The sequence below is a fragment of the Carassius auratus genome, chromosome 3, assembly GCF_003368295.1.
Source record: "Carassius auratus strain Wakin chromosome 3, ASM336829v1, whole genome shotgun sequence".
NCBI lineage: Eukaryota > Metazoa > Chordata > Actinopteri > Cypriniformes > Cyprinidae > Carassius > Carassius auratus.
The window spans coordinates 11382116-11454204 of NC_039245.1; the positions used below are offsets into that span (position 1 = coordinate 11382116).

Consider the following 72089-nt stretch of genomic DNA (forward strand, 5'->3'; position numbering starts at 1 on the left):
AGAAAGTCTTTGCTCTATAAATTGCACATACGTAACTTTACTCGCAATTTGTAATTAGAATTTAGAATTTCTTATAATTTCTTACTTCTTAATCTCACAAATTACACCTGAATAACTAAGAATTTCTAGAATACAGTGTACAATATCATGCCAATATAGTCATCGATTGCAAGACATAATGTTCCAATACTCAGAAATAACCTCAAAGAGTTTCCAAAGCTGATATACAGGGAAGAGTGTGGTGACATTTGCAGCAGCTGAAAAAACCAACAGGAAAAATAATGAGAACAGGCAGGATTAAAGGATCAGTGGAGGGGTGCAGAAGCCCCCCGTCACCACCACCAGCGCCTCTCCTCCCTCTCGTCCTGATAGTCTCTCGCCCTTTTGCTCTGTTTGTTTAACTATAAATATCTAACAGCCTTCAGGGTGACACCAGCACATACAGAAAAGTTACCTTGATTATGACTGGAATAAAAGCATCGATTTTAATTAGTCCGAGGAAGAGACGTCAGTAAGATAGAGAAAGAAGGAAGCAAAGATATTGATGTATTCGAACGAAGACAGTGTGTCCTCTTGATGATGACATTTTTGGCACAAAGTCACAGAACGCTGAAGCAGACATCATGTCCCAGACTCACAGCACAGCTTCACCCTTCTGTCCTTTCTGAAGCACTCTGTTCTACTACCGAACGATTCTAATGTGGTTTCTTATAGACTAGATTTGTTTTTCATCAGACAATCCCAGATACCAAGATTTTTTTTTACAATAAAATAATGAAATCAGTGCATTTTCTCTCATAATATACTACTGTAAAAAACAAAAACATCCAGACTGATAATGTTGGAACACCCATAAACTGAAGCTGAAGACTTTTAAGTGTTGCTATAATAACAAACTTTGAGTGTAGAGATGCCAAATCTGTTCTGACCACTGATTGACTGCCTCTTCACATTCCAGTCCATACCTCAGAAATCCTGTTACGGGCCCCCCTCCCTCGTTGGGCCCTTGGAATCCTCCTACCTCTTTCACAGGTGAGAATGAAAGAGAGAGCAAGAACTATAGATATAAGGATTGTGGCATCTTCAAATATTCTTTCTTTCTTTCTCATTAACAATAATCAAAGCAAATAAATAAATAAATAAATGAAACAAAACTGATTTTATACTAATACAATTTTATTGAAGTGATTTAAGTACATAGCAAATATCAATTATAAATCCGACAACAAATACCAGCTGTCAGTAAATAGTGCAATTCTTTTTAGCTTTAAACAACAATAAAAGTTTTTCTGTTTTACTAAACAATTATTTTGCATGGCAAGCCTTGGTAGCATGTTAAAAACACTAACATGAGCTCAAAAAATGAACCTGTGCACATTCAATCAATGGCAACCAAACAAAATGTGCTAAATTTTAAACATGCTCAGTACAAAACAAGCAAAAACTATTTACAACTCAAATTCACTACACATAGCATTATCCTTGTTGCCAAGATCATTTTTGGGATCATCAGCATTCTTTTTCCCATAATGAACATCATTTCAATCAATCATTTCAATCAATTGAGGATTCACTATCCCTAAAACCTGTTTCTACTTGCTCACCCCCTCTGTTTCATTCTACCTTTTGTCTCATTAGTTAAAATAGTCCATACAGTCTTTGACTCATATTTGTCTTTCTGCTTTTCAGCCCCTCTGGGCTTCCTGAGACATGGATCGGCCCAGGGCTCTGGGTGCTTTGGCAAACTCCATTCGCATGGGTTTGACGGGCGGCAGGTCCCTGGTGATCTGTGCCAGTGGTCTCTTGTCAGGACAGGCTCCGTCGAGAACCCGGGCGGGAGGGAGATCTTCCAGGGTGTGTGGGGCTCCGCGGCCCAGGCGGACGCCCAGCTCAGCAGGCTTGAAGATGGGCAGGGGCAGGGTGTTCCTGTAGGGTAAGAGCTGGTGCTCCCTTATACCTGTGTCCACAGTGCCCACCCTGACAACACCCGATGGGCAGGCCTGATTGAGAGGACGCGCCTGCCAATAACGGGACAGGGACTCCCGGCGAGAGTTGTCTGACATCAGCATCGATTGACTGCAGAGAGAAAAACAGACAATTCAGAATGAATGTTTTGACATTTATTAGTGTGTTTAAAATATTTTATGGAAGATGCACAGCAAAAACCCATATTATTATAACAATAAATATTAATAATAATATTATTATTGGTTGAGCATTTTTTTCTGTTAAAACATAAATGATAAAGCCATACAGATGAAGCCACATTAATTAAATTGCATAAGATATAAAGATTTTAAGATTTGTTTTCTTAGTAAATTTCCTGATTTAAATTTATTTATTTTCTTACTTCACCCCCCCCCCCCTTTTTTTCTTTCTTTTTTTTTTTGTGTGTGTGTGTGTGATAAATTTACAACAATATTTTGTGAATTTATGCTTTAAACAAAAAACACATTTGCCAAATGTTTTTTTTTTTTTTTTTTTTTTTTAGCAGTTTTGCATTTCGCTGCTCAGGTAAATTGCCTATATAAAATCAACACAAAATTAATTATTTCAATCATAAGGAAAGCTATTTGCAGATGCAGAACACTTTAAAACAGATCCTTTACGTTCAATTCAAAATGAATAATTAAATAAACACCTAAAAACATACATACAAATCTAGCTTGCATCTAGCTGTTAGTGAATGTCTAAGCACTCACCGATCCTCAGGTCGAGTCTTCATATTGATGCTGCGCCAGTTAGCGGTGTAACTCTCTTTCTTCGCTGGATTTTCCTCCTTCACACTGCAGCTGAGCTCGGCTCCAACCACACATCCTCCTTTCTTCTCCAGGACTGTGCACATCTGCATCTTTAACCTCTGGTTGTGAGCGGCTTCAAAACTCAAATGACAGTCAATGGTCTTACCAGGATTCTTTAGTCAATACTGTTTGAAGATTTGTAATTGTCTTTTCTTGGTTGAGTTCGAGGGAGGACTCGTCTGTCTGTCTCTTGCTCTGCCTGCCAGTGTGTGTGCCAGACATTTATATGGCTCTGCTGCTATTTCTGTCCGATGGAATCACTCCGTACTTTGTCTACAATGACACCTGACACTCACACAGCCACATATCAAAACATTCACACACACACACACACACTGCATGCATATGCGACCCAAGAAATCCCCAGCAACTCACATTTCCATGACACATTAGTAACATATCTATCTATCTATCTATCTATCTATCTATCTATCTATCTATCTATCTATCTATCTATCTATCTATCTATCTATCTATCTATCTATCTATCTATCTATCTATCTATCTATCTATCTATCTATCTGTCTATTCAATTGTATAAGCTTAAAATCTCGAGGTATTATCTAAATGGATTCTGTTGCTGAAGCTCAAATGCTTGATCACATTGTATCAGCATGACATTGTTCCACCACAGGTTTATTAACAGACATCAAAAGGCTATGAATGGAAACTAAACAGTGTTTAAATCTGGGACCAGACGGGAGATTATAAACATGTGGCACCAACTGTTTTGTCCTGGTAATCTTCTTCTACACACAATCTTATTGGGTAACAGTGTTTCATAACATTGTTTAAATTTAAAAAATTTTACATTAAAAAAAACTACTATGCTGCTGTTTTTAAATTTGTTTAGTTATTGCTGCAGATTAAACATATGTAAATGGAAAGTTGCAGAAAACTAACACTGGTAACTACAGTAATCAATAACTTAAAATATTTCAATAAGTAACTTTTTATATTGTGTGTTTTTTCAACAAACAACCACTATAAAATATAGTTCATATGGAAAAGCATGGTCATTGCATGTGGTCAGTGACAAACCGAGTGAGCGCTGGCGCTGTATTCACTCATCAGTTGTGTGGACAGAGGTTATGGACTGTCATATTCTTGTGTTACACATACATTCTGTCCCACATCTGTCACTGACTGCTCTCACAGTGACGCACTGAGCGATTACAGGAACTGATCTCCCTCTTGTGCCGTCCCTCTCCTGCAATGTGGCCACTCAGCACAGTATGGTATCGAAACGCCATGTAGTGTTACACAAGCATGAGAACCAGGAAATGTCACATCACTCCAGTAATGAAGCTGCTCCTATATCATGGCATGCACACTAAATTTGTTTCCTTCCATGCATATTCATACAGTAGCCACAGAATGTATTTGGATGCAAGAATTAAATAATATTAAATAAACTACAAATGATTGAAGTTACATTTTTATTTTAAAGCAAAGTGCTTTTTAAGCATGGTTCAAAAAAAAAAAAAAAAAAAAAAAAAGATTTTGTAGTTTTATATGGTAGTATACAGTGTCACTGAAAAGTAGTGTATATACTTTCCAGAAACACTGCATACTGCCCTATAAAAATTTTCACAGAATCAAACTTTTAAGCAATAAATTGCAATAATTTACGAGTTTATGTATTATTCTAACTTTTTATATTAATAAATTACAAATTTGTGTAATATTACACTATTACTAGGCAAATATAGGCTTATACACACACACACACACACACACATTAAAAACAAGAATAAGCAACTATGTCCATCAGTCAATTTCTTTTATTGTCAACTATATCAGACATCTTACCAGACAAGCAACATTCAAGACAGGACAAAATACACTGAGCCATTTTAACCTAGTGATTCAGTTAATGGACAGTCACCACATCAAAAGTTTATTTTTATTTTACAATATTTTGTATCCCAGCTCCATAATTGTACATTATAGAAGAACACATCTGATACATCACCTATATAATATGTTGATTGTATAGCAGCTTTCCTTTTTTAGCAGTTTCAACAAGAAATAAAACAAGAGAGAAAAGTTTCCTGACTCAGAAAACAATGTCACTTCCTTAACAGAGAAAGGATGAACATCTTTAAATGCAAAGTACACACATTTTTTTTTATTTATTTTTCATAATAAATTTCTAAAGATATTTTGTGTACTTGATTATATTACATCTTAAATAAATAATCATTAAATAAAAATATGCTGGTTTTACATATTCCGGTACATAACATTGTTTTTAGAATTTAATAATAATAATAAAAAAAGTAATTCAAATTCAAATGTAATGCACAATGCTGCTGCTCTAGAGCAAGAGTTATTACAGTAACTTATAAATTAATTCAAAAATTTAATTGAAATGATAAAAAAACAGATCGCCAGAGAAAAATAATAGGTGTTCTACAAAGGAACTCATTAGCATACAGAATTATGAATAATATTTTCACAAGTGACATACTGGCATACTATGTATAATGTACATAATGTAACACAGTATGTACATTGAGCACTGCTGTTCAGTTGGCTGATTTGGGGCCAAATGTATTTTTTAAATAAATAAGACAATGTATTTTATTTGGATGATTTAAAAAAAATGAGATTTACTAATGACACATTATCTTTGATCACAGGCAAGTGATTTCGTCCTGGAATTGTAAAAAAAAAGAAAAAAAAAAAAGAAGAAAAAAAAAAAGAAAACAAATAAATACAAAACAGGCTACCTACAGCATTCATTGGATCTTGACCTTACAATTTACTCTCTGAGTGTGTGTGCATCCATGTTGAGACAACAAAATTAGCATTTCTGATTGGCATTTAACTCTGAATAACTCGAGAGTGCCATGAACTTTATTTGTCAATTAATTGTATAGCGGGACAAGTTATCCCTTACGTCTTACAGCATGAGAAATACAAGATGTGGCATGTGAACTGGTTGAAATGAGTTTCTCACAGGGAAAGCGTGAGGCTTGAGAGCCCTGTATGCTATACAAGCTGTGCATAAGAGTCCAAATACTGTATATATGGAATGTTGCCTTTCTGTAAAGAAACAGACCTTAAACCTTAAATAACACAATCACAGCTGCACATAATCATAGCTGCACAAAAATAAATCAATTCAAAAATTCACTTTAAGTATTTTCAAAAAATGTCATTCTCTGTATTACCATTCAGTTTCTCTCTTGGTACGCTCTATGCCAACAATGCAGAGACTGATCTACCGTATTTTTCGGACTATATGTCGCATTTATTTAGAACCAAGAACCAAGAGAAAACATTACCGTCTCCAGCCGCGAGAGGGCGCTCTATGTGTTCAGTGTAGACTACAGGAGCACTGAGCAGCATAGAGCGCCCTCTCGCGGCTGGAGACTGTAATGTTTTCTATTGGTTCATTTCTCTCGGTTCATGTTAAATTAATCTGGATAAAAAAGTCGCAGGACCAGCCAAACTATGAAAAAAAAGTGCAACTTATAGTCCGGAAAATACGGTAATCATTTTTCAAAATGATCTTTTATGATCCTTGGACACTGACAAAATGGCAGCAGAGAGCTATCAATGCAGTATCTACTCTAGGTTAAGGGTTAACAAAATCTTCCGCCTGTAGCACCTACAGAAGCATTTAGTTTAGTAAGGTTTTGTCACGTGTGGCCAATATTAAGCTAGTTTCTATGACTGATTTAGTTACAAAGTTCCATCAGTTTAGTTTAGATTTGTTTTCACAAAAAAAAAAAAAAAAAAAAAAACATCCAGGGTTTGCTCAGGATGGACACACATCTGTAGACCAATCACCATCATCCCCAAACCCATAAACCCAAAAACTGAAGGCAAAAATCCAGGTGGCAGATAAAAAACAAAACAAAAACTAAATTCTACAGATCTTGTACCACAGTTTCTGCAAAACATGATAATCATGTTCAACCAACAAGGGGTTCTTATAGCACCAAACAAACCCCTGAATTCCTGTCAGCCTGCTTTGGCCCCCATATTCTACCCCAAGTGCCCAAAATAAGTTTGTTTGTCCTTTTCACCTACTTTTTTTTTTCTTTTTTTTTTTTCCTATGTTACCCAGTCAGCCTTGCTGGTTAAGGCTGTTGTATACATTCCTATACCTGACCTCAGTAGTCTTGGTTCTGGTATCCACCAGAGCCGTCATAGTTAGCCTCCATGTCAGCGTTGTATTCAGTGTACTCTGTGGCTGCAGCTGGTGCTCCTGCAGGATCTTGGCTGGGATCGATATAGTCCTGAGAGAAGAGAGATGAACTAGCGCCTAACTTGAACCTCTGGAATGCCAAAAAAGCTTGACCAGCCTTTAGGAAAATGAAGATGCCAGGAGGAGGTTTAGAGGGTGGGATCAGGGGGAAATGCAATCAATATCAAAGGATTATGGCAACAGGAGAGGAGGACATTTCAGTTTTGATGGTGAATAAAATGGTATCAGTTAAGGGAATCAAGTAAGAATTAAATGAAAGGAGTTGATGAGAATGACATGAAGGGACAGAGAGAGAGAGAGAAAACAGAAAAGCATTAGTTTGATTAATTTGATTTGATTAGCTTTAAGCTTAACTGAGTCCTGAATACATTTGTAGCTATAACCTTTTAAACCAAACTATTTAAACATAGACTTAGAAGCCTAAAACAAAAACAAAACATAAAACCAGAACTTGAGACAAACTTAAGACAATTTAATCAAACAACATCTGCCAGTATACATTATAAGATCTATCACAGGATAAATATTCATCAAAGATTTTGAGCAACAAGCTCAGCTCAACTCAGCTCAACTGTAAACAAACGGTTTAGAAGAAGATCATGAAATGCCATGACAATAACAGAAGTGAAAGAACGAGTTACGTAAGTCAAGGTCAAAGTATCCAGCCATGAATCCTGTAGACAATCTTCCATAATGTTACACTACAATCCTGTGAAGAGCTCAGCTGAACGACACATGTGCAACTCATGCCCCCTAGTCAAATAACACTGTAACTGCAATTTAAAAACTATCATTTAGTCTGGAAAGCATTGATTTTCTGCCACACCAAGAACAAAAGTTTGGGGTTGGGAAGATTTGTTAATGTTTTTGAAGGAAGTCTCTTATGCTCAACAAGGCTGCATGAATTTGATATTTAAAAGAACTGTTTTTTATCTTTTATATATATATATATATATATATATATATATATATATATATATATATATATTGTTTTTTTTTTTTTGGCATGCAAAGCTAAATCTTCAGCATCATTACTCCAGTCTTCAGTGACAAATGATCTTTTAGAGTCTAATATGCTCATGTGCTGCTCAATAAATAAGTTTTATTATTATTTCGTTGTAAACTGTGATGCATTTTATTCAGCATTATTTGATGTATAGAAAGTTCAAATTGACAGCATTTATTTGTAATTTTAATATTTTCTAACTTTATAAACACATTCACTTCCATGTTTGGTATGTAATTCAATGCATACTTGCTGAAAAAAGTATTAATTTCTTCCAAAAAATCTCAATGAACCCACATTTAAAAAAAAAATAGTGTACCTTTAACCCGACTCTTTACTTTATGATAAATGGCGGAATAGACTGAAAGGTGAAAATCATATCATCTTACTGTAGATCATGTTGTCATAATGTCATAATTCCAAGTAGATATGTGTAATATTTCATTTAAAACTCTTTCCAGTTCATACAAGGAAGTTCAGGGCTTGATATGGCACTGTAATAAAAAAAAACAACACACGTCCTGTCTTCATTGGTATCTATGACTGTAAGATTTTTGATGGAGTGCTTCTGTAGTTGATGTCTATGGCATAGTAAACTAATAAGAATGTGTGGGGTAAGTGTTAGACAAATGGAGGTGGAGTATGAGGGGTGAACAGTTTGTCGTATTCCTCTTCAAATGAGACTTTCTTTAGGCGCTCCAGGGCCAGCAGCGCAAGAACACCCTGAAGAAAAACAGATTGACCAGAGCCAACGATCAACAGAAGGAATGATGGGAAAAAAATAACATTTCAACAACACTGGGTTAATCTTATCAATGCAGCTGGGTGGTTTCTGTAAGAGAAGTGATTTGAGGAAATATAGGTTAGAAGGAAAATCTGCAAACTGAGAAAAACAAAAGATTACTGGGCTAAATAAGTCAATTCTCTGGAAAAGAAGCTAGAGAGCAAAGTACAGAAAGCAGATTAGTGAATGAAGCCATGTGGATCAGAAGCACAGGCCATGTACAGCGGCTGATGTTCACAGGTCAGTTATTGAGAAGAAAGCATGATGTGCCTGTATTCGAATAAAATGTCATTATTGGATGAAAAACTTAAAAAAGCTTTAATGAAGATTAGAAACATTACCTTGTACTAAAAGCAATTAGAAACTATAAATGAATAAAAACTTAAAATATAAAAAAGCTAATTTGAAAAAATAATAAATAATATTTAAGTGATACAAATATTACTGGTTCATCATCACCAATGCAATCTGGTGTAATAAAAGGCCTTGGGAAGAGGAAGGGCCATTATCCCAGCCATCGTTAATTTCTGACTGAGAAGAAAATGTAGATATTGAATCTCGCGAATCAAATATGAGTCAGATCAATTCGATTTTGTAGCAAGCATTTACTTTGGATGAAGAATTACAGAAGCATTAGAAATAATGAAGTCAGTACAGACCCAAGTAAATATGGAGAAGAAGGCGAAGGTGATGGCTGCTCTGGCTGCGTCTCCACCCGCTTTGAGAGGGTTGTCTTCTGGTTTAGCCACCTGCCACTGATTAGCCAGGAAACAGAATCCCACGAACCACACGAAAGACCAGAAAGCTGGGAGAAAAATGGGAAAGGTGCAGAATTTCAGGTCAATAAGCAAATAAATCAAAAGCAGAGTGATAGCATAATCTAACGGTGCTCTGATTAGAACAGTCAATAGATGGTAGTACTGCACCACAAATTCAGCTCAGCACTGTAGTTAGTCTAGCAGAAGTAACATTTGACCAACAGAGGGCAGTGTAGGTTAAAGTAATGCTGTGGTAGCAGCTCTAGGTCAGACTTTACAAGTGTTTTTGAGTCAAAAAGACCTTAAAACCAATTGTATATGGGAAACATCACCTTCTTAGAGCCATATAAAACCATTCATAGGTATTCAAATAAATAAGACATAGTGTGTGGTTTGTAGAAAGAGTGAGGCTGATTCAGCAGGAGGCTTGCAATGAATCTATCATCTTAGGGATATAAAATATTGATGTACAGTAATGTATGCGTTCTATCAGCAGTTTACCTGAAATGCCAATATCAGCTAAAACAGCCTTCTTGCGGTCTTTAACACTGCTTATCTGAGGAAAGTAGACGTCCAGTGCCATGAAAGCGGCACAGCAGAGGAAGGCCAGGGCTCCCATCCCCACAGCATAGTTACAGGCATTCTGGTTACGGTTAAAGATGCAATGCTCCTCCACCTCGTCCGGACGGTTCACATAGCCCTCATTAGCAATGCATCCAAAGATCACAATGGAAAAGATCTGGGAAGGGGAATAAAAAGAAGAACATAAGAGTTTGTGTAAAGGTGACATGGACATACCACACTTTTATTTATAACCATGGGTTATTTTTGGTAATACTTTACCCTGGGTAAGTCAACAGACTTTTGGGATTTTGTACTTCACATGCGTTACAATTATACACTTACAAGACACTTTTATTCAAAGTGACTAGGAAATGATGAACATTTCCAAAATAATATCCCATAGTACACAATACCAGTTTTAAGTGTAAGCTAGATTAGTACACAGGTTGGAGAAGAGGTGAAATGCAAGGTACCAGATTAATACAAGTGTTCAGCTTTCCTAATAATCAAACTTGCATTTTCCTGCCATCAAATTGAATTGTTTCTTTGCAGCCAAAATGTTTTTGGCAGATGCATTCTATCATCACAGAAAGCACTGAGCATGTGTATGTCTCATTTTGTTGATTGTTGTTACTGGGTTTGTTTTCTTATAAGTAAGATTTGAGACTTCCATAATAATAAGTGCCTTTTTGTTTTCAGATGAGCCCATGTTCTCTTTTTGGCTCCAGAGGAATAGTCAATCGGAATAGAGAATGGAGGAAATTTTTTGCAAAGGATGGTGTTTTTAACAGTTGTGCATCTGTCCAGTATGTCTGAATGTGTGAGAGTGAGAGTGAGAGTGAGAGTGAGAGAGAGAGAGAGAGAGAGAGAGAGAGAGAGAGAGAGAGACACTTCATTACTCCACTCATGCAATTAAGTTCAAATGCTCTTGGCTACCAGCAAACTGTCCCATAGTCGTTCCCCCATTGCCAGCTACAAGCCCAAGATTTAATCCAGAGAATCAGCTTTATATTAAAACTTACACTCTTAAAAATAAAGGTGCTTCAAAAGGTTCTTCAAGCGATGCCATAGAAGAAACATTTTTGGTTCCACAAAAAAACATTCAGTCAAAGGTTCTTAAAAAGAACCATGCCTTTCAAAAAGATTTTGTGACACAGAAAGATCCTTCAGAGGTTCTTTATGGAACCATTTAGACAAAAAGGTTCTTCTATGGTCTCGCGAAGCACCTTTATTTTTAAGAGTGTATGTTGAGGGGTTTGGAAACATCAAATCAAATAAACACTGAATCTCTGAGATACAGGTTCAATGGCTCATTCAAACCTTTAACTTTATCTTATTAAGCACATATAAACAAGATATCATCATGGCTGACTTATGGTTAACTTAAGGTATAAGCAAGCCCTATAGTATAACATAATAATATAGGACTTCCAGCTCTGTTTATCTTATTTTAATGTTTAAATCCATTGCATGGGATTTACCTCCAAAATTTCCTGCATTGCATTTTAGAAATTTAGAAAAGAAAATAGAGTTGTGAATTGTGAATGTAGAATAAAAGACAACTTTAAAAAGAAATGGCAAAAAATGTCTTTCTGTTGAGTTGTTTTTACCAGATGAATGCAAAAACAACATTATGCAAACAATGGAGTCAGATTCACAAACTAAAGACACAATGACCCAGTGTCTTTTTTGTTTTGTTTATCAGAATCATAAAGTATACCCAGTGTATTCCAATTAATGAATAACTGACTCTTTTGAACAACTTATTTTTAGTGAATCAAAAATATATCTGAGGTGTGTAGTCCAAATAAATGACTCTTATGAACCGCTTCTTTACAGTGAATCAAAAACATATACAGCATGGACAGTGTAGTCTGATTCATGAACAAATGACTCTTAAGAGCCTGGTTCTTTTTTAGTGAATCAAAAACACGCGGACAATGCAGTCTGATTCATGAAAGAATGAACAATCAACATCTGATTTCAACATGTAGCCTTCAATATCTTCATTTAGTTTTTTGTTTTGCCCACCAAATCATCTAAGTGAACATGAATAAGGCTGTAAACACAAACATGATTGTTATGTTAGAGATGATAAAGCAGTATCATTGCATACTGATTGTCCACATGACGTGTTGCTAAAGACATGCAAGACTACAATACATTTCTCTCTCTCTCTCTGTGAATTTAAGTGTATGGTCAAATTTTCTGCCTGCCTTTAATTAGCTGTCCGGATCACAAGGCCCCATGGTTAATAAGAGCATGAAAGCAGGCATTGTAACAGGCAGCACGTGGGATCTGGATCTTGTGATCGTCAGGAGCAAGGCTTCACGTGCTCCGTTTCAACCTGACTGGAGTGTTTTAGGCACATGTCTGTGAAATTAGCAATATTAATGTTTAACACTTTTTTTTTTTTTCGTGGGAAAAAAACTGTTAAAGTGTATTGGTAAAAAAAAATAGCATAAAACGGTTCTTTGTCCTAGTTGTCATCTTGTTTATACTGTGACAACCAGGTTCTCTAATCTCTTTAAATGATAGCATAAGCTGACAAACCCATTCTTGTACATTTTCTATATCTAACATATATTCCATCATACACCCAAGCACATTTCTTACTTTTCGCCTGCTAATTCTGTACATTATTTTGTACAAGCCTTGTCATTTTGCACATTAATATTACAAAAATATTTGACTCTATTTTTGTATCGATTTATATTGTGCTGTATTATACTGCATTTACTTTTATTTTCCATTATGTGATTTTTGTCATTTTGTGTAACACCTCAATTCCCCACAGTGGCTTAATAAATCCCACAAGGTCGGTGTGTCATATTTTATTGATTTTAATTGGTCTTCACTGTAATTTTTGGTCCTACAATCATCCAGACATATCAGCTGGGGCTGGTTTGTGCTTGTATCATTTTAGAGCCAGCAACTATAGCTCACCCACCATATAAATCAATCAACACCTTGAAAGAAAGAGAAATCCAGCTATTCAACAGGGCTCTTTACACAAAGCACAGAGGCCGCTTGTGTAATGTTAGACAGAAGACAGGACAATAATGTCAGGTTCAAATAAACCTACTTTAATGTAAAAATAATCCGCAGCTCATCAGTGATGGCCTGACATCAATTAAAACAAGTTCGAAAAATTGGATTTCTGTTATGTACAAAACAATATTTTAAATTAATCATTTGGTCTAGTTCTGGATGGTTCGTTTATGAATTTGGGCTGGTCCGTTTCTTGACTGAATACAGACTTACATTTTGGTATGTTCCTTAGACAAAAGATGGCCTCAATGGCCTTATGCAAATAAGCCATTTTGGTGTATTTGCATTCATTTATTAATCATTCTACTTCACTGATAGTCTGGATACTGGTCATTTTTCGTATACTGGTCGTCATTTCTCTCTCTTTTTCTCAGTCCGTTACATGCCTGCTTCCCCCCCCCCTCCCCCTCCAAACCCTCGCTTTTAATCTCCCTGACCTTGTGCTCACTATGCGGGAAAGAGAGATCACGAGAGAGGGAGAAAGACTGAGTCACAAGACTACAGATGAAGACCACCTATACATCTGGAGTGCTCCCCCACAGAGCCAACCTGACCACTGCTTCACAGCATTCAGAAATCATGTGTCTAAGATCTGCTGTGGTATAAACGGGGAAATTCAATTAAACTGCTCTGGTACATTGGGAAATAGCATACTTCATGTCATATATAAATATATATATATAACTGATTCCAGACTCAGTGACTCTATTATATGTTTTATCCCTCTAAATGTTAACTTTAGCCTCCCTGTTCAGTGTTCATTTGATTAAACATTTTAATAAAAATAAATGGTAGTCAACACTATTTGTATAGGCTTTTGAATCTAAAATAAGAGTGCAAGACAATAAATGCTGATTAGATATGAGACACAGTGCATGATTAAACAGTGAAACATTGCCACAATATCACAACCGAACAATGGAAGATCCTGCCAGGAAATAAATCAATCACAACCTGTATTATTCAAGGGATAAAGAGGCTCCGCAAACAATATTTTCACTCTTGACAATGACTGTGCAGGAAAAAAGGTGGACATAATGGAGAGAGATGGAGAGTATGTCACCCTGCAGCTGAATACAGCTGTGCACATTAGTCCAAGAACAGACTACAGTAAAATGAACGTGCTATATTTAAAGTGTAACATACACATTGTAGAGGAAAATGATGTGATACTCTAATACGGTTTCAGAGAAACAGGCTGCAGATAGATGCTGGATGAATACAGTGTGGCAGATTGGGAGAATAAATGAATGAACTATTTTTTAACGCCCATGTTTTCAAATTCTGTGTCAAATTCAGGGTTCCTGTGGGAAAGATCCAAAAGATCATCAATTTTAAAGCGAGAAACTGTTAATAAACAAGAAATGTGGAAAGACTCAGAGTCGGAATCAGACGCTATGCATCATGGTATCTACCCGAACTTATTCATGACTAAGGAGTTCACTTCACTCATGTTGTCAGATGACACAGGTTCAAATCCAGAAATATTCTAGAGGCAATCTCATTAATGCCTTTTATTCTCCTCAAAGGGAGCCTGTTTCCAGCCTGAAGTCTCAGATAGTTGTCATGCCAACGCAGAAGCAGCGCTCACTCAGCCAATCAGATTATGAATCAGACGAACACACATACATTCCACCCTGAAGATTCCACACAACACTAAGATGCAGGCAAATCAACAGTTGGATGCCTCTTGAATCTGAAGGGTGGCATTTCTGTGCATACAGGAACATATAGGAGGAGGAAAAAATTTTTTTCTCTTACTTAATAATGTGATTTAGTTGGAACAGAGATGGTGCAGCACCTGGACAGTTCACAGGCCAGGCTTGACATGGGAGAAGCGTTAAGAATGAAGCTTACTTGACAAAAAACAAAAACACACACACACAAAAAACCGAGTGTACATTTTTAATCAAACCATCACCCAAAGAGTCGTTTCGAATCAAATCACGTGATTCCAAAAGATTCCCAACCGTACAATAACTGCATGCAGTTTTCCTGAATACTATCTCTATCTTGCATTGGATGGACAAACAGGAAATCCTGTCTCAAACTGGCTGAACTCATTCCAGAACCTCGCAACTTTCAGGCCTTTCTCACCCGCGGGAACCTTTTCATTTCAGCTGAGCTTTGTAGAGCATAACCAGAGAATTCTGTTATAAACATTTCAATGTCTTTTAGCATTTAGCATCTTTTAGCATTTGCTAATTTCTGTTGCCAACGAATGTCATTTTTTATAAATGAGCAATGAACTCTGAGTCAGTGCTCATTTGATATATCAAGATCCTTATGTGTTGATTCTGATATATAGATAATTTCAATTCTCGAATGATCACTCGATAGCATAGTTGTGGTTTAATCACTGAATCAGACACCTGCCCACCTCCTCCCCCTCTTCTAATCTCCCTCCACCCCCTCATCACCATGTGTCTCTCCACAAAACCTTTTTATTAGCACATTCATGCAAGAGTCAAATGTTTAAACAAAATCAGTAGCAACTGGCTGAATAAAGACTGAGGAAATGATCAAAGAAACAAAGTGTTAAAAATTGTTTAGTTAGACAGAAACCTCCCCTGTAAAGGTAACAGGGCAGTAGACATTGCCAGCTCCATAATGAATATTGAGCTTCTTAAGATACCGCATCCTGGCTGTTGTTTTCCAAACCTCTACATGCTTTATTCTCCATATCCATTAACGGTGTCTGAGCTGGGGTTTTCTTTTTTTTTTTTTTAATTTTAGAAATAAATATATTAAATTGGAATTACTATTTTACACTAGCTAAAAATAGTATAGTAGTCATATTATATCAGCTCTAGTCTTATGTTTACAATACAAATATGATGCACACTGCAGTACGTTAAGGTAGGATGATTGTTTCTCCATATTTTTTCATGTAGCCTACATGTCTGTTCAACTAGAGACAGAAATAAAAATTAAAGCAATAAATTGGAACGCGCAGATTAGAGCGCGAGATTGTGCATTTAGGCGGCAAAGCTTTAGCCGTTACCGCGTCATCACGTGACGCTCGGGCTCGCGCTTAAATTATGTAATTAGTAGAATCACTCTCACCCATGACACTATGCGTAGAATAGCCTGCGGTTGCTGAAAGAACGTAATTGGATCGAAGGTGCCACCAGCCTTGCCAGCCCCGTATGCCTGCTCCATCCTCAGAGGTTCGTGATTTCTCCGTGTCTGAAGCTGATTTTTATTTATTTTAACAGAAATATAATTGACCTTGATGTCAAATCAATGTATCCTCGCGCTACACCGCTCTAGCCCTCGTCTGTCGGCCGATCTTGCTCTTGGATGTCCGTTCGTGGAGGTTTTCTTGTAAAACGATGTCCCTTCCACTCCGCAACTCTCTCATTTCAAGGGAGGAGAGAGGAGCCCGAGTAAACACGCATCCAGGGGAACACGGGAGCGCGCATTATGCTGTCAGGCTTGCGCACTCTCGAGGATACTTAGGCGCGCCGCCGATCACGTGCCCGCCAGACGCTGAGTACTAGCAAAGACTACAGAATACCCCTAAAGAGACTTTAGTACTTGTTACTGTGTTTACGTGGAAATAAATAAATGTTGGCATAGGAGTAGAACAGCGTAAACAGCAGTATTCCTAAAATTATGGAAACACATCATAGACCAACACATTGAATTTTAAAATGACAAATCAATGTAACCTTGTGCCACCTAGTGACTGCCTGTAACCCTCACCCAGAAGACAAATGCTTATGTAGACACAATATTAAATCAAAAATATTTATTTCGTTTATGGTAAGTAAAACCAAAAATAAAGACAGGGATGTACCGCAAACTGTTCCAAATTCACTTGCCAACAGGCAGTTATATCAACAACTACTTTACAGGTGGTGATGGACAAATCTAAATAATACTATTTTAATTTATTTATATATTTATATTGAACCGTTATAATATAATTATTATATAATATAATAATTAATTATTCAGCATAACTTCTTTAATGACAGGAACATCATTAAATAAAACACACACACACACACACACACACACACACACACACACACACACAAACTTAAAAGAGCAAATAATGCTACATGGTAGGTTGTCTTTTAGTTTTCAAAATAATGTATTTGCTAATGCTTCACATGTTATAAGGGCAAGGCTTAAAGTCAGTATAACAATACAATGTCAACTGCTGAATGAAAATAACAGGTACAGTCAGTGTGTTATGAGCAATCTGTCTGGTAACCAGAGACTGATGGTGAGTAGTCAGAAATAAAATGAATAAGACTGAAGTGAGAGTGTAAATTTACTAGGGTGTTATTTATGAATAAGTAGTTCACAGAGTTAAGTAAGAGTGCTTAATCAAGCAATACTTGTTTTTAAAAAAAATACTTGGTACAACATTTTTGTGTAAATTCATCCATGCACATCCACTTCAAGCTTAGTCTGTTATTTTCAGTCACACACAAAAAGTCCATAAATCAAAAAGTTTCAAAATTGTATTTCCACAGGTAAAAGAATAAAATTGCAGTGGTTCTGATTTATGGCAAAAGTTCCAATGCACTACAGCAAAGATTAGTGCGAAAACATTTTCACAAGTGTCCAATGTAAGTCAGTCAAAACAATTCCTACTGCTGCACTGAACCAACAGGGAAGGCTTATTCAGAGTACAAATTGTGTTCTGTACAGTAGGTTATACAAGCAGAACTTTTTATTCATATCTAAGAGAAGTTTTCCTAACCCAGTCTCCTTAAAAAAAAAAAAAAAAAAAAAAACGCCAAGACTACTTTTAGATAAGTATAAAAGGGGAACTTTTACCAATAGTACAAAATACAGTGTCATTACTGTATGTGTCAACCACTAGGATTCGATAAGTCACGTTGGAGTAAACGCACAGATTTATTCAGCAAACATTTCACTCCTCTTTATGAAATATACGATTTCCACACATCTTAATGGTTTAGCTCTACATAGTAATATAAACAAATTAAACGTTTGTGTGAACCACTACAATAAAAGTCATTCTAGATTGATAAAATCATTCAAACCTTACAACAGCCCTCTTTTTCGCTCATATCACATTAATATATTTATTTATATTTCTTTTGAAATGGAAAGAGCTCTTTAAGGCTTATGGATTGCTTCCCAAAGTCTAAAGTTTTAAATGGCTCTTGGTCATTCTTACAAAAAACGGGTGTCACTCGAGGAAAGCGAGACAACCTTTTGAGAAGACTGCAGATTCAAAGTTATGGCTCCCTCTAGCCTCATGAACTACAGCTAGAACTACATCAGATGTTTAAACCATCTGAAGGATATCTAAAAGGGTGTGAGGACTTCAGATGCTTCTTTACACATGGCATCCAGCGCTAATTCTTGGTACCTACAGTCTTTTATTGTTGGGATTATGGCCTATCAGTCAGGTAAGTGCCATGTCTCTTATTGTGCTTTTCATCTGATTCTTTTCCAGCTCTGCATCTTCATAACTAGCAAGCATCTATAAGAACATTATGTATAGAAAAGATGGTGCCATAACCAGTCCTGGACAGAATGTGTTACTTGACATTGAAAACCATGAGGGGCCTCTCTTCACGCTTTTGCCAGGGGCTCTTCTTATTCTCTCCATCATCATCTTTGTCGTCAGCTTCATTGTCATCATCAGGACTGGTGACAGAGTCTCTGTGGACCTCGCTGGCACTACTACGAGTGCTGTTATCCTGACTACGGCCTTTACGAGGAAACGTCCCTCCTCTGGATTCAGAGGTCTCATCAAGCAGAGGCTGTGTGGATTTCTCCTCAGGAGAGTATATGGCTGAATGGCTCTCGCTGCTTGATTCTGGTGTTTCGATAATGGGAAGCTTGGAATAAATCTTTCCATGAGCTTTTCTTTCACCTCCCTCCTTCACTCTGCCCTCATCTTTTCCTTTCCGGTGAGTAGATTTCCCTGAACTCATGGGGAGTGCTTCAGTACGGTGGTCCTGTGCTAGTTTGCTGGGGCCCACGGGTGCACGCAAGGCTTCATTGCTTAGCTCAATGTAGGAGTGTCTAACAAGAGAGTTTGAACGGCCGTCAAGGGAAACGAACCAGGCACGAGGGTGTGGCTTTACTCCGAGCTCCAGCAGCTTCTTCTCAGTCATTGCATGGAGCTCTCCATTCATTTGTGCAATGGTGGAGTCATTGAAAAGGTGAGGAATACGGACGGGGGCAGGGGATTGTTCCGTTCCCCAGTTCTCCTCTGAAGGTCCCTCTGCTTGCTGGCTAGACGACGACTCTTCCTTTTCTTGCCTGGCCTGCTGCTGCTGTTGCTTTTGGTTTTGACTCTGTTGGCGCGGCAGCGTCATACTAACCTGGATGCCCTCCATATCATGCTGCAGCTGTTGCTGCTTTTCCATTGCCTGCTCCACAGCCGACAGGTCAGAGGACAGATGCATATAATGTGCAGGGATGACCAGCGTGGGCACCATGCTGTGGTACATGCTCTCCTTCATCTGCTCCATAGAATGACAGAAGATCAGCTGGCCAGGCTGGGTGTTTACAGAACTGGGCCGACTGAGGTGATCCCCTGCCGCTGTATAATACTCCGGGGGCTTGCTGTCCCGACTGTGATCCGGATAGTGGGTAGTAAATGGTGGCAAAAGTGGAGGTGGAGACGGTGGGTCTGATGAATAGCCCTGGTTGTCTTTAGCATTATGGTGATGATATCTGCGCTCCTCAGAGTCCTCAGCAGAGCTGTAACCTTTGCTACAGTCATCCTGCAGGAGCAGGTCTCGAGTTCCTGTGTTTGAGGAGCGAGTGGTCTTTAATGGGAAGCTCTCTCCTCGTTTTCTGTCAGCATTTATCCTGGAGTTGTGCTGTCTCTGGGTGGGGCCATGTGTGAAGAAGTCCTCTCGAGAGCTGTGGAGATCACGGTTGGAGGAAAGGTCAGATTTGATGCCATCATGGTCTGCGGCTGAGGACGCTGTCTCCATGTGTCCACCGCTGATGAGATTTAGGTGGGAAGTGGATGTGCCCTGGTCTCTCTTCGAGCTCTCCAGAGTGGTTGAGAGGTACATCTTACGGCGATGCTGCCGAGGTTTTAGACACCGCCTCCTGAAATATCATAATAATATATCTTAGACATTATACCAAATATATATACACACTACATTTACGGACTACAGTTTGACCAAAATAATGACAAATACAAATGTAGTTTAGTGTCTTGCTCAGTTTGCTCATGGACGTGATCTTAAGCTCACGGCAACACTTTTGTGTATGCCAATACAAAGGTCTTGCTGTGACATGGGTTTTTCAACTTAAAGCCATGCCTAGAAGGATAAGCTATTAATTACTTTTTTAGGCACACAAACAAAAACACAAAGAGCAATGATACCTGCAGTAGTACAGTAGCAAACACAGCAGAATAAGCACTAGCAGGGCCATGGCACCCAGAATTGCTAGCAGAAAAATTGTGTGATAGGTAGTGATGTCCCTTAGACCAGAGGTATTCAGACCTGTTCCTTTAACACAAAAGTATTTTTATTTTATTTACCCATCTCTTACACAGTCATATAATTATATAGATATGGATCAGCATTTTTAATTGAATCTTTAAAGTCATTCTGTGTCACTTCATGGTTACTGATCAAGTAAAATGTAAAAACGTAATTGTTTTGTATGTAAAAAGTTATTTTTCATACTATATAATATACCATATAACTGCTGCTGGTCTCACCTGAGGTTGAGGGAAATGCTGCAAGCCAGTATCCCAGATTTGGAGCCACAAAACTCCATGTCATCTGAGTGTCCTCTTTTTTAATGTATCCAGCACCACTTCTGACCCATAGACCTGCACCAAACCAGGACTTTATTACAAAATGAGCAGACAGTGAAAAATGCAATGAACTGCATTCAGCTTACAGGAAAAGCTCGACTAAATGTGAATGGGCAGTGCGCCAGGGACAGATTAGACCCAAACTGTGCCAAATGACACATTCGATAGCTTTTCTTCATTTAAAAAGTAATTTTAGATCTAGGATCAGTCTAGGCTACAATTCAATATTCAAAATCACACAGATAATGTAATATAGAGCATCAAAGCAGGGCAGTGAGGGACACAAATTGTGCAACATACCCTAAGGCCAAACAAAAGAACACAGAGAGTTAATATGTTCTGACATGTCCCTGACAAATACAATTTCAAATGTCTCCCTCCACTGAACACAAAATGCTCACCCTGTGCTGGACTTCACAATTGGAGTGTGCAAAATAAACCTGTTATTACAAAGAAAAACAATACTACATAATAGCAATAAAACTTTCATTGGAATCTATTGGTTTTTTTTATTGCCTGTTACACTGCTATTTATAACTTCATATTTCACAGCTTTGTGCACTCTCAGCTCCACAACAGAATCCTAAGAACCAGCTACCTACAGCAAAAAGCTGCTCAAGACTGACCCAGGCAGCTGTATGCAATGTGTAATTACGCACACTAGAAGGTGCTATATGTTCAGCTCCGCTGGGAGACCTGTGCTTCAAAGCAGGGGGCTTTCCCAGTACCATGTACAAAATCATCCGCTCTATCTGTATGGGCTATTTTTTCTGTGATCTGTCTCCAAAGCAAACAGGGACTTAGTAGCAAATTTCAGTGACACTGAGGGCCCTATTTAAACGATCTGAAACGCAAGTGTCAAAGCGCGAAGCGCAAGTAACTTTGTGGGCGGGTCTCGGCGCTGTTGCTATTTTCCCGGCGGGATAAATGGCTCTTGCGCCCGGCGCAAATCTAAAATGGGTTGGTCTGAAGTAGCTTCATTATTCATAGGTGTGGTTTGGGCGTAACGTGAAATAAACCAATCGGAGCGTTATCCAACATTCCCTTTAAAAGCAGGTGCGCAAGTTCCATTATGGATTGCTATTATTATGGCGTATTTACCAGGCGCACGCCAGGAGCGGTTCACAGCCGAGGAGACTGATGTTCTTGTAAGAGCAGTGAAAGACAGAGAAGTTGTGTTGTATGGGGATGGGAGAAACCCACCCAAAATAGCGTCGGTTAAACAGGCGTGGGAGGAAATAGCCACAATTGTTTCATCGATTTTTTTTTTCCTGGTTCTTGACGGACAAACAAATTTGTCAGATGTCCTTATATACATATATGTCTTGCCACTATCGGGCAAACAGGTCTGATCCTTAATTACTACAATTAGCCTGAATAATTTGTAAGCAAGATTTCACAATGATTTCCGTCATCTCATGTGTTAATATTTTTTTAGTGTACAATTTATGATTTGCAAAAATAACTGTTGCATCTGTGTAGATTACATGAGCAAAGTGTATGCGCGTTGTGCACGCTATACATTATGGTCAAGCTTGCGCCCTTAAAATAGCATAATGAACAACGCGCAACGCGCCACTGACTTTAGACTAGGTTTTTTCTGGTCAGTGGCGCAATTGATTAATGGAACAACAAAATAGCACCAGGGATCGTTTGCGCCGGAACACGCCTCCTTTTTTGCGCTGAACCGCCCAGGGAGCGCAAGTTCATTCACTAGTTTAGCGACGTGCTTCTGTGGAGGGAAAAGCGCGCTTTGCGCGGGTGCAAAATAGGAATGACACATGCGTCGGTGTACAAAGTCAATTGCGCTGGGTGCAAGATAGGGCCCTGAATGTTTTTAGAATCTGAACATACTAGGGCATTCAGGCCTCACACTTTTAAGATAAAGCAGAGGGAGTCTGAGCAGTCAGTGAAATCATATAATGTATGTTGTGTTAGTAAAAGAGACTCAGAGAGCTGCGTTTCCATTTTCTAAGTTTCTACAGTCTACAAAGCAACGCAAGAAACAATACAGACTTGTGTCTATCACATGGTCAAAAACACACTTGCTGAGAGTTCACAGCTGCCCACCGCTCGGGAATACAGGCCCCTGTTCTCCACAATGAACTATCCTCTGAAACACATTTCTCTCTGATCACCCACACACACTGAATATTCAAGGTTTGCTTTCTCTTAAGTACTCAAGCATTCTCTATCTACATAGATTTTGGCATCCGGGAAACTGGTAGGCACCGTTTGAGCAGCTCTATGTACTAAGCTACCATATAGTTCAAAAGCATTCTTTCTTTGGTTTTAAAACAAGCACTTGCTTACCTTATCACTCGTGTCAAAAATCATCTGTTGAATGCTTGTCACTTAGTTTAAAAGAGGACTGGCAAATTGTATAAGACTGAATGATATTTCGAAGTTCTTTTTTTTATTTTTTTTAAAATAAAATTATATGATATAATTAAGATTAAAATGATAACCTAATTATTAATACACGATATATAGTACAGACCAAAAGTTTGGACACACCTTCTCATTCAAAGAGTTTTCTTTATTTTCATGACTATGGAAATTGTAGATTCACACTGAAGGCATCAAAACTATGAATGAACACATGTGGAATTATATATGGAATTATATACATAACAAAAAAGTGTGAAACAACTGAAAATATGTCATATTCTAGGTTCTTTTGCTTTGATTACTGCTTTGCACACTCTTGGCATTCTCTTGATGAGCTTCAAGAGGTAGTCACCTGAAATGGTCTTCCATCAGTCTTGAAGGAGTTCCCCGAGAGATGCTTAGCACTTGTTGGCCCTTTTGCCTTCAGTCTGCGGTCCAGCTCACCCCTAAACCATCTGGATTGGGTTCAGGTCCGGTGACTGTGGAGGCCAGGTCATCTGGCGCAGCACCCCATCACTCTCCTTCTTGGTCAAATAGCCCTTGATGCCTTCAGTGTGACTCTACAATTTTCATAGTCATGAAAATAAAGAAAACTCTTTGAATGAGAAGGTGTGTCCAAACTTTTGGTCTGTACTGTATATGTATGAAATTACTTTATTATTGCATTGTGAAATAATACTAAATCTGTTTCAATATCCGACCTATATCAACCAAACTTTTTTATAGGGAGAGATACTCTGACAACAAAATATTCTTTCAACAGACATATCTGTCAGTTGTCTTGAAAACAGGGTGGGAAAGGATCAAATGTGTCAGAGAAGGCTTTCCAGGTCAAATGACCCTCTTACGGACAGCTATCACAGTCATGTGGGAAACATATTTGCATCTGTCAAAACGTTACAATAGCAAACCAGGAAGTTTGACTACATTCCCTGACTATTCATTCATTTGCCTACTGTGGATAAAAGGGGAAGCTGGGATTAGGCTGCCATAGACTAAGCTGCTTAGTTTAAAATCATTTAAGATTTCTCTGTGGACCTAAGATAGGTTAAACAAATCTTTAACCACACTTTAGGAAAGAGCTAAATAAGCAGCCCAGACATTAGGGTGATCAGCTAAAAAAATGTAACACACATGTACAAGATAACATGGAATGACGTGCAATTATATCAAGAGCAATCTACACAAAACTAAGACCTGAATGTAAAGCCAGAAAGTGAGCCAGTACCCTCTTTTAGTCATATTGATTTTTCCACCAGAGCTGTTCTCATTATTATGCTGGCATCAGTGAAGGATCTAGGGAATTCTGCAAAGCTTGCCAGGTAATGAATCACATCCTGTTTTGGGAGCTATGTCGTGATGGGGTCAATGAATTGGCAGGCAATTATCTCTCCAATGCGAGAAGACCTAACAGCTTCTTTGATTTGTACTGTACACTCACTTTACCTGCTCTCACTTTATCTGAACCTGCTTGAATGGCTCTCAACTAGATCTGGAAATTCCACTGTGTTTTTCTCCATATATGTCCTTTATTAACCATTTTTCTTTTCTTCACTCTGCTTCTTGTACACTTTTAAAAATTTTACAACACCCTCTCCCAAATGTCAAGTTAAGCCCTTGTTTTCATTCCCTTGTCATCTAAGTCCTCATATTCTGACTTAGTTGTGCTTGAATGTAAAGGGGAAGTCGTGGCCTAGTGGTTAGAGAGTTTAGCTCCTAACCCTAGGGTTGTGAGTTTGAATCTCGGGCCGGCAATAACAAGACTTGGGTGCCCTTGAGGAAGGCATTGAACCCCCAACTGCTCCCCGGGCGCCACAGCATAAATGGCTGCCCACTGCTCCAGGTGTGTGTTCACTGTGTATGTGTGTGTGTGTGTGTGTGCACTTTGGATGGGTTAAATACAGAGCACAAATTCTGAGTATCGGTTGCCATACTTGGCTGAATGTCACGTCACTTTACTATCACACTTTACTACCTTTTTTTGGGGGGAAGGCCAATGTCCTATAGAGTTTGGCTCCATCATGCCTCGACACACTTACATGGAAGTTCTAGTATTCCTGACAACCTACATTAGCTGGTTCAGGTGTTTCATTAATAAAAAGCTCTGCAGGATAGTGACACCCCTGAACTATTAGGAACTAGGCTGCTGTCGAATCTGTATCAGCAAAAGGGTAAAACGGACATGGTGTCATCGAAATCGACGAAATCACCCTCCTGATCACACTGATAAAAAAGATTCTAGTTTGAGCCATGTAAGGAGTAACATAGGATAACATTTTTTTTTATTTGCATACTGTTGTTTAAAGTTAACCAAAATTTTTGTTAAATGCTATTTACCTGTCCTGACCTCGAACCTCCATACTGGGACACTGGTGGCAGCCTTGAGAGGTGAGTCAAAAGGAAGGGGGATGGAGATGTGAATGGGTTCTGACACCTGCACCTCAGTGCCGTTGGGCCCAGTGAGCTGAACACACATTGCAGCTAGAGCAGTTAGCTCCACCCAGCTACTGTTGGTTCCTGAATCAAGGCAGACAGTAAGAGAAAAAAATGGATTCAACTCCATGAGGCCACTGTTGCAAGCCTCTGTTTACTGCAGTATTCTATACAATGATGAATTTTTAAAGTGTGGGGGGTAATGCTAGATGCAAGGTAACTCCACAGAAACATTTTCTTTGAAGAGCTGTTTGGCTAATCTCACCTGTTGAGTTGTTTTCCAAGGCAAGAGGGTAAGGAAACCCCCCAAGCTCATACTGACTGCGGGAGGAGGTGAGCATTGCAGAGAGGGTGATTTGAGAGCTGTTTAGAGGTGGTCGGATGGTTCTCCTCTGAAGCTGTACCCATGGCTGTCTCCGGGATCCTAAACAACAGGGATTTATAAAAGATTTAATAAAAATCTACATGTATAGTGAGTACGGATAAATTAATTAAAGGGGTGGTGAAATGCTCGTTTTCACTCAATATCCTGTTAATCTTGAGTACCTATAGAGTAGTACTGCATCCTTCATAACTCCAAAAAGTCTTTAGTTTTATTATATTCATAAGAGAAAGATAGTCTGTACTGATTTTTCCCGGAAAAACACGACCGTCTGGAGGCTTGACGTGTGGGCGGAGCTAAAGAATCACGAGCGCCAGTAGGCTTTTGCGTTGAGAGCATGTGGAAGCTGTGACATTATCGTGAGGGGAAAAACCATCATCCAAAACAAACCATGGCTTACAGTCAGATTCAGCCGTTTATTTATGATCCAGAATCAGATCCCGAGGCTGAAACTGAACGAGAGCAGCAGCAGCAACGACTCGCTCCGAGCGGGGCTCGAACCGAGGTCTCCGGCATGGGAAGGGACGCACTAACAAGGAGGCAGAGATATTTGAAGCAGTTTTACTCACCGCCTGCGGTTCCAACACATGATTGTGACCCTTTTTCGTTGGGATTGCATCATCCTTAAGAAATAAACGATACGCAAATCCGTCGTCAAACTGGGCCTTGTTTGTAAAACAAGCATCTTCGAAATGCAGGGAACAAACAAAAACACTTGCACAACTCCGTTGATGCTCTGTAAAAATAAACTCCACTGGTCCCTTAATGCTGTTTTTTTTGGTAATCTGTGCAGGGTTGTCTTGCCCTGGCAACCAATAACACACTTCTTTTGTGACTTTTTGCGACGCTCTCGCTCTGATCAGTGAATCTTTCTGATCAGTGAAATGTCTGTGCTGCTCAGCCTCGCTATACGGGAGCGCACGCTCTTCCGGGAGAAGTGCCCTCAGGACCCATATAAGGAAATTCAGCTCCATCTAACGTCACACAGAGCCATACTCGAAAAGAACTTTTCCGAAACTTGTGACAAACCGGAAGGAGTATTCTGGGAACAAAAATACTCCTTCAAATGTACAACTTAATTTTTGAAACTTTGTCCATGTTTAGCATGGGAATCCAACTCTTTAACAGTGTAAAAGACTCAGTATGCATGAAATAGCATTTCACCCCCCCTTTAAGAATTTATGGTTTGTGACAAAGAATGAAGTCATAACTGTATCGCAAATCATTACTACAATGTCTGCCCTGTATGACTGCTGTTCTGAATAAGTTATTGCCAGTTATTACTTCCCAGCCCTTATAATGAGTTGCTCTGGGCTTTGTTGTTTCCATGTGTTTTACTCGTGAATGCGGTTTTGTAGGATTCTGTCAACAACCACTTCCTTTAACCAATATTGCTATTATTATGAGTGTTATAGTGATTCATTTCTCTGCTATAGCTGCTTTGCTTTACTCTCCTCTCTTGCCTGTCAGAGAGAGGAAGTTATCCCTTCCTCTCCTCCACTTGGCTCGCTTTGTGTGGAAGAGGCAAATAGGAATAAGGGAATAAGAAGGCCTAAAATATAAGCGTGCATCTCTCACTGTAGGCTGTCTGCTCCGATTAGTGCTGGGTTTACAGGTCACTGATCAGCCCAGACATCTAGGATAGCATGACAGTGCTTGGGGACCACTGAAAGCAGGCAGGCTGACACTCCTTCTTTTGGCCACAGTTATTCATTTATTTACTTATCATATCCAGCAATTGATGAGATGTGAAACTAATACAGCGCAAATCATCCACTGGAATCTCTAAAATTAAACCAGATACCATTTGCCTAACCGTCTCCTTTTGAGCAACAGGAACAAACATAAATACCAGCCTTTAAGACAAGCGTAAGATTCAATTGGGCTATAAAAAGATAATGTGATAGCTTACTCAGTGACTAATATCTTTAGGTTTCTGTCTCTTAGTCTAATTGCATACCATGGCACAGGCAGCATTTCACATCTTACATGATGACAACATCAACTGTTGAGACCTCCTTCTATCGGAGAGATGCTCAATGATAAACATCACAAATGTCAGCTGGCTTCATGAATAGCAGGAACATAACTGCATATAAAAATATATCACCTTAAAATTTACAGACGTCATAAAAAGTAAATGGAAAACAATGAATTTCTTATTATACTGACCATTGTGTCTCCCCAAACTTCTAGCTTTCCTTTATTCTCTTTTTGTTGGGCAACTGGGCCTACTTTGAAATGCTACCAACATTAGCCAATATTAGTGAAGCAGAGCAAAACCTTTCTGGTCCAAAGGGGAGTGTTCACTGACTCATATCATTCTAAAGACGGACAGAGATCTATTGAGAAAATGAAAACTCCTGAGGAAGTCAGCTCACCAAAGAGACATACTACTCATGAAAAATAACTAAAGTGATCTTCCCTCAACTGCACCAGTCAATTTATCACCATTTCCAGCACTTAACTAACTAATACTAGTACTTACCTTTTCTTGTCTTTAATATTCTTATATGCGTTCTATACTAGACTACCTGAGACTTGTCACGGCACTTGTTTACTGTTGATGTTCTCTTGTTGGTCTGATTGCTTCTATTGTTCTCATTTGTAAGTCGCTTTGGATAAAAGCATCTGCTAAATGAATAAATGTAAATGTAACAAAGATATAGATGTTAGTAGCCTCAGTGAGTCTTTTGTACAGAGGGCTGTTTGAATGCTATAGATTAGTATTTCTGACCTTGGGGTCAAGCAGTCTGAAGAAAACAATGAGAGTTAATGCTGTTAATGCCTGCTACTCACTCTGGTGTAGGTGCATTCAATTGTGAGAATGGCCAGCATTATTATGACCATTATTATAGGTCACAGCCAGTAATATAAACTTCATTTGCAAAGTATTTATTTCATTTTCAAAATAGGCTTTGTTACAAAGTTGTTAAAATATAAACAAAAAATATAAACTGTCAGCATATATTTTGTGATACAAACTATTATTGTGATCAGTATGAAATTAGGTATGGACATTTTTCAATATTGTATAAAAATAGTTGGGCTCATAAAAAAACAAAACAAGTATTTGTTTAATTAAATGATGTTTAACAAGAAAGACATTATTTTTTAATCAAGTTTTTGTCATCTTTTCTGAATGTGCGCCAACACAGGCGTTCCTGAGACACAAAGATAATGGTGTGCTAAGAAAAGTTTCTGACAGCGCTTTGTGTTTTCTGTTCTTAAACCACTTTCCCTTTGTCACACGTGATCAAAGTAATTCCAAACATCGCGAGGCAGACGACGACATTCTTGGATCAAACATATTTAACTTGTTAACACGCTCCACAGTTCCACCCAGTGCATTTAGTTCTAACTGACTTTTAGTTTGCGTGCTTAGGATTTATCATGGATTCCCTGCATTTACGGCCAGCAAAGCAAAATGTAGTAAAATTCTAATTGTGTTTTTATTTTTCAAATAATATACAGTACATATTAAACTATTTGTGCTCACCTATATGAAATGGTGTTAAAAATATTCTGGTCATACATTCCACCCCCATATGGTAGTCAGTCAGTTAATCCAATCAAGTATTACTTATGTAATCTTTAATATTACATTATTAATACATTAATATTAATAATAAATAGAATGCAGCGGCAGTTTACTGTCAGTTGGACTATTTTACTGATGTTCTTGGTACGTTTCTGGAGCTTGTGTTCTGAAGATGAACTAAGGTCTTATGAGTTTGGAACAACTTAAGGGTAATTAATGACAGAATTTTTATTTTTGGGTGAAAGTCATAATTATCAATGTCTGAATTCAATGGAGATCACCTGCCATTTTGTCAATGGAATCTGTTCATGCAAGCAGGTCTCAGGATATTTCAATTTAACTCACACTCCCTCTTGATTCTCACAAGTTTATTCTCAAATACAAAAAAACAAAAAAACACTTCCCTCCCTTTTCACCTTGCATCCCTCTCTAGTCAAATTGCACATGTTCTCAGTTTCAGATGTGCTTGAGCTCTGTTGGGAGATGGAGACATAATGCCCCTCTTGGCCAGAGAATGGAAAAAAATAAGAAGAGAGAGGACATTATAAGACTGATTTATGCATAGTTTTAAGATAGATTTAACTAGAGATAGGGCTATCAAAATAAAGTGTTCTTTTTTGTAAAGTGGTTGTAGTCACTGCAAATATTGTCAAGTGTATCAAAAATTGCAATTCGATTCAATTGTTCTAAATTCACATTAATTAAAATGAACCTAAAGACATCCAGATATACAAACACAGCATACAACAATGCCCATTGAATCAAAACATTCAATTTCACCATTTATATTTGCATGTTTGCATAAACAAACCCTGAAGCCCAAATCAATTGAGCAGCTTCTTTTCAGGCTGTCATGCGGTGAACACTAAAGTCCACCCACACTACGAGTTTAGGCTGTTTCTGTCTGTACATTTGCTTGACTCACTTTTCATTAAAATGTTCCAAAAAAACATAACCCAACTCTGCAAAACAAATACTCTGAAGGTCCATGTTTGAACAAAACAATTAAGTCCCATGCTGAATACAGGAGGCATTAACAAGCTCTTTACAACAGAGGTCAGCAGCAAACCCTCACTGACAGACCAGCAGATTTCAGATCAGGTTATACATGACACGTTCCTCCCACGCAGCAGAGACAGATATGCAACACTTTAATAATAACCCCTCCTGTTACAAAATGCACATTCTACTGCCACTGCCAAAGTTTCCATGGTAATAGGTTTTGAAACATAAAAAAAAACATGCTAATGTGAGTCCTGATCTCCCTCTACTTCTCTCAGTAAGCATCATGTTAGGGTTCTCTGAGGGTGAATGATGCAGTGCAACTTAAATGGATGCCTAAACATACTTACATTTACATTTATATCATTATATCATTAAGTAATTTCCTATGTACACACACACAAAACGTTCTATTCCATAGATATATAAATATAATAATACAAAACAACTTTCTCTACAACTCTATACTTAAACTTCTGCTCTAGTAAATAAAATATATTACAAATATAATTTAGCATTTAAAAACATGTATAGAAGTTTTTCATTATTGTCCTATTTTCACAATAGACAAGTTTGTTAAAACTGAAACCAGAATCCTGCAATTATCTGAGACTGATTTAACAGCTGTTATTATTACAGCTGTTTTTATAAAAAAATAAAAAAAAAACTACAAAGAAATTAGTTTTTATTAATTGAAATAAAGTTTGAATTGAAATCAAATAAAATATAAATATTAGATAACAAATTACTTGTATAAATAAAAGTAGCTACATTCAAAATATTATTAAATTCTATGATAGTTTATAAATATTACAAAAACACAGTGTTTCACAGTGGTTTGACATTTTAAAATAGTTGTTTATAGACTGATTGTTGAGAGTTTTGAAATTCAATTCAAGTTCATCTATCTTTAGCTGTAGGTCAACAACTGTGGTATGACGCCACATCCCGATGACAAAGGATCATAGTTGTGGCCAATTACATTACATTATTAGATATACTGTTTATTTCACTGGCTGCTTAAATAACATTTAAGTTTAAGCTTTTTTTAATTAGATGGAAAGATCTAAAATAGAATGTAAAGCATCTGTGACATCCTGCCAATTTTCACTGTATCCAGTTTCAGTATCACTCAAGCCAGGAAATAAATAAAATTAAATACTTTGGTACAGTAATGTACGATTACTGACTTGTTATTAAAATGTATAAATCAGTCAGCGAGGCCTTTTTCTGTGCTGGGCCCAACAAGTTGCCCATTTATTTCTGGAGCAGCTTGGAGACACTGATGGTATTCTGGTGCGAGAGCCTCTTTTACTGAATGTGAAGAGGGAATAAGAGCAAGCTGTTGTGCTGTCACAGAGGAAGAGGGAATGGGAGGACACTGAGTGCATGTAACTATAATCACTGAGCACATCAGGGACACCCCTATATGCACGGAGAGATCAAGCTCATTAAATTGATACGAATCAGGCAGAAAGAGCTGCATCAGGATGCCTACACACAAAACACATGCAAGTCCACACCCAAATGTTTAATGTCATGACTGTTACCATCTATTTGCATTAGTTTACATCCAGCTGGTCACATTATTGCATTTGTTAGCCAGCAAAGTTGCAGATTTAAAGCTGTGATGTGAGAAAGCAAACTCTGAGCACCAGTCACACAGTTTTCCGTTAAATTACCTTTTATTTGTCCCAAACCATAATGACAAAACACAATGTATTGTGCATTTTTCAGCAAAATGTTTGTCTTTCGTGATCTCCTAGATGCGACGCGGTGCAGTGATTTTGCCTGATGTGTGACTAACATATTTTGATATTTTAATTAGATAATCAAATGTTTTCAAACAAGCAAATAAAGTGTGAGAGTATACCAACAATATCCATATGTATGTCATTTCAGTGCTATGGCCTTTGTAGATATTTATAGATGATCATCTTTAAACATGACTGTTGAAATGAAGTAGTAACATTTTACAATAAGAGTTCATTTGTAACATTAAGTAAGGTTGATAAAAGACATTTTATTTACTAATACATTTTTAAATTTTAAAGCTGCTTCTGTTAATATTAATGAACTATGAACTAACTTTACTTATCAATATATAATTAATATTATTATTTGTATTCATTTTCAAAGTATGGTTCAGTACTATTTTTTTTTAATGGTAAAGCACTATTTTAGTTTTCGTTAAGTATACATTTGAAAAACTACTGGTTCATTCATCAAGGATATGCAGGGCTTTGATATTCAAGTTACATATTCAAGGCACATTACATCATACTTAGAGGTCCATTGGGTAAAATTACTTCCCACCCAGAAAGCATTAACCCTAACCCTAACCCTAACCCTAACTAAAAGTCACTTTACCACAACTATAATTTGAGCCATAGCACTCTCTATTAAACACTGACTGGCACTGCAAAACACACAAGCCACCCAGGCAACAGAGGCAGCAGTTTCTCAACACAGGCTGCAGTTGCCAGAGGAAACAACCTCTTTCCAAAGCAAATGTGTCATTTGATCACGTTTGTAAATCTTAATGACATTTATTGAGCGTGCAACGTGGTGAAATCGCTAGCAGGCATTGTGTCCAGTCTCAGTTAAATTGTGTCTGCTTATTGGTCGCTCTTGAGATACGAGGTTATGGTGTTAGCCTGATTATTAAACACCGGATCTCAGATTCCAGCCTGGCTGAACCGCCACAGAGACATAAAGCATAAGTCAAACCATCTGAAAAAAGTGTGGTACTCTTATGGTCATCATAGGTATGAGCCCAAACTGTGATGTACTGATCCCTTTCTCACCTTAGTAATTCCCACTCCCCTTTTCATAGCACTATAAATAAAAAGATTCAGTGTGTTGAGAGTTGAGGCTCTTTAAGGCTATGGTTAAAGGGACAGTAACCGTTTACTCACCCTCATGTTGTTCCAACCCTTTCTTCTGTGCAACACAAAAGAAGATTTTTGCAGAATGCTGGAAACCAAACAATATTTGAGCCCATTTGGCTACCACTGTAAACGACACTTTTTATTTCTCAATATCTTTCTGTATGTTCCACAAAAGAAAGTCATACTGGTTTGAAAAGACATGAATGAGAACAAATCCTGACAGAACTTACATTTCTGGATAAACGGTCACTTTAAGGCTAAAAACAGGAGAAAAAAAACACCCTCACCTGGAGAACCCAACAGTAACTGTACCACATCGTCAAACAGCAGGAGAGTGGCTGGTCTCTGGGGAAGTAAGTACAGACTTACGGAGGCGTATACTGAAACACAAGTGAGAGAGACACAAAAACAGAAGCATTAGTACACTAGCTTTTAAATATTTAGGGTTAGTATTCTTTTATTTTTGAAAAGAAATCAACACTTTTTGTCCGCAAGGATGCATTAAATTGGTTAAAAGTGACAGTAAAGACATTTATAATATAACAAAACATTATTATTTCAAATAAATGCTGTTATTTTGAACTTTCTATTCAGAAATAATCCTGATTAAAGTATAACCAGTTCCACCAAATATCTGAATCTGAATCCTCACATCAACTCATTAGTAGAGACACAGGCCCTATTTACACCTGCTATTAAGATGCATTTTAGTCGATTCCAATCACAAATAGATGATGGTAAATGCAGGTGTTATTAATCGGGTGTAAAACCTTTTGAGCTTTTCCACTTTAAACCACTTCCAGAGGTAGTCGAACACATTAGATAGTATTGCTCTCGTAATGTGGACGCTCATGGATTTGAACAGCCACAAAAGAATGCCTCCTCTCTGCCTTCTGACCTAAAACTAAAACAATATGGGACGTGTTGTTGAATCATGTTAGCCAGACAGGATTTAAACTTTGCCATCTGGAATCGTAAGTTTGGGTTTAAGGTGAATGTTCAATGTTCTCTTACCAGTCCTGATTCTAAAACAAACTTGTGTGTACTTGTGATTCAGTCGACCAAAATGTTTCCTAATACCAGGTGTGAACAGGGTCTCAAAGACCTAAAATGGGTGAGTCAGATAAGAAAGATGTCCAAATGGTGTGTACTGTTGGAGGTATTCCAGGACCAGGGTTGGGGTTGTCCTACTCCATCTTACTTTGCATCATGTATACTGTACATGCTACTGTATTTCAATCTCCATCTACATCAGTAAACCATCCACCCTCTTTTTATTTTCAGGGATGACTGACCCTGAAGAGCACAAGGCTTTTGTTTTCTTGCTGTAGGAATATACCTCTGCCGTAGTTCACCAGATGTAGCTGCTAGCTCACAGGTGTGAGACATGACTCGGCACGGTCAAATCCTCAGGTTTGCAACACAGCAGGAACCCGTGATCTCACTTCAAACAAGCTTTTGATAACAGCAAGTAAAACCTGACAAAGCTGTATGACTTCCTTTAGAACATTACCACACCATCAGCTCCTTTGGCCTTCAGTGGACTTAGGTTTTGGACCCATCAATATTTTGTCAAGAGGACGGACATCTAAATGTAAACATCAGAGCCTTTGACATATCATGAGAAGGCATGCCAACATTAAATATTTATTTTTTTAGTAGTACATTTGCGTGCACTAAAACTATGGTGCCAACAACATCTATCTTTGTCAGCTAATCTAAATGTACCTCACCCTTCAATGCTCCTCTATGGGCAGGAGGACATATGCTGGCAGTGCTCCAGAAGACTGTTGCATGCTGGGAGCAGAAATCCTGTGTCCATTTCCCATCTGCTATGGCACATTGAAATCTCCCCCCCGCCTATCCACACCTCATGTTTTACAGTGTTTATTTCATGAGAACGTGAAGCTCTTCAATCTAATGGAAGCTTATTGACAATAATAATAATAATAATAATAATAATAATAAATATTCTATAGGGACTGTCTGCTTTATATTAAACCGACCACCAGAAGATATCAGGACCCAAGTGCAGAGTATATTACATTTAGATTTCCCCAGCTCTGACATAAAAAAGCTTGTAACTTGAAGGAACAGACTGTGGGAATCGTGACACAGCCGAGCCATGCTAATTTACACCCGTGCAGTTATGCATACAAGCACACACACACACACACACACACACACACAGACACACACAGATGCCATGAGCAGAAGGGGCTCTGGTCTCTTTAATATTCTGCTTGGTAGGGCACAAAACACAGAGGCAGTGACAACAATACTGCCCACATTGCATTAGCTGGAAGCTCAAAGAAAAATGCATATGAAGAGAGGGAGGGTCCTGTGCATTAGCAAAGTGGGGTTTCATTTTACATAATTTGTAACTTTAGTTATCTTCTGCTGCATTGTGACAACACAATACACATTTATACACCCCCTGCTTTGATAATACGGAATATAGCCAGAATGATGTTTCGGAATGCACACTATATTGGTACAATATCTGTTATCAGCCAAGGTTATAGGGTCATCTAACGCTCAGTCAATAATTTAATAGCACTGTTAAATGTAATCTTTAGCAGATCTCAAAAATAATATAAATTCTATATGATAGTATGCATGTCTAAATTCACTTGTAGCATTTAAATGGACTGATTTCAGATTTTATTTATAACTGATTTAGTTAAAATAATATAGAATTTTAATATCCGGCTTTAATCTTAAGCTTCATTGGTCAAAATTTTAAATAGTTGCTGCAGACTTATTTTTTTTTTTAGATAAAATATTTTGTGTTACACAGAAAAATGAAATGAATTCAGTTTTGGAATAACATGAGGGTGAGGGTGAACTATCCCTTCAGGTATCCAAATGCATTTTTGCCATTGTAGAAGGTTTTAAGCTAATATTAACATGAAGCAAATTGCAAATTGCAAAAAAAAAAAAAATCAAATTTTGATATCATGAATTCTTTAAAATAAGTAAAAAAGAGTTATTGAGTTAAACCATGAGATAGGCCACTGGGGGAAGAACAAGTGTTCCCGACTTCAGTGGATTGAATCTGAGCTGCAAGCAACTGCTTCATCACTGTGTGAGAATGACTCACTCAGAATATCAAAGTGCTGCGGGGACCCTTTTTCAGTATGGCTAAGAGAAAGGCAGGAGGAATGGGGGGTAGATGGCTTCAGTACCAAATAGATGAGAGTCAAAATGTTAACCTTCATAAAGCTAAATCACATACAGAAAATGGTGACATTACTATAGAAAGGTTCAGTATGCAATCTGGAGTTGGACCAAAACACTGCCAGTCAAATGACTGGCATCCCATCACTTTTGCACAGCTGTCACACCACTGCTAGTCATGTTATCCATCTGTCCTGTGATAAAACAACCATCCAGATGAAAACACGAGTCTGCCAAATAAACAGATTTTGTTAACTAGTAGTAATATCATAGCCATTACTGGCATAACAAGCATGTGTGGTTAGCAAACCATATATACCATTTATGTATATAAACATTACTTACAAACTGTGCTTGCTTTTTAGTTTAGACAAGGATCAGCCATAACAAAAGTTTACTGGCAGGGGAACTTTGTCTTTAAGAAACCTAACAGCCAAATAGAAGCCCATTAAAATAATACCAAACATTGATTAGTTGGTTGGTCATGTCAAATAATTAAAAAAAGAATACATTAAAAATAGTTTATATCCCTCAGACATAGTATCTGAATCTTATATTGATTCCTGTAAACTGACCTGAATAACATAAACTCCTTCTGATCTGTCATCTACACAATCTGAGTTGTCCACATTTCTGACAGCATCTCCTAATTTGGTATGACCAAAGGGAATGGGAATGTGTGTAATGCCACCCTTACGAGGCTATTGTCATACTAAGATGCCTCCATCCACCAGCCCGGCTAGTCCGGCACGACATTTACTGGCTAACTCCATATCTGTAACCCCACTGGATAAGTGCCTTCCGGCTGCTCGTACTGACAGCTTCTTGCTGAAATACATGATTTCACTGCCTCCCTTCCCCAGAGGTCTGACCACATAACTGGGTGGGGTTTGGGTGGAGAGAGGGGCGGCAGAGAACAGGCTGTTGTCCAAATAAAATTAAACCAATTGTAGAGCGAGAGAGTCAAAAGAGGACATGACTGTCCGGGGTCCGACTCCGAACAGCTGCTAGGTATCACCACACGGGTCAGCACGCTCCACAGCCCAGTGAGTGTTGTTTAACATTCCTGTCCATTTGTGTGCAAAGCTTCATCTGTATTACAGATCTAGATGGTTCATCCAAATGATAGGATGTAGCCAACAGGTCGCAAATCACTCATCAGATTTGGAAAGTTGACTGAGGCCATGAGCAAAAATGTCATCATGCTAACAGTTGCACTTGGAATGGCAATGTAATAGCTAATAAACCAATAATACATTTACCAAAAATTTACTTGAAGCTGCTTTGGATAAAAACGTGTGCTAAATACGTAATATAAATCAGGGGTTATTGGATACTTATTTTTGTGTTTCTTTCCAAGGTTACTCAAAAGCAACCTAATTAAATGCTAACATTTTGGGCATCTAGATTGAAATCAGAGGTCTTTTAATCTGCAGGCAAATGCCTTATGCATTTTTAATAAGGCATTAGCATGATTCCAGAAAAGCCCATAGACGCATATGGGTCTTACTCTATCAGTTTGACAGAAAGTCCAGTTAATGCGTGTGAGTTTCAGAATGAACCCGTATACTCTGTTTCTAACAGTAAACATGCAGGCTTCCCCTGACACCATGTCAAAAATGTTCAGTCCTATAGTAGTACAGGAAGTACTCACGTGGGATGCGGCTGGCTTGCCAGGGAGCTGAGTTTGTGACAAATCCGTGCTTTGATGCTGTGACGATGACCCATGTTCCTGGCCGGTACAGGAACGCAAGAGTGACAATCCCATCTTCTCCTGCAAGGTTGGATGCTAAGACCATTTGGTTTCCACATACCTGAACTGTGGATTCCTTTAATGGTGACAGGTCGCTGTTGTCAAATACCTGGACTTTAATCAGCACCTCTGTGGAAACAAGAAATGTAAGGCATTTTAAGCACTATTCCTTTGTAAAAGAAAATCATTTTAATACAGTTAGTTCAGTTCTGAATATACTGTCACAGTTGAGAAAACGCCACTGTGGACCAGACTTTGTGCCACAAGTTACCCGAGACTACATCCGTTTATGGAAATAAAGTTCTGTCAAGTCTCTTTTATCAACACATTCACTGTTTATGTTAGACACCTTTAGACCCAGTGGCATTCAACAGATGAGACGACTATATTTAGAAGTGTTTGTGCTGATCCTACATGTTAAGTTCTCTGGTTTGTTTACATTAAAGAGTCGAAAACATGGAGTGCCTTTGAGCTCTTTCAGTGAGACAGAATGACTGTCACCATGTTCGATTGACACTGGGCAAATCTGTCTAGCTGAGGACATGTGCTTACTGTTCGAAATGGATGACCTGGTTCATCCCCCCCCAGTACTTTTACAAGGGCACAATCAGAGACATGTAAACAGGCCAGGAAGACAGCAAGTCTGTGCCCTGTCCATTTATTTTTATTTGAGGGTCTGGGTACATGTTTTTTTTTTGGTTTCTACGGACATTAAATTTAACATTTTACTGCAAATACATACAGTATAAATCTTTCTATTAAAATTCTGTGAAAAATTTAAATTTTCCTTAATAAGGAAAAGTCATGAACAAGTCTTGTTTTCCCAACCAGAACTTTTATACACTCCATTCATGCAATGCTTGCTTCACGTCCTGTTCGATCACACGTGCTGCAGTGTCTTTCAGAACTTCTCGTTCTTTTGATTCTAAATGGGTCAATTGATGCACGTTACCATGGATACTAGGGCATGTCAGCAGGCTAACTGTGGGGGAAAAAAAATGGGTCCTTCATTTCCTGGCAAGGGGACACAAGTTTGCTTCTGAAAATGAGATTTTTGAACCAGTCATGCACTGCAGATCTAATCGCACAACAATGATGATTATATTCAAAGAACCCATATGAATCACACAGAGGCAGAATCCACCTGCATGCTCAGAAAAGGTCATATTCCCTTAACAAACTGTTTGGCTACCTTGTTTTCATAATATCATCCATAGTAAAACATAGTGGAGCAAGAAGGACTAGACCAGAGAAGGACAAGTTTAATAAAAATAATAAAAAAAATCGCGTTAACAATGTGTTAACTTGCCCAGCCCTAATATAAATATATGTAGACACACACACGCTACCATTTAAAAGTTTGTTAATACTTTAATAACAACATTAATACTTTCCTTTATTAAAAAAACATTAAAATGATTTAAAGTGACTGTAAAGACAACTGTTACAAAAGATTTACAGTTCAAAAATACTATGCTTTTCAATTATTTATCAAAGAATTATGAACTACTAATTATCACAGTTTCCACTAAGAAATAATGCAGTGCAACTGTCATCAACATCATAAGAAGAAATTATTACTGAGCACCATTCAGCATATTAAATTGATTTCTAAAGGATCATGTGACACTGAAGACTGGAGTTATGGCTGCTAAAAATACAGCCAGGAAAAAGGCATCAAGGGCTATTTGACCAAGAAGGAGAGTGATGGGGTGCTGTGCCAGATGACCTGGCCTCCACAGTCACCGGACCTGAACCCAATCGAGATGGTTTAGGGGTGAGCTGGACCGCAGACAGAAGGCAAAAGGGCAAACAAGTGCTAAGCATCTCTCGGGGAACTCCTTCAAGACTGTTGGAAGACCATTTCAGGTGACTACCTCTTGAAGCTCATCAAGAGAACGCCAAGAGTGTGTAAAGCAGTAATCAAAGCAAAAGGTGGCTACTTTGAAGAACCTACAATATGACATATTTTCAGTTGTTTCACACTTTTTTGTTATGTATATAATTCCACATGTGTTAATTCATAGTTTTGATGCCTTCAGTGTGAATCTACAATTTTCATAGTCATGAAAATAAAGAAAACTCTTTGAATGAGAAGGTGTGTCCAAACTTTTGGTCTGTACTGTATATATATATATTGTGTATATAATATAACACATTCAAGATCACTAAGAGGAACATTTTCAGAGTCCACTCAACCACCAGGATTTCCTGTACACAATTCCACTTCCTGACTATTGTTTCAGCTGAAGTGCAAAGTGCAAATAATCCAGGAAACTTTTCTGCGACATAAAAGTTCTGCGCCTCAGCGGAAAAATTAACTTGTGCTTCACTGAAAACTGAAACATACATTTATCATTATTTACTTGTATTAAGGAGTGAAAGCTTTTCCACTCATTTCTGAACACGGTGTCAGTCAGGAGCAGTGTTTCCCAGCAGGCTGACTGTGTCTATGTTACAGACATCTGATGAGACTGAATGGAGAGCACAGCACTTTTGAGTGAAGTACTTAGGGAGAATATGACAGGTATTTGCAAAGTATTTTACACATATTAACCTTTCCAAAAACAACAAACATTTCTACCCTGCTGAAAGGTCTGAAATGCAATTTAGCAATGCTTATTGGACCATAAACATTTCAAACGCCACAATTATCTATATTAACCAATCAGTTATTTATTTATTTATTGCCTCTTTAGCAGCCAAAATGGTGTTGCTGCTGTTGCTAGAGCTTAACTGGAGGATTTGTGAATCTTGTTCCTCTCTCTATCTTTTTTAAATGTGTTCCACTGCCAAACAATTACACCATCGGGTTTTAAATTAGAAAGCCTCATTGTTCAGGCAAGTGTGACTTCAGTGTGAAACCGGGGAAAGATGGTCGAGTGGGGAAATCCTACAAGACAAATCTCCAGTTTACACCAAGGCAAAAAGGTTGTCCTGGTGTCACCGATGGTTTCAGACCACCCTGTTGTTTTTTTAGACAGGCAGATGATGTGTTAACAGCCAAGCAGGAATGTCTGCCTGTCCAAAACCACTGGGTTTCGCAGGGTTGCATACAAAGTCTCAGACATAAAGGCAGTGTAGCCGTAGCCTTACTGTGCGGGCTGAATAAACACAGGCACTGATGTATGTGTGCTTTCAAGGTCCAACAGTAACACTCACTTAGCACCAAATGCAAGTAATGGTTTGGCCAGAACATAATAAATACATAAGGGATAGCCTAATACATAGATAAAGTTGATTTGTAAAAATAAAACACCTTACAGTTGCTGAAGTGAGGTGCACTATTCAAATGAATATGTTCACATAAGTCACCCAAACAAAAATATAATAAACAATGTGTCATACACATGATTTTGTGAATGATTATGTGGGTAATCACAATGATCTGTGCTATAAAAGAAATAAACTCCAAAATAATATACACAAAATAAAATTACATAAATTAAATCAAATTAACAATCAAATTAATTTCATAATACATTAAAATTATATTATAATAAAATGTATTAACATAATGAATAAAATGACTACAAAAATATAAAATTAATGTACAAAATATAAAACACACACACACACACACACACACACACACACACAAACACACACACACACACACACACACACACACACACACACACACACACACACACACACACACACACAGTAGCCTGTAAGCAATAAATGCATAAACTTTCATCTGAGAAAATTGCCCTATTTGTGTCTGCATCTTTGTTATGAAGAGCAAACTCTCACCTCTCCATCTGTGTAAGACAGTTTGGAGAGTCCTGGGTCACAGATATAGAACACCTCATTAATCATTTTCACCCTTTCCCCAGCAGCAGCTGGACGATGTCCTAAGCCAAGGAAAACAGGAAAATTCTAACCCAGGTCCTGCTCAGCAGGACAAAACTTTATGTAATAATCAGACAAAAAAAAAAAACATCTAACAATGAGCCTGCTATTAATTCTTCAGCTAAAACTAGAGCATATCTACTCTTCATGTGATAACATTTGAGAGGCATGCAGTCCCTGTCTCCTCTAGGCAACCTCATGAGATGATGCTTTTGCAGATATTTTCAGCATGTTGGATGTTATGTGAGGGTAATAACCAAGCAGCAAGGGGAAATGCTGCTTGAATTTGAGAAAAAAAATCCAATGTAAGATCAAATAAATCAAGGTCTGACTCTGTAAATATTTAGCTCGAGGAATCGTTACAGATTTAAAGGCCTGCAAAAACAAAACAGTCATCCAGAGTGCAAAATTTAGCTGGAAAGGAAAACTATTTCTTCTAAGGGCTCTAAAGGTATTGATACAACCCCCGAGAGGAAAAGCACAGCAGAAATGTGTTGACTCAGCTCTAATGAACCCATTGTTCAGGGAATTTATAGACTTCTGCACAGTTTGATGAGAGGAAATGTCCGAAATGTCAAGTCTGAAGTTAACAAGACTGGTCACTTTATCGGTCAGTGGTGGGCACTTAAAAAAAGAAAAATATTTATCAAGGAAAACAATGCTTTTACAAAAAATAAAATAAAAATAACTATCAAGAATAAAAGCAAAAACAGGCTTAAAATTTGGACCCAAGTATGAAATTTAAAAATCTACAAAATGAGCACTAAGGCAGAACTAGATTTTGGTTTTGCAAACCCAAACATGCAACCTTTTCTAAAGCCTTATCTAGATTAATGTTTCGAGACATCACCAAACTCATATTAGACATAATAAACTGAGCAAAACAAGACTTAACATTATAAGCAAGCCTCTACTGCTGCACTAGATGATGTCTGGCTGGTTTGTGTTTTTTGGGCATTGGGCCATTACATGTTTAACATAGATGATGTAATATCCAATTTTTCATGTGTTCTTTTCCTAAAGCTTTTTATACCCACTAAGCAAAATATCTAGACACATTGTGATGATGTGAAGCAGGATCTCCTTAGAGGTCAGGTTTACAGGGGCTCTGCTGCTGATAAATCTGCCGTTTCCTCTCAGTGTTGGGGTGTCTGGTGTCAACAAAGAAATTCCTACCTTTGAACAGCTGCCCGGGGAGTTCATGGTGGGCTGATGGCCAGACACACTCTTTAAAGTTGTGATTGCCCGTGTAACCAGAAAATCCTATAAAATCCTAAGCTATTCTGTACCCTTCTGCCCACCAACAGCCCATGCTATAAAGAGCCTTAAATAAAAGATCGGCTTGACATTACATGACATCACCTTAGAAAGACCTGAATTTGCAAATTCAGACAAAAACAGAATTCAATTCACTTTACATCTATCCCTAATAGTGGTTATATTGACAATATCTGTTGCTTACCAAAAAAAAAAAAAACGTTACTGTGATGTACCCTTACAGTCGGTCACTCTAAACATCACGATAGATGACCAGTACCTACCAAAGCGCCATGGATGCTGCCCCTTCCAGTGCCCTGTGCCCCTTTCTGGTGTAGGCCACAGACAAAGAGCCGAGCATTGTGTCCGGTCTATGTAGCATCTCAGGGCTCGGACCGGACAGAGCAAAGCTAGGGCTGGGTCTGCCTCCTCAGGGGTCAGCGCTTGCAGGCTCACCACCTGATCCCTGAAGAGAGTAATGGGAACCTTGGGCACATAGCCAGGCCAGGACCTCAAGATTACCTGGGAGTCAGCTGGCCCAAACTCTAGGCACAAATCGTCGACCGAAAATGCAAGCAGGTCCCCTACCCTCTTAATGGAGGCCAATGCAAGCAGGAGCAGAGTTTTCAAAGAAAAACAAACTTTAGCTTGACTGAGTGCAAGGGCTCAAATGGCCCCTGCTGTAGTGTTTTAAGCACCAGAGACAGGTCCCAAGAGGGTATGGAGGGGGGTCGGGAAGGATTTAACCTCCTGGCTCCTCTAAAGCCCCGTTCACACTGCGATTCTGGCAAATACACGGGTAAAGTGTTCCGGCAATTATTCCCAGGTCGCTAGATTTTGCACTTTCACACTGCCAGTGTTTACCCAGGATATATGCGTGTTTTCACACACAACCCGTAAAGATCCCGTAAGGACACGTGACATCAGGGCATGATGTGTAACGTACGAGTCGAAAACGTTAGGCATGTTAAACTTTCACTGAAGCTGGTGAACGATCTCAGCATCAGCACGGAAAGTGAGGAACTAACTGATCTCTGCTTCATTCCAGTTTGCACATATTTTTTTTTCGCATACGTTAATCTTCCTTCAAAACAGCCGGTAAAAGAGTCACGTGATAACATGCGTCATCACTAAGACATGGCATTAGATCTGGCTTTTGTTCACACAGCGCTCGTACTGGGATTGAACCCGGCAATGTTACTAGGTGCCCGACCCGGGTAAAGTGCCGGAATCAATCCCCTTCTTTGACTTGAGAGATTTTTTCCCCGGTTTGTTTCTTATTCAGCTGAGGTCATTCTGGAGAACAACATCTCTGAGTCACTATCAACATGAATACACTGAGTGTCGAATAGATGAGCTGCCACAGACATATCTGCACCTGTACAATCGCTAGTGGAGAGACTAAAGTTTCAGAGAAAGCATTTAATTCCTAGAAAGAAATTTCAACGAAGCTTGGTGCTGACGACCCGGAGTTATGCAAAAAGCGATGGAGGGAAACATCAGTTGCAAGTTTTCCAAAGCCATGAAAACAATGAAAGGAAAAAGTAAAGATATAAGGTAGCTGTCATGGTGCAGGGTGCTTTCCCAGCTTCCCCTGTGGTCTGTGTTGTCCTATCATGTTCGATAGCTCGTGGTCTGGACAATCAGCGCTGATCGTGGTGGGGGTGCGCAGATCACGAGCTGATTCTTCCCCACCTGTCACTCACTCCCCTACTCAATTATATGTCTCTACCTTTCTGTCTGTCATTGTAAGTAGATTGTTTTGTCACTACCCGTGTTTTGTGTAGTGTGCAAACATCAGTGTTCTACTGTTATCAAGGACTCGTAGTATGGAGATCCGACAGCTTGAGTGGTCCGCAGTGTGCCGGCCAGCTCTGGAATCTCAGTTCACCCGGGCAGTATTTAATTATTGTTTATGTTATTTTGTGTTTTGTGGCGAGAATAAACATTCTACTTTTCACTACTCTGCATCTGATTCCTCTACCCAGACAGTAGCAAGTACCAAATACATGTTTTTCAAATAAATGTTACACCGTACTGCTGCTGCTGCTGCTGTTGTTGTTGTTCTTTCCAAACAAATTTAAAAGGTATACAATAAAATGTCAAAATAAAACACAATAAAAAAAACCTTTGTTTTTATCAAATCATGACACCAAATCATGAATAGTTTATCCAGTTTAATCAAATAAACAAACAGGTTTGTGCTATGAGATGACCCCAATATTTTTTTCCACATCATGCTTAAGTTTCCAGACTATGAGACATTCACACTTCCCATAAAGGACTGATCATGGAAATAGAATTGTTCTTTTGTATTGCAAACACGATACTTGACTCTGAACTTCTGCTAATCGTTATTCTTTTGTCTAAAATATTCTGACCATTGGGGCCCGTCTCACACCTATATTGCCTACACTTATTCATTTCATCATTGTTTTGTTTAGGGGATATTTACGAGCGTCGCAACACATGTTTACATTAATTTACACCCCGTCTCCAGCAGCGCGGGGGGTGTTGGAAAGTTCGGAAAACAAACTTTGTTTGAAGTATATTGCGGGCTTATGTGCCGTATGCCCCAGGAGCCTCTGAAATAGTTTCAGTGGGACCACCGTCCTACCCTTTAACGAATTCAAACCAGGTCAGTACCGACTGCGCACGTTCCTCTATATTGCCACTGCTGTATTCCTCAGACTACCTGTGCCACTGCCGGAAGTAGTTGTCGCCTGTCGCCCGCCAGAACAAACACTAGATTGCATCTGGGGCTGATATTTCAGCTACTTTTCCATGTTCATTCAGTGTTTTATTTTTTAATGAACACAATGATGAACTATTATATTTAAAAATAATTTTATCTTTAATCTGAACATGATGTGCATGGTAATTAATTAAACTCATTAATTTGAGATTAATTTGATTAATTGGTACATTAAGTAATTAATTTTATTTCTATTTTTTTATAATCGCTTGACAACTGTATGCCAATGTGCATTGGCTTGTTTAGATTACACTTGAAGTAGATTGGTCTATCGAAGCAATATCCCCAAAATTGTCGGTCATCCGACGTGACATCGAGAGTGATTGACTGAAAGGGAACTGTAGTTACTATGGACAAAATACAAATAAATATACTCTTTCACATTAATATAATCTGCAATGCTTTATGAGAGTAAACAGCCACTAAAGAGTTTATTTGGAGGAATTGTTTGTCACAATTCTTTGATTGGTGGTATTTTTTTTTCTTTTTTGCTGAATCAAAATTTAAATAATGTGGACTGTAGGCTTCAACAAAATCATATACCATCAATCAACAACACAGTAGGTCAGTCTTTAAAGGTTTAATGTTAAAAAATATAAATCAATTAAAAATCATTAAAAGTCAATTCCCCATAAAGAAAAAGATATATATAAAAAAGATATATTCTCCAAGAACTTGACTGCTGCACTCTATTATAAACTGACCTATGATTGATATGAAGTCATACAAATTCCAAATTCAATGACATCTAATAAAAGCATCATTCAGCACAATGCTGCAATTGTGTCCCAAATAAAAGCATAGAGTGGCAAGCTCGGGCAGCACTCAAACAAGTGCTGTCATGTTAACCCTAGTTAATGCATGAGAGGAGGAGGATGTAATACACCCTTAAGGGGAATCTCTTGATATCTACTGGAAGTTGATAAAAGCATAGACTAATTATGTGGTGACAGGACAGTATCCTACACAATCATGAATGCAATATAAAAGAGAAGAGCAAAACTGTTTTTTTCAAATGTTTCAATTAAAAAAGTGAAAAGTGAAAGTGACATACAGCCAAGTATGGTGAACCATACTCAATATTCGTTCTCTGCATTTAACCCATCTAATTTGCACACGCAAACCTTGAACACACACTTGGAGCAGAGTGCAGCAATTTATGGTGCAACGGCCGGGGAGCAGTTGCGGGTGTGGTGCCTTGCTCAAGGGCACCTAGGTCATCGTATTGCTGGCCCAGGATGCGAACACACAACTCTAGGGTTGGGAGTCAAACTCTCTAACCACTAGGCCACGACTTCCCCCATTAATCTGCCTTCTTCCTGACTTGAATATCGGCTCAAAATCATTACTGCACAGCTGTTTTTCAAATTGTGGAAAATGGGCACGGTCAACACCTGCCTAAAGGCACAGACGGACTCACTTAGATCTCCAGAAGTCATTTTGCATTAGTGTCTTAGCTGGCTTACCCTCACCAGGCCTTTGTCCCAAATCAGAGTTGGCGGCTCTAGGTGTCAGTTTGATTAGGACGGTGATGTGCATGCCGTGCCACTACAAAAACCCATCAGGATAACAATATTTCACGCTCTGGTAGATACTTTGCACCATGTTAGTAGCAAACATCTGATGCCTCAATGCGATTCACACAGTCCTTTAGCTCACAGCTGTTAAATGATGCTGCTTAAAAGGATGCAAGATAATGATATATATATATATATATATATATATATATATATATATATATATATATATATATATATATATATATATATGTTTAGAAAAAAAATTACTATAGGTACTCAAAAATGCATGCAAAGATCAGTTTCCTGAACATAAAGATAAAACTAAAGATGTAACAGGAAACGGCCCTGCCATCCACCTATTGTGTTTACATGATGGGTTGACTCTCAAGTCAAGTCTCAAATCTACTTTATTTATAGAGTCCTTTCCACTACAAAGTAGACCAAAGGACTGTACAGCAACATAAGATGAGAATAGTAATAGAAAAACAATTAAAACAGTTTACTTCTTCCAAAGTCAACAATTTAAAGCCATAGAAATCAAGTACATATGTTTAAAAGCTAGATTTAAAAACATCAACTGAGGGTGCAGATCTGATGTCAGGTGGAAGGGTATTCCACATTCTTGGGCCAGCAACTGAAAATGCATGATCCCCCTTTGTTTTAAGGCAAGTTTTTGGAACTGAGAGCAGTAAGCAGTTAAATGATCTTTGGGATCTACCAAAGTTCAAATTAATCAGGTCCGTAATATATTCTGGGGCCATATCATGGACAGCTTTAAAAACGTACAGCAACACCTCATACTGAATCCGATATTTTAACCCAGATTTCTTATTTGGGACTGCACATTAGCACATCGTTTATGTCAGTCAACCTTATTTGGGGAATAACCTTATTGGGGGAAGTTTTGGCCTAGTGGTTAGAGAGTTTGACTCTTAACCCTAGGGTTGTGGGTTTGAGTCTCGGACCGGTAGTACCATGACTAAGGTGCCCTTGAGCAAGGCACCGAACCCCCAACTGCTCCCTGGGTGCCGCAGCATAAATGGCTGCCCACTGCTCCAGTTGTGTGTGTTCACTGCTGTGTGTGTGCACTTTGGATGGGTTAAATGCAGAGCACAAATCCTAAATATGGGTCACCATACTTGGCTGTATATCACGTCACTTTCCCTTTTTTTTTTTTTTTGGCCCAAAAATGATTACTTCAGATCTACTCACATTTAGCTGTAGGCAATTTTGCTCTAAACAACACTTTACCTCCTCAAGACATAATAACAAAGATGAATGAGAAGTTGACTCACCCAGATCTAATAGGCAAATAAATCTGAATATCATCAGTATAACGATGATAAGACATAATAGGGGTGTAACGGTACGCAAAAATCACGGTTCGGTACGTACCTCGGTTTTAAAGTCACGGTTTGGTTCATTTTCGGTAAAGTAAGGTAAAGAAATGCAAACATTAAACTGCAGGTTGTTGTTTATTACTATAAACTTTTACAGATTACAGTGCAGCATTACCAATCCCAGCTTGTAGGCCTGCTCATATTTAAAAAAATCTATATAACTTTTCCAAAGTGTAAAGTTGTAGCATCAACAGTTTCAGTTTGCTCAGATTTCGTTATTGAGTTGGACCGATCGGAATTAAGAGCAAAGGTCTGTTTAAATGCCGACGGGAGCTGCGTTTGAATTACAATAGTTTTTTTCCTAGTTGTAGTGATGTTCACACTCGCGTGATGCCTTTTGAAAACCTTAGGCCGACACACTGGCATATTACACCTGTCAAAAATAGTCTATTTTGCTGTCAAAACTGTTCACGGTGTCCTTTATCAGTAGGCTTTATATTTATGCTCAACATGAAGTATAGATATTGTTGTCATGAAGACAAGATCCTGGTCTGGTGGCGGCCTCCCTTTATGTCACCTAGAGTAGCAGCAGCGCGCCAGCGCCACATCAGGCCAGTGTGTCACCGGCAGCTGCAGGGTGGGATTATGCTGAACGCAGAGACTTCCGCCACTTAATATGTTCGTTTGGAAACACGAAAATGTACCTATGTTCCGCATACAAAATATTGCATTCGGTCATTCGGTACACACATGCACCGTACCGAAAGCCCTGTACTGAAACGGTCGGTAAGAATACACGTACCGTTACACCCCTAAGACATAATGTGTGTGTTTTTTTTTTTAAATAAGGCCTAAAGGCAACAGAATTAGTGAAAACAGAATAGGTCCCTAAATGGAGCCCTGAGGTACTCCACTGTCAATAGAGACTGAAGAGGACAAAAATTTTCCAAACTTCACTGAAAAGGATCGTCCCTTCAAATAATAAGAAAACCATTTTAAAACAGTCCCTCTCAGACCCACAACATGCTGTAAACATTTAATAAGGATATCATGAACTATTAGATCAAAAGCTGCACTAAAGTCGAGCATAATCAAAGCTCCTAGACTACCCAAGTCTGCAATGAGTAACCAATTATTGGGAACTCGCAATAGAGCTGATTCAGTGCTGTGTCCTGGCCTAAAGCCAGACTGAAAAGCATCTAGCACATCATTATTAGCCAAAAAAGAGCACAGCTGAGGCAAAACAAATTTCTTTCAATATTTTTGAAATACAGGGCAGCTTTGAAATTGGCCGATAATATGTAAATTCCAAAGGGTCCAGAGCAGACTTCTTTAGAAGGGGCTGAATGACCGCATGCTAAAGACATGATGGAAGAAGACCTGTAGAAAGGCTACAGTTCATAATAGATGTAATACTTGGTCCAATAAAGTCAGCTGTTATACAAAGCAAACCTGAAGGCAAATCATCCCAACTGGTAGCTGGGCGTTTCAAATGAGCAATAATATGACTAATATCGATAGATGAAACCAGATCAAATTCATCCAGAGTTTTGACACTAGTAGAGTTTTCTGCTACCTTTCCATCCAAATTAAGAAACCTAGACCTAATGTTTTTTGTTTTTCCAGAGAAAACACTTAAAAACTTCTCACAACACTCTGTAGATGGAGGTATCATAACAGTATTTGGATTTGGATTAAAAAACCAAAATTTTTGGTTAGTTTGAATGCTGCAATATATTTGAAAAATATGCTGCTTTAGCATCCTTTACTGATACCCAAGATACGAGTCTCGTAACATCTGATGAAAGACCAGATGTTTATTTCTCTTCCAAGCACGTTCTGCCTTCCTACACTGCTGTTTAAGAATATGAGATGTTCATTAAACCAAGGCTGACGATTTACCTTAAAATGCTTAATCTTGTAAAGAGCAACAGAGTCCTTCAAGACTTCAGAGCATACAGAATTAAAAACAATAAGTAATTAATCTGGATCAGCCATGAGAGGTGCAGACTCCAACCATGATACATCAGAAAAGGTATTAAAAATCTCACCAAAAAGCCTGTGGTGTTGATGGAGTAATTGTACGGGAACAAACACAAGAGATCCGACTCGCTCTCATTTCATTCGGTACATTTACACTGAAAGTAATATGATAATATAATATGAAAGATATATGATCTGAAATGCAAACATCATTAACATCAACATCAAAAATTGACAGCCCTAAGGAAAAAAAAACTAGGTCCAAAGTATGTCCTCTCTCATGCGTAGGGCCGTAGACGTGCTGAATAAAATTAAATGAGTCCATCAGGATGAAAACTCCTTAACCAAAGGCTTTTCAGGACAACACAACTGAATATTAAAATCGCCCACAATTAAGATATAAGCAGACGATAATGAAATAGAGGACACAAAATCTGAAAATTCCTGGATAAAAGCCTGGTCGATAAATGACCACAGCCAAAACAGGCTTAAAGAACTCCAGTTTTAATAACTGAACTTCAAAGCTTGAGTATATCAGGGTCGATAAACAGTGACATTTAAACTGCTGTTTGCATACTATACTCGGATTCGTAATTCTTGAAGCTGAGTAGAAATTATTCATTTAAATTTGACAATATCACTTTTTTGTAAGTATAGACTTTGGAGGAAAGAAGCAGGATTTAGAAATTCTAAGAAAATGATGCTGGAAAATACGTCATGCTGCAGTAATTAGCTGCTGTCTTCCCAATCTAACACCAATAAATGATCATAATTTTTTAATAATAATTGACATTTAAAAACTCTTGGGTCAGGTTTAAAGGTCACATTTGATGGTGCCATAACATGATAGATAGATAGATAGACAGTAAAACATTGATTAAAAGGATCCCAGACTTTTAAAAATGTCATCCCAGGTCCTTCTCAGCTCCGGAACTGGGAACTCACACACAGCTTTATGACGTGGCTTCACCTTTAGCTCTCTCTTCAAAGGGTCCCATTAAAGGCTGCAGTCCAGTAATGAACTTCTGATGTTGGTCAAAAACATCTAATGACTTTGCAGAATATGTTACTAACCACAAAAATACTAAACACATGCTGACAGTCAAAGTTTCAAATTCAGTATACAGACTTTCTTTAAATTTCTCTATTTGAATGGTTCAGATAAGGCAGAACTTAGACCAAAATGTCTGTGGTTGACTTTTTGAACTGTTTACTACGAGCACCTGTGGAGCGCATACAGGAAAAAAAGCTCCAAGCCTACATTAATATGCGTTGGAAGTTGCTGTGGAAGAAACGGGTTCACAAAAGAGTTTGCACAAACAGACCCTAAAAGACCAGTTAGGTCCTGTGGCGACAAACTGCCACCAGACTAGAGTAATAAATCTATAGCAAGAAAAAATATATAGCGGGCACTTACACAGGGAAATTACACATATGTTTGTTTTTCTCTTAAATGCAATATTTGTTGGCCAAAACAATGTTTTGATATTTGTATATGCCACATTTTATATTTTAATCTTGCTGTTTAAAACTCTGCTGACAAGTCGATATTATGTTGTGACAGGGTCCCCTTGGGGCAAGTTGTCACAAAAGGTTCAATTTTAAATAACGTTTTATTTCTTGGTGTAACAGTTACATTGAAAATAATAGGCTAATAATAATAATTGCAACTTCCATGGGTCTCCCTTATACTTTTACAATAAACACATAGTTTATTCATATAAATAATTATGAACTAACTTACAGAGGTTAAATAAACCGGTAGATAACGGTGTTTTCTCTCAGTGAACTACTTCAGAAATAGCAGCGTGGGTGGGCTTAAAATACGAAACGATATTAGCTTCACTATAGCCTGTAGTTTATCATAAGATAACGTGCATTCTTAAATCAAGATAAGAATGAAACTAATGCCAGATGCAACTGTTTTTCTGAAACTCATGGCCCGTTTAACTAACTTCTTCACTTTACAGATACACGGCGGGCTCATCTGAGTTTGAAATCCTTTGTTTCCAAACTGTAACTCCCAAAAGGCACTAAAGTAAATGTGCACAAAAGCTACGGCGCGTGATAATCTGCTGGGAGCGCAAATGCGACAGTTACATAATAAAACCTGGAGTCGATGTTCCGTTCTTCACGCTACACAAATAACACATTCAAAGACGGATGCTACAGTCTCAAATCAAACTCACCGACTGGTCCTGGGGTCTGCAGGGATTTAGCCAGCGTCCTCCAAGCACTACAGAGGAAAAGAAAAAGAAAAAAAGAGCGGGGGGTGTGCGGTGGACGCATTCTTAAAGCGGAATCGTCAGATCCTCCTTAAGTAGCAGTTCATCCATGTTTCGTTGCGGGATGGCACAAGACTGACTGATCTAAAGTGCGGTTGCCACGGGTGCCCACTCCCTTCCCGAGTACGACTGCTCCGCTTCTTTCAGTCCTGTTGTCCCAAATGGGAGGGGGCGATTTTGGAGTGCAGTGCTCCCATGCGCCCTCTGTCGGTCGAGGCTCATAAGCAACTTTTCATGTTTGGACCATTTGTGAAGGCCGTTCCAGCGTTTTATTGATTGAAGGAATAGTTAACACACACACACAAAATAATAATAATAATAATAATAATACTTTTCCAACAAAAATATTATTGCTGAACATTTACCCTCAGGCCATACGAGATATAGACGATTTTGTTTTGTCATCACAACAGATTTGGAGAAATGTAGTAGGCTACTACATCGTATGGTTCCTCTGCAGTAAATGGGTGCCGTCAGAATGATAAAAACAGAAAAGTAATCCACACAACTGAAGTCCATCATCAGTTAATGTCTTGTGAAGTGAAAATCTGCTTGTTTGTAAGAAACAAATCAATCATTAAAGCATTAAAACTTATTGGAAAAATATGAATCCATAATTCATAATAACGCTTCCTCCAGTGAAAACTTCCATCCTGTTATCCCATCACATCAATATCCACTGACATATTTGTAGAAGGGTTTCTGACTGTTTTTGTTTGTAAACACAGTGCTTGATTTTAGCATATTTCTCTCCTTATTCAGACAAGACAACTTTTTCACTTGAGAAAGCAATATTACAGATAGCAGAGGACTCATATTTCAGATGGAAGCAATGGTTTACAATCCTTGATGGATTTGTTTATTACAAACATGCAGCTTTTCACGATGTTAACTGATGGGCTGGAGTCATGTGGATTAATGGTGGATTTTTGTGACTTTCATTCTGATGGCACCCATTCACCGCAGAGGATCCACAGGTGAACAAGTGATGCAATAATACATTTCTCCAAATCTGTTCTGATAAAGTAACAAACTCATTTACATATTGGATGGCCTGAGGATTAGTACAATTTTCAGCAAATTAAAATTCTTATACATACACGGTTCACTTTTTTTGCCTTAAATTGTGCTCACAAACAAATGTTTAATTTCTTACTCAAACCCAAAGCATTGTAATTACATACTTCAGTGCAGACAAGACATTTTAATGACTGAAAAACAAAACAACAACAAACAAACAATGTAATCAAGGGATTTACAATTAGTCAAGCATATGCATAATGAATTTCGGTGCAAACTGTTCAATGAATGTGACATTTTACACAACAATGCCTGGTTTATAAAGCTCAGGGTCCATGGTCTGTTCTAGAGCTCAGTGTTAACAAAATGGATCATCACCCATCTGAAATGCTAAGAATGGTACTAACAATGGCAGTGGGTTGGAGACGATGCTGATTTATCTACATTCCTTAACATGAGCAAGGCAATTTATTTCTAAAGCATGATTAAAAACAAGTAGACCAATGTGCTGTACAGTGTCTAAAAACATAAATAGGCAGACAACATATACACTAAATAAATGAATAAATAAAATAAAAAAAATCACAAATAACAAAATTTCACTGAATAGCATTTTCTGAAAAAGGCTTGGAGAAAAAATTCGCCTTTAAAAGGGACTTAAATGACACCAGTGTGGAGGCAGTTCTATGTGTAAAGGCAAACTGTTCCGAAGCCTTGGGGCTGATACTGCAAAAGCACGGTCCCCCCCACTGTTTACATCTCGACCCAGGAGCAATCAAAAGTTTTTGGTCAGAAGACCTAAGAGATCTTGATGGAGTGTACGGTTGCAACAAATCTGAAATATAAGATGGAGCAAGGATGTTCAATGATTAAAAAACAAATAGCAAGATGTTTAAAATTAATTCTATAATGGACCAGCAACCAATGTGAAGATGACAAAATGGAAGTGATATGGTCCTGTTTCCGAGAACCTGTTAACAACCTTGTAGCGGCATTTTGAGAGGGTGGATTGACTATTCCCTACATACAGGGAATTACAGTAGTCCAGACGAGAAGACACAAAAGCACGCATGACTCTTTAAAAATCACAAAAGTATAAACATACTAAACGTACCAGGTTGGACACCCTTTTGCCTCCAGAACTGCCTTTATTCTTTGTGGCATAGATTCAACAAGGTGTTGGAAACATTCCTCAGAGATTTTGGTCCATATTGACATGATAGCATCACACAGTTGCTGCAGATTTGTCGGCTGCACATCCATGATGTGAATCTCCTGTTTCACCACATCCCAAAGATGCTCTATTGGATTGAGATCTGGAGACTGTGGAGGCCATGTGCGTAAAGTGAACTCATTGTCATGTGCAAGAAACCAGTCCGAGATGATTGGATCTTTGTGACATGGTGCATTATCCTGCTGGAAGCAGCCATCAGAAGATGGGTACATTGTTGTCATAAAGGGATGGACATGGTCAGAACAATACTCAGGTAGGCTGTGGCATTTAAATGATGCTCAATTGGTACTAAGCGGCCCAAAGTGTGCCAAAAAATATCCCCCACACCATTACACCAGCACCAGCCTGAAACATTGAGACGTCAGGATGGATCCATGCTTTCACATTCTTTACGCCAAATTCTGACCCATCTGAATGTCGCAGCACAAATTGAGACTCATGAGACCAGGCAACATTTTTTCAATCTTCTATAGTCCTATTTTGGTGACCCTGTGTGAACTGTAGCCTCTGTTTCCTGTTCTTAGCTGACAGGAGCAGCTCCTGGTGTAGCCCATCTGCTTCAGGGTTCGACGTGTTGTGAGTTCAGAGATGGTATTCTGCATACCTTGGTTGTAACAAGTGGTTATTTGAGTTACTGTTGCCTTTCTATCATCTCTAACCAGTCTGCCCCTTCTCCTCTGACCTCTGACATCAACAAGGCATTTTCGTCCAAACAACTGCTGCTCACTGGATATTTTCTCTTTTTTGTACCCATTCTCTGTAAACCCTAGCGATAGTTGTGTGTGAAAATCCATGTAGATCAGCAGTTTTTGAAATACTCAGACCAGGCCGTCTGGCACCAACAACCACTCCACACTCAAAGTCACTTGAATCCACTTTCTTCCCCATTCTGATGATCGGTTTGAACTTCAGCAGGTCGTCTTCTCCACATCTAGATGCCTAAATGCATTGAGTTGCTGCCATGTGATTGGCTGATTAGCAATTTGTGTTACCAAGCAATTGAACAGATGTATCTAATAAAGTGGCCGGTGAGTGTATATTAAAACACAAAACAGTTCTTTTTATAAAATTTGGACTGTTTTTACTATATTTTTGTTCAAATAAAAGCCTTGATGAGCTTAAAAGACTTCATTTAAATTATCCCAAAATGCTGGGATGGTCAACTAATGTTTGCATCTCTATAACCATGATTCATATTTAACACAATTACAGAAAAAATTGAATATAATTAGCAAACATACTTTTAAAAACCTTAAAGCATCATAAAGCTCAAGATTTGTGATGTCAAGATGTCTAGGTTCTCCATTCAGCGCGTCATCACCGTCATCATCATCACATGGAGGACGGTTACGTGTTAACATGGATAAAGTTTTATGTGGTAAGCAAACACATATCGGTTTTACAATATAATACTTTGTTTGTTGTTAGCCAGGAGACCTGTATGGGACAAAGCGCCCTCTGCTGTTCAACATATAGAAGTACCTTCCAGGAGATGGTGTCCAGTCCAGCAATGACTGGCACTACTATTAACCACACAGGTTCCTCCTCTTGTCCATCTATATTTGTCAGGTCACATTTGTTGAAATGATGAAAACTGCCATTGGATAACCATGTACCAAGATAAACAGGTAAGGAAGCAGTTATTACCATTGAACAAACTGTATTATATTCAAAAAATATACCATGATTTTTTGCACATGGTACCATTTGTAAAGACCTCTAACTAGCTCGCTCTATTCTTTTATTTTTTTATTCTATCTGTTTTCTTTTTATTTATTATATTAGTTAAAAACCCATCCTACGTGTACTGTGTTGACCTAACTGAGACTTGTTATAGCACTTATATATCATTGCTCTTTCTGTTGTTTTTGATTGCTTCCACTGTCTTCAACTGTAAGTCGCTTTGGATAAAAGCGTCTGCTAAATGAATACATGTAAATGTAAAATGTAAATGTACCATAGTTATAATATCTGGGAGTGACGTAAATACCAATTATTATTGTTATGGTAGTCATTCAGTATCATCAATTATTATGTTTTATGGTATTAAAATAAATGGTAACTGTACTACAGTACCACCACACATTGTGGTTAGGGTAAAAACCAGTGTTTCCAGATATTGGTGTGCATTTTTCAATAGTATATAAAGTGTGATAAGATGATATTTGCAGATTTATTCAAGGAGTTCAGTTTAGGAATGATGGTCAGTAGGGGGCACTCTCACCCCACGTGGGTCGATGTTGGAACAGTCTGGTTGACAGGAGAAGAGCTCTTCAGAGAGGCATTAGCGAAGACATACAGCAGACAGGACTTATTTAGTGAAACAGGAAACTCCAATATAAGCTATGTGTTGACTGGACTGGGGCCTATGTTCCTTAGATCAGACAGGAGAAAAGAAACTTGTGCATAAGTATCGCAAAACCGATTAAAGGTGCTGTAGGGAACTTTTGTAAAAAAATATTTTTTACATATTTATTAAACCTGTCATTATGTCCTGACAATAGAATATGAGACAGATAATCTGTGAAAAAAATCAAGCTCCTCTGGCTCCTCCCAGTGGTCCTATTGCCATTTGCAGAAACTCCATCGCTCCCGGTAAAAAATAACCAATCAGAGCTGCGGTCCGTAACTTTGTTTGTGTTCAAAATGTAGAAAAATGTATATAATAAGCGAGTACACCATGAATCCATTTTCCAAACCATGTTTTTGGCGTGTCCTGAATCACTAGGGTGCACCTATAATAAGTGTTTATATTCGGACTATTTTAGATTGCTTCGGGGGTACCGCGGCGGAGTAACCCAGTACCTTTGTGATTCTTCATTGACATAAACAGAGAGAAGTAGTTCCGGCTACGATGTTCTTCCGCAAGACGCAAGCAGTTCTGTTTATTAACCACTAGACAGAACGTCAAAAGTTCCCTACCGCAGCTTTAAGTGAATGTTTTAACATTAATCCTAGACATAGCATATTACCTCATATAAATGTTCTAAGAGTGGACCTACATCCGAAATATTCTGTTTACTGCTAACAATGCTTTTTTAGTTTCATATACTCTTATAGATTATTTTATTATTATTTATTTTTATATTTATATTTTCTGTTTTAATTCTAATTTTGTTGTGTATTTGTGTGTGTGTGTAGATTTTGTCATTTTTATTAGTTTTTTTTTATATGTCCATACAGTTTATTAAGGTTTAGTTTTTAATTTAAGTTTGATGAAAGAAAGGGAACAGACAGATATAATTTATTAGGCTTGATCTAGTTGTCTGGCCAATGAAAGTTTTATATGTATACGTGTATATAAATATAGTGAAAGTGACATGTACATGGACAGGTACAGGTTTCATTTTTATACTTTTTATTTGGCCAAGATTTCTAAAAATCCTTTCTTTTATTGGTCTTAAATGATAATTTTAATTTTCTGAGATACTGAATTTGGGATTTTCCTTAGTTGTCATTTATGAACATCAACATTATAAGAAATAAACATTTGAAATTTATCAGTCTGTGGGTAATGAATGAATATTATATACAAGTTTCACTTTTTTAATGGAATTAGTGAAAAAATCAACCTTTTGATGATCTTCTAATTATGTGACCAGCACCTGTATACTCAGAATTCATGCTCTGCATTTAACCCATCCAAAGTGCACACACACACTGGGAACACACAGCTGGAGCAGTGGACATCATTTATGCTGCAGCACCCAGGAAGTAGTGCCCTGCTCAAGGGCACCTCAGTCATGTGATTGCCAGCCCGAGACTCAAACCCACAACCTTAGGGTTAGGAGTCAAACTCTCTAACCACAAGGCCACGACCAACACTATCTCACAACCAATTTGTACATATTTTATGAGTTGGCTAATTTGTAAGAATTTGTACGACCTCACTCTGAATTTGTACGACCTTTACAACTGTAAAATTGGGGTAATATGATCATATTTTCTTGACCTGGTAAGGACTCTAGCAAATATGATCATATTACCCCAATTTTACAGTCTCTGCACTGGCTACCTATTAAGTTCCGTATCAGTTACAAATCATCATTACTCACATATAAGGCCCTAAATGGTTTAGCTCCAGCGTACCTAACTAGCCTTCTACCACGTTACAACCCATCACGCACCCTAAGGTCAAAAAACGCTGGACTTTTTGTAGTTCCTAGGATAGCAAAGTCCACTAAAGGAGGTGGAGCTTTCTCACATTTGGCTCCCAAACTCTGGAATAGCCTTTCTGATAATGTTCGGGGTTCAGACACACTCTCTCTGTTTAAATCTAGATTAAAAACACATCTCTTTCGCCAAGCATTCGACAATGGACTTCTCTGCCCACAAAATTATGCTGAAATTAAATAAATGTGACAACACCTTTAAGCACACCAACATTGTTACTGTTTTGAAAGCAAACTGATACAAGTTTCTCAGAGTACAACAGTATTGGTCTGTTCACACAACAGCATGATTGGAACTGATGTTCTGTAACTTGTGATCCTGTCCGCAACAAACAGGGAGTGACTAAACCCTTACCTTGCAGGTTTGTCCATGCAGCATTGCACTGAGATGAAGATAAACTCATCTTGTCCTTTAACCCAGGTTTAAAGCAACATAGTGAGATTATTACCATTATGTGCTTATTAATAATTTCAAATGGATTACATACCAATCTCCTCAGGAATTACGCGGCCAGAAACACTGTTGTGTGCCATAATTATAAAGCTACGGAAAAGAGAAAACAAGTGCTGATGATAAATATTCTATAGAAGTACCAAAACCATGTGGGTTGGAATTCAAAGCATGCTGAAAATACAGATTACATCACTGATCAGTGAAGTCCTTGATTCATATAATGATCTTTCATTAGTCCTAGAAAAGGATGTGGGTGTAATCAATAGCTCACTGTACCATCCCTGACTCAAACTCTGCTAATCCTTGAGAAGCTTTTCATGGCTGACTAATCAAGCATTTTGAATGCCAGTCACTTGAATCATGATGACATAGTGAAGCTATCTCTTGAACTAATTTCAGATGCATTACCAAGTAATGCAGGTGCTGCTCTGGTGGAGTTTACAGAATTTGTCTTCGGGGTTCAAAAGATCAGGGAATATCAGGGATAAAGTCAAAGACATTATTTATCCAACACTCAGATTCACATTTAAGATCAGTTCTTCTCAACTGATGAGACAGGACCCACAACAGGGAAAGATAGCTAAATGCAAATAACACCATTTTAAAAGGAAGATATCTGTTTTTAACCAAAGGCTCTGTGTACAAGAAAACGCTTTTCTTTTGTAACCAATGGAGCAGTGTGGAATTTGGCATTATTATTTTATTAAGTGTAAATATACACTTTATACAAGTGTGTACATAATGTTATGGTGCAATTGGTATGGTACACATGGATAATTTCATGGCAATATTTATGAATTAATTAATAAATATTTGTATTAATAAATAAATAATAATAAATACTTTTTAAATGTAATTTTTATGAAAACATTAATTGTTCATACTTTATTAATTTATTGTATTAATTATTTTATTTTATATTTTTATATTTATTAGAGATTTGATTTTATGGACTGAAAATGATGAAGTATATAAGTGTATATGACCATATGATTGCAATTATTATTATTATTATTATTATTATTATTTAATTTTTAATTAATATATTTTTTTGCATTAATTCAGACTATTTTAAACTGCTACCTGTAGGTTGCCACTTTGCTTGCACCCAGGCTCCAATACTGAGATCTAAAGGGGGAATAAACCAAAGGATAATATATGCCTTGAAATCTAGATTCTCTCTATCAGCAAACACCACAAAGTGAGTAAAAGTGTGACTGAGGTTCAAGACAGCCATGTTAAACTCGAGCAAAGGAAGTATGGGGACTAGTTTGTCTGGCAGAAGTGAACTAATATATCAGCCACCATAGACAGAGAAGGAGATAAAGAGTGCCAAGAGACCCTTTCAAGAGCTTGAGGTGCTGTGTGTCAAAAAGCATTGCCATGTCCAAACTGGACCCCAGTGTCAGAGCCTGTTTGCATTTATATCTGTACTAAGTGGGCTGTGGCACTGACCAAAGCATTCCGACTCTCTTGTGCCGCCCATTCAGCTCTTCTCTCCTTCCAAGGGGATTGTGGGAAAGGGCTCTTAGCGGAGATTGTTCAAAACAGAAATTCAAACTTTGAGGACAATCTCTGAAGCTTAGATTGGCTTTACCATTCAGTTATTTTTGGGCTTCGTACTCTAGGTATGACTGTTGGGAGGGTTATGGTATTTTGATGCAGTGACCCAGCTGAGGTTTGCTGGTCAGATTTTAATGGAAGGTAATGGGAGGTGCACAGTGATCACAGGGTTCACAGGGAAAAGATCTAACATTTGCTGACATTGGTTGGAGGCAGAAAAAAAGTAACAAAATAAAGTACATTAAATAAATAGTTAACCCCAAAATGAAATCTCTTTCATTTAACCCCCATTATGTCCAAACCTGTAGTACTTTCTTTCTTGAACACAAAAGGAGTATGAACACAAAAGGAGATCCATACAATAAAATTGTCACTATACTTTTTGGCTTAAGAAAAAAATAAATAAAGCATGATTGTTTTTCCAGTTATTTCAAGTAATATGTCACATACCTGGATATCCATTATCATCCATATCTATCCCTCCTTTCATGCTGAAACCAAACATTTGCAGATCTTTGAAGGTCTTAAATGAGCCATCAGTGACCTGAACATTTTGGCTGGTCAATCCATCACTCTGACCCAGGTACATGTACACTTGACCCTCTTCACAAGAGCCAAAGGTTAAAGGAATAATAAATGTTTTTAAGCTTATTTTTCTCCAAAAAAAAAAAAAAAAAAAAAACGAAAAAAAGAGAAAGAATCTGTATTGAAGATACAATCTGAAGAACACCTGAACCATTTAGGTCAAATCACTTTCAGATGCAGCTTTGATTACTGAAAAAAACCAGACTGCTTGAGCTCCTGCTGTTATTAAGTGACACGTTTCAGTTGCTTGTAACTAAAAAAAAATTAGTGTCTGTGGTGCTGAATGTAGTTTTGTATAACAGCAACCACAATGCCTAAAGTTAAAAGTTAAACGTGAAAAAGTTAAAAGTTAAGTTAAAAGACTTTACCACCTGTAAAGATCAATGCTTGGGCCTACTGCCTGATTTTCCTTCAGATTTGTATCATGTCTTCATTAAAACCATTTTGTTTGGTGAGTTGTGCTCAGCATTATCCATGGAAATATTAAACTACATGTTATTTTCACTGCAAATCCTGCTCTGTAATATAATGAGACTAGTCCTTACCATTAAACCCATCATGATCGATGTCTCCCAAAGGGGCTATAGCACTGCCAAAACACCCATAGGCATGTCCCTGTCAGGATCTGGTTGGGTCTGGAGGAGAAGGAGAAGCCTTTTCTTTGCAGGTAAACATAGACTTGTCCCACTTCTCGAAATTTCAGAGTGGCCAGCTGCTCCATAAAAAGTGATGCTCCACACCTGATGACCACAGAGGAGATATAATTCATCTCAAAAAAACATTTGAAAGAACTACCAGGAAGTTTGAAAGAACAACATTTATTTGAAATTGAAATCTTTTGTAACTTTTTAAAAGTCTTTGCTGTCATTTCGAACTAAATGTAATAAATTATATATATATATATATATATATATATATATATATATATATATATATATATATATATATATGTAAATCACTGACCCCAAACTTTCAACAGTACTGTTATAGCAAATATTCATTATACAAATCATTATTTGCTCCATTCATTATTTTGACCTAAAGACAAGCACAGTACAATGACAATGTACCTCAATTAAGTCCATAATTAATTGTGTAACTGTACAAGAGGACAACTGAAGTGCATAATCATCCATGTAACAGTGTAAGAGCACTTACAGAGCCTACGGTGTGCAAATCGTTTGGGACGCCAACATAATATAATGCAGATGAGGGCTGCAGATTAAACTGTGTTGCATTTTTTAAAAGCTGCTGTTTAAATTGAATACATAAACATTAAGATGGCTCCCTGATCACCTGGAATGTTGTCTTTATTAAAATTCAAAACAGCAACAGAGTGTCATATGATGCAGAAAAATGACAATTATTTGATCATATTTATAATTTTAATATCTAAAAAAGAGCCTTTTTTTGGAGTTTGGCCTCAGTTTCTAATGTGTGATGTCACATCTTAACCAGATACTGGCTGTCACGTCTTTGTTGTGTTTTGGTCTAACCTCTCAGTGAGTGCATGGGAGAAAAAGCACTGCCTGATCATGATCTTGCAAGAGATGTAGTGATGATCTTACCTGAAATTAAAAGGGGGGGGGGGGGGTGAAATGCTATTTCATGCATACTGAGTTTTTTACACTGTTAAAGAGTTGGATTCCCATGCTAAACATGGACAAAGTTTCGAAAATTAAGTTGTATGTTTGAAGGAGTATTTGTGTTCCAAAAATACTCCTTCCGGTTTGTCACAAGTTTTGGAAAGTTTTTTTCGAGTATGGCTCTGTGTGACGTTAGATGGAGCGGAATTTCCTTATATGGGTCCTAACTGCGCTCTCCTGCCGGAAGAGCGCGTACTCCCGTATAGCAGCGCACAGACATTCACCGATCAGAGAGATTCACTAATGAGAGCGAGAGCGTCGCGAAAAGTCACAAAAGAAGTGTGTTTTTGGTTGCCAGGGCAAGACAACCCTACACAGATTACCAAAAAAAAAAAAAAAAACAGCATTAAGGGACCAGTGGATGGAGTTTATTTTTACAGAGCATCGACGGAGTTGTGCAAGTGTTTGTGTTTGTTCCCTGCATTTCGAAGATGCTTGTTTTACAAACAAGGCCCAGTTTGACGACGGATTTGCACATCGTTTATTTCTTAAGGATGATGCAATCCCAAAGAAAAAGGGTCACGATCGTGTGTTGGAACCGCAGGCGGTGAGTAAAACTGCTTCAAATATCTCTGTCTTTTTGTTAGTGCGTCCCCTCCCATGCTGGAGACCCGGGTTATATGAATATAATAAAACTAACTTTTTGGATTTATGAAGGATGCAGTACTACTCTATAGGTGCTCAAGATTAACAGGATATTGAGTGAAAACGAGCATTTCACCCCCCCTTTAAGAGAAAAGCTGCGTGACAGTGCTGTTGTAGTCAAATCACTTCACACTTGACACTTGTATCAAACTGAATTGAATCAACATTGAACTAACTTGAGATGAATAACATTACTGCCTATTTAAGAACTGCTGAATTGAACTCATTTCTGACTGATGAACTTCACAGTGTTATTGATCTGAACTAAACCAAAAACGAATATCTAAAAACTGACTCTGGCTAGATAATGACATTATTGTCTTTTAGAGCTGCTTTGGCACAATCTGTATTGGCTATAGATGCATGTGTTGCACCACTGGATTAGATGCTGGATCAAGTGATGTTTGGACCAGTCCTTAGTACTTGGATTCATATGGATCTGAGTAGATGGTCTTAAGTTGTGCTAACTTGCTTTAATGAGTAAAGTCCTATAAACAAATTGGACCATCAGTCAGTGATGCGATATAACATAATAACATTGCATGGAGATTCAATGTTTGTTTGAATGACTTTGCTTCCATATGGTTTTCAGAACCTCTGGACTGCTTGGAAAGATCTTTTAGGAATCCCTCTGTACATTCTGTCAACCAGTTGCTGACGGGGATGGAGCACCAGGTCATGCAGTAGCCAGGCAAGAAGAGAGCCAACTCAGAGTCCCACCCAATATAACTGCTTAAATACAGGTGATACGTCACCTTTATTTATTTTGTATAAGACACACGTTGTACAATACAAATAGTTCCAAGAAGATATTTTGAATAAAAAAATGATGACAGAATTTTCATTTTTGGGTGAATTATCACTTTAACCAATTTAAATTCGCTATAGCTTTTAACTTATTTAAATTCACTCATTTGTAAAGTGAGTGTATCAATGAAATATCATCAAAATGCATGTTAACTGAAATATTTTTTTTTATTCTTTTAAGGTTGGCACTAATTAGTGCTGCACTTGAATCACGAGACAAGCCAGAATCCACATGTCCTGGTGCTTGGTGACAAGGAAAACTCCTCCCAAGATTTTATTATTTTAAACGGGGAGGCGATGGAACAGAGGACGATACTACAAGCAGTCGATCTGTGTTTTAAACTTTTCTTGGTATATGACATCTACTACCTAAAGCCCTCTTCTCATATTAGAGAGTTTTTGTAACACACAGTCTTTAATAGTTTCTTCTGCACACTGTCTCCTCCTCAAAAACTTTGTATATAGTAATCAGTCAAAAACTTTTTTATTTTATTGATCATCAGTAGGTCCAGCAGTATATTTTTTATTATTATTACTTGATTTTATGATTATTTTTTGTTTTATTATATGTTATGTTCATTTTATTTGAAAGTCGTAATATTTGCTATGTATGGTGACCCATATTCTGAACTGGTGCTCTGCATTTAACCCATCCAAGTGCACACACACCGCAGTGAGAAGTGAACACACACCCAGAGCAGTGGGCAGCTATAAATCCAGCGTCCGGAGAGCAACTGGGGGTTCAGTGCCTTGCTTAAGTGCATTGCAGCAATGAGTATTGAGGGTGGAAGAGAACACTGTTCATTCACTCCCTCCACCTACAACTCCTGCCAGCACCGAGACTCAAACCTGCGACTTTCGGTTTACAGGTCCAACTCTAACCATTAGGCCACAGCTGTGAACTGTATTTGCACGTTTGTGTGTTTTGATATGAATATGAATTGACACATTTGTACATCTTGAAAATGTTGTATTTTAACATGTTCTTGTACATTTAAATAAAATATTTTAAAATATATTTGTAAATGTGTTACTTGCATATTAAAATAAAATATGTAAGTTACAACAATGTAGTTTCAAAATATGGTTGTATTAAGTAATTTTTAATAAAAATACTGATGTTAATTAATATAAATAATTAACTCAACTGTTGGGTAACTTTTAACCCAACAGGATTTTAACCCAATGGGTTGGGTTGAAATAACCCATAGATGGGAAGGTGCTATACCAACCCATAGTTGGGTTACTTGTTGTGTTTTTATTGTTACATAAAGTTATGCACCAAGTCAATATATATATATATATATATATATATATATATATATATATATATATATATATATATATATATATATATATATATATATATATATATATATATATATATATATATATATATATATATATATATATATATATATATATATATATATATATATATATATATATATATATATATATATATATATATATATATAAAACCAGTCTTGGGCTCCAGGGTGATATGACTGCCATATATATATATATATGGCAGTCATATCACCCTGGAGCCCAAGACTGGTTTCCCACTGAAGCTAAGCAGGGCTGAGCCTGGTCAGTACCTGGATGAGAGACCCTGAGAAAACTAGGTTGCTGCAGGAAGAGGTGCTAGTGAGGCCAGCAGGGGGTGCTCACCCTGTGGTCTGTGTGGGTCCTAGTGCCCCAGTGTAGTGATGGGGACACTATAATGTCAACAAGCACCGTCCTTCGGATGAGATGATAAACTGAGGTCCTGACTCTCTGTGGTCATTAAAAATCCCAGGATGTCTTTCGAAAAAGAGTAGAGGTGTGACCTCGGCATCCTGGCTCAATTCGCCCATTGGCCTCTGACCATCATGGCCTCCTAACAATCCCCATATCTGCTGATTGGCTTCATCACTCTGTCTCCTCTCCACCTGTAAGCAGGTGTGTGGTGGGCGTTCTGGCGCAATATGGCTGCCATCGCATCATCCAGGTGGATGCTGCACACTGGTGGTGGATGAGGAGATACGCCCTGACTATGTAAGCGCTTTGAGTGTTTAGAAAAGCGCTATAAAATGTAAGGAATTATTATTATTATGTGTGTGTGTGTGTGTGTGTGTGTGAATGAGGATTTGTTTTCTACCACATGAGGTTTGTTTACTTATCCGGGGATTGAGGCAGGATTCATTCCACAGCCTGTGAAGCCAATCTGCAGACCAAACACCATGGGTCTATGGGTCGCCTGCCAAATACAAACTTATGGCCAAATTCCTCTTCGTTTATTTGTGTCAAACAAGCAGTTCATTTATGTTTCAGGGAAAAAAAAGTGCAGCAATTGTTTGCCAGATGTTTTCAGCTCTTCATGGACTTGAATTACATGACATTTCAGTCAGGGAAAAAATGGACTTAAATCAATTAATATGACATAACTAAATATTAAGTAAATTTAAAGAACAGTTTCATCAAAAGACGAAAATGATGACAAAACAAAACAAAACAACAGTGTTAAAATAGCCAACACTTAACCACTTGTACAAAATTCGTAAAGCAGTGAGCATTCAGTTCACTAAAATGTTTGTATCATGAACAATTTTAAACAAACAAACTTTATAAAGTCCAGAGAAATCTCATCAACCATCCTTATTGGCATTAGGTGATCAAGGGTGACAGGCAGGCCGATGACTGCGGGGGCCACAGAGGAAAATGCTGATTTGGGCTGAGTGGCAGCCTGGACACACAGCACTAGCTGGAATGAAGCAGCCCTTTCCACTAACACAGCCTGATACAGATATACCCCCAGTGCCACCTGAAGGAGGGTAAGTGGAGTTTTATCTGTCATTGTTGGACACTATCTGTCTTTTCCGACTGTCTCTATCTCCTTTCCTCATTCACTCCAAATCCATCCATGCCCATCTTGCTGTTTCCTCACTTTCTCTGACACACACAGAGAACACATTTGCAATCAAACTACATATTTTTTCTCACTCACTCTTATTTTTACACTTTTTTTTTTCTTCTCCTCAGTGATTTACAGACCTGCTCCTCCCCAGACGCATTTCTGATTTTTCAAAGATTAGCTGTTTGAATGTGTTTCTACTACCACAATGTCTATGCATTTCTGTTAACTCTTACAACTTTTCTGACAGATCTGTATTTTACCAAAAAGAACATAAAAAGGAGAATGCAGAATAAATTGTAGCACTTTGACAGGTGCACTGAGATGTCATATCATGCTGAGCAAGATTAATACAGAATATAATATGGTTTCTTAGATTTCTACCCTTACAATCCAATTTCCACATTATGCATTTTGTTAAGAGTTAATAAATTACAAGCAGAATTGGATAATTAGACAATTAAAAGTATAGAATGTTGCATGTCACAATGAAATTAAGAATAATTTGCAAGAAATCATTCAATTACATTGTGGAATAAATGAGAATGGCTTAATAGCTTGGTAATTGCCTAGCGTTAACGTAATAATGGTGAATAAAAGCCTTGATTTTATTGAGCAAGCACATTAACTATAGACACAGAAATGTTTTAGATAAATTTAAATGGTCTCTTTTAAATAAGATTTCCACAGGCCTTGAGAGAAATCAAATGGTCATTAAACTACATTCAAGTCACTGAACGAAATTTAATTGTGATCCTGACAAAATTGGCGACACTGATCACAGCTAACAGAACACAGATATGAAAGGATCCAGACCACAGAAATCAGAGGATACAAAACACAGAGATCAGGAGATTTACACAACAGATGAGTAAATCCAGAGCACAGAAATCAGAAGTCAAGAGCACAAATATTTTACACAGAAATCTGCCGATTCAGAGCAAAGTTACCAGAGGATACAGAAATCAGATGCTCCAGTACACAGAGGCATCCCAGCAGTACACTGTACTGAAAACAGAATAGATGAACAGATGAGTTGATCAGGTATGTTTGGTTAGGTTAGGAAGAGTGTGAAAATGCGAAAATGCAGAGCACAGAAATCAGATGATCAAGTGTGCAGAGAACCGGAGATCCAGAGCAGATGTCAGAAGATCCAGAACACAGATATCAGAACATACTGGTCATAGATATTAGAGTAATATTAGGGAACCTTTTAGACCATGGCCCTTGAGGTCCACTTTCCAGCAGAGTTTAGCTCCAACCCCTCATCAACTACACCTGAACAACATAATCTCTAAATCTAACCTAAACATCTTCAGGATTAATAGAAAGTTGCAGGCAGGTAAGCTTGATCAAGGATGGCGCTAAACTCTGCGGGAAGGTGGACCTTGAGTGCCAAAGCAGTTATAGATAGTTTAACCTAAGATCCAAAAAAAATCTCACCCCATTAATCCCCAGGTTGCTCTTTAGGACAGTTGGCATAATGCCTGACACGAGAGCACATGCAGTGAGGGCACCAAGCATTTGGGCCCCCATCAAGAAGACAGCCTGCCAAGGACTTCCCCTGAAGCCTGTAACCAGTTCCAGGCTATAGGGGCACCCCAGCCAGGCAGACACAGGCCAAGGCTAGCCATACTCTGAAGAACAAAGAAACATGCGAAGGGTCAGGTGAACATGCAGAAGAAGAGTCCAACATCGGGGGAGGTTCATCTGTGATGGAGACACATGACAGAAGCCCTGCATGTGGCCACAGCAAGACCGAAGAGAGGCAGATGAAGAATAAAAAAACAGTTCCCAAAAACTCACAAAATATGTCACGTAAAAACAAGCCAGACCATCCCTCAGGATCAAACTGAATGTGGACAAGGGCTTCAAAGTACTTTGTTTTCTTCAGCTTCTTCAGTTCGTATACTGCACCTTGTAATCTAGATCTCCTGTAGCAATGAATTTTTAATTAGGAGTCTTGATTCGAAATCAGATCTTGGAGAGACATCAACATCATGACAATGATTGCTCTAAATCGAGTCATGCCATTCTTATATTTGGCCATCAGCATGGGAACCGGTCACGTCTTCAAATGGATCCCTCAGCTTTTAACCTGCCTTCTTTTGTCCACTAGCCTGATCTTTGCCATTGCTTTCGAACTCTCTCTGAATGCTAAACGTCTCCTTTCCAACACAGATTCGATTTCCTTATCAAAAACCAGCAGTCCTCCCTCTGGGGTTTCACCTGCCAGAGGGGCTAAGCATGAGGGTCTGACTTGATTCAGTCCCTTTATCACAAAGGCTCTCATGTACTCCTCTGACTGAAAGGGATTAAGATGTGTCAAATATCCAACGTTTCACTAAGTACCCAGCAAATGTTAAGACGAAGAAAGATTAGATCTTAGTAGACTATAAAAATCAGAGAGGAGCCAGGCCATATTGTGAACATAGTAAAGAAAACAAATAATGCTGACCAAATCCAAATACACAAAGAACATAATTTCAACTAACAAATTCAAGTAAATTTGAGCGTTGTTTTGAAACGTGGTCCATGTCTATAACTGCCTATGCCTTTCAGTGGAAAGGTCTCTCAAATTGACTGTTAAGAACGAGGGGAAACTAAAACTCTTGCGCTAACATGGCCGACGTCAACAATGGCTGCACACTTTGAGACTGAGCATCTGTGATATTTTATAGAGGTCATAGTATGAATGTAGGTCTAATTAAGACCTAAGGTTGATAGGAGTGAAACATGACTATGAACTATAAAGTAACCTTTAAAATAGGAAAATAGTCTTCTGAGTATAACATGGACTTTGATGATCTGTCATAAACTAATATGACATGAACTAATATAGGCTATGTCACATATCTATTGTTAATACAGACATTAAAAAATTACATAGACATTATTTGAGATTCTGTGGAAATGAGATAAAAGCATACCAAAAAACTTCTGGAGCAGGGATGACGCCCTTTGATTTGTGCTTTACAAGTAGGTTAGTATGGTTGACCCACTTCTGTGAAGGGTCCAGAAATGTCAAACTCTTGGCTAAACAAGAAAACAAGAAGTAAGATAAAATCCATCGGTCCATAATCTCTCAAATTATCTATGGACATTGTGAAACCCTTCATTTATACAGTGTGTTACTTCCAGGCTATACTTGCTGTATACATTTACTGTCAAATTCAAGCAAATATCTGGCATGGGAAAGAGAAGTCTGCAGAAGTATTTTTAGCTGATGTCCCAGAAAAAGAGGCTGTCTTGTTCTTGCTAAGGTCAAAGCGGTATAAGATTCCAGTTCAATATTCTTGTCTCAGGTTGACGGGGGCTTATCTTACAAACTCAGTCTGTGGTTTTATCCGACTGTCAGATTTATGTCCATTTTTGTTCAGTCTCTCCCCTGGACAAGGTTGGGTTTATATTTATTGTCCATCCTCAACATGTTGCCATCCGTAAATCATTTTCTGAGCTCCTGCAGAACCTGGTACTAAATCTAATCAGGCCACCCCTCCTACATTTGAAGATTATATTTGGTC

At 38.0% G+C, this 72089-nt stretch overlaps 3 protein-coding genes and 1 pseudogene across 7 annotated transcripts; all 4 read right to left on the minus strand.

Annotated features, from left to right (window-relative positions):
* Positions 1 to 1160: 1160 nt before the first annotated feature.
* LOC113048041 (telethonin-like) lies at positions 1161 to 3038 on the minus strand. The gene is made up of 2 exons (XM_026209546.1): positions 2703 to 3038; positions 1161 to 2076 (listed from the first exon to the last, which is right to left on the minus strand). The coding sequence occupies exons 1-2, from the start codon at positions 2849 to 2851 to the stop codon at positions 1686 to 1688; spliced, it is 540 nt and encodes a 179-aa protein (XP_026065331.1). The 5' UTR covers positions 2852 to 3038; the 3' UTR covers positions 1161 to 1685.
* A 3495-nt stretch (positions 3039 to 6533) lies between these two features.
* On the minus strand, positions 6534 to 16856 carry LOC113048071 (synaptogyrin-1-like). 3 transcript variants are annotated; one of them, XM_026209577.1, is made up of 4 exons: positions 16253 to 16854; positions 10073 to 10310; positions 9473 to 9618; positions 6534 to 7120 (listed from the first exon to the last, which is right to left on the minus strand). In XM_026209577.1, exons 1-4 carry the CDS (start codon positions 16346 to 16348, stop codon positions 6929 to 6931), a joined length of 672 nt encoding a protein of 223 aa, XP_026065362.1. In that variant the 5' UTR covers positions 16349 to 16854; the 3' UTR covers positions 6534 to 6928. The 3 variants fall into 3 exon arrangements, with proteins under 3 accessions (XP_026065362.1, XP_026065371.1, XP_026065379.1); XM_026209586.1 differs by lacking the exon at positions 6534 to 7120 and adding an exon at positions 8024 to 8752 and having other exon boundaries at positions 16253 to 16852; XM_026209594.1 differs by lacking the exon at positions 6534 to 7120 and adding an exon at positions 8759 to 9344 and having other exon boundaries at positions 16253 to 16856.
* A 408-nt stretch (positions 16857 to 17264) lies between these two features.
* Positions 17265 to 53709, minus strand: fam171a2a (family with sequence similarity 171 member A2a). 3 transcript variants are annotated; one of them, XM_026209566.1, is made up of 8 exons: positions 53448 to 53709; positions 38450 to 38677; positions 33903 to 33995; positions 26065 to 26223; positions 25704 to 25883; positions 20877 to 20990; positions 20535 to 20655; positions 17265 to 20251 (listed from the first exon to the last, which is right to left on the minus strand). In XM_026209566.1, the coding sequence occupies exons 1-8, from the start codon at positions 53545 to 53547 to the stop codon at positions 18718 to 18720; spliced, it is 2529 nt and encodes an 842-aa protein (XP_026065351.1). In that variant the 5' UTR covers positions 53548 to 53709; the 3' UTR covers positions 17265 to 18717. The 3 variants fall into 3 exon arrangements, with proteins under 3 accessions (XP_026065351.1, XP_026065344.1, XP_026065354.1); XM_026209559.1 differs by having other exon boundaries at positions 20535 to 20661; positions 53448 to 53708; XM_026209569.1 differs by lacking the exon at positions 53448 to 53709 and having other exon boundaries at positions 20535 to 20661; positions 38450 to 38527; positions 38610 to 38677.
* Positions 53710 to 69343: 15634 nt separating this feature from the next.
* Positions 69344 to 72089, minus strand: part of LOC113054004 (uncharacterized) — a 26255-nt pseudogene continuing 23509 nt past the window's right edge.

Excerpts from the sequence above, each read along its gene's own strand:
- LOC113048041 (XM_026209546.1), bottom strand. The coding sequence starts at position 2,851 with ATGCAGATGTGCACAGTCCTGGAGAAGAAAGGAGGATGTGTGGTTGGA. Across the intron at positions 2,077-2,702 it reads AAGACTCGACCTGAGGATCG|TCAATCGATGCTGATGTCAG; the intron begins GTGAGTGCTTAG and ends TTCTCTCTGCAG.
- LOC113048071 (XM_026209577.1), bottom strand. The coding sequence starts at position 16,348 with ATGGAGCAGGCATACGGGGCTGGCAAGGCTGGTGGCACCTTCGATCCA. Across the intron at positions 10,311-16,252 it reads TTCTACGCATAGTGTCATGG|ATCTTTTCCATTGTGATCTT; the intron begins GTGAGAGTGATT and ends TCCCCTTCCCAG. Across the intron at positions 9,619-10,072 it reads AGCTGATATTGGCATTTCAG|CTTTCTGGTCTTTCGTGTGG; the intron begins GTAAACTGCTGA and ends TTTTTCTCCCAG.
- fam171a2a (XM_026209559.1), bottom strand. The coding sequence starts at position 53,547 with ATGCGTCCACCGCACACCCCCCGCTCTTTTTTTCTTTTTCTTTTCCTC. Across the intron at positions 38,678-53,447 it reads GCAGACCCCAGGACCAGTCG|AGGTGCTGATTAAAGTCCAG; the intron begins GTGAGTTTGATT and ends TTGTTTCCACAG. Across the intron at positions 33,996-38,449 it reads GCAAGCCAGCCGCATCCCAC|TATACGCCTCCGTAAGTCTG; the intron begins GTGAGTACTTCC and ends CTTGTGTTTCAG.